Source organism: Somniosus microcephalus, unplaced genomic scaffold (genome assembly GCF_052327205.1).
Source record: "Somniosus microcephalus isolate GS21.2 unplaced genomic scaffold, FLI_Smic_1.0 unresolved_chr2, whole genome shotgun sequence".
Lineage (NCBI taxonomy): Eukaryota > Metazoa > Chordata > Chondrichthyes > Squaliformes > Somniosidae > Somniosus > Somniosus microcephalus.
In genome coordinates, this window is record NW_028225180.1 from 51535726 (window position 1) to 51607814 (window position 72089).

At 48.2% G+C, this 72089-nt stretch overlaps 1 protein-coding gene and 1 pseudogene across 1 annotated transcript; one reads left to right on the top strand and one right to left on the bottom strand.

Annotated features, from left to right (window-relative positions):
- Positions 1–35725: 35725 nt before the first annotated feature.
- LOC147092636 (putative G protein-coupled receptor 139) lies at positions 35726–37845 on the top strand (annotated as a pseudogene).
- A 31765-nt stretch (positions 37846–69610) lies between these two features.
- On the bottom strand, positions 69611–71462 carry LOC147092637 (NACHT, LRR and PYD domains-containing protein 3-like). The gene is made up of 4 exons (XM_085975974.1): positions 71273–71462; positions 70913–71083; positions 70605–70772; positions 69611–70432 (listed from the first exon to the last, which is right to left on the bottom strand). The coding sequence occupies exons 1-4, from the start codon at positions 71356–71358 to the stop codon at positions 70345–70347; spliced, it is 513 nt and encodes a 170-aa protein (XP_085832100.1). The 5' UTR covers positions 71359–71462; the 3' UTR covers positions 69611–70344.
- Positions 71463–72089: the final 627 nt, after the last annotated feature.

Consider the following 72089-nt stretch of genomic DNA (forward strand, 5'->3'; position numbering starts at 1 on the left):
TGGGCCCACTCCAATACCCACAGGGCCATGACCGATCCGAACCTAGACTCATGTCCAAATTCCTGCCCGCTCCCCGTAACCCTCAATTCCCTTTACTTCTAGGAAACTGTCTATTTCTGTTTTAAATTTATGTAATGATGTAGCTTCTACAGCTTTTTGGGGCAGCATATTCCATGGACCTACCACCCTCTGAGTGAAGTAGTTCCTCCTCATCTCAGTTTTGAAAGAGCAGCCACTTATTCTAAGACTATGCCCCCTAGTTCTATATTCATTCATCATCGGGAACATCCTCCCTGCAGCCACCCGATCCAACCCCTTCACAATCTTAAATGTTTCAATAAGATCGCCTCTCATTCTTCTGAACTCCAATGAGTAGAGTCCCAATCTACTCCACCTCTCCTCATATGTCCATCTCCTCATCCCCGGGATTAACCGAGTGAACCTTCTTTGTACTGACTCGAGAGCAAGTATGTCCTTTCTTAAGTATGGACACCAAAACTGTATACAGTATTCCAGGTGCGGTCTCACCAATACCTTGTACAACTGAAGCAATACCTCCCTATTTTTATATTCTATCCCCTTAGCAATGAAAGCCAACATTCCATTGGCCTTCTTAATCACTTGCTGCACCTGCATACTAATCTTTTGTGTTTCTTGCAACAGGACCGCCAGATCCCTTTGTACTTCTGTACTTTCCAGTTTCTTGCCATTAAGATAATAACTTGCTCTACGATTGTTCCTGCCAAAGAGCATAACCTCACACTTTCCAGTATTGTATTCCTTCTGCCAAATCTCTGCCCACTTACTTAGCCTGTCTATGTCCTCTTGCAGGTTTTTTATGTCCTCCTCACTCACTACTTTCCCTCCCATCTTAGTATCATCTGCAAACTTTGATATGTTACACTCGGTCCCCTCCTCCAAATCGTTAATATAGATTGTAAAGTGTTGGGGAGCCAGCCCTGACCCCTGCGGAAAACCACTAGTTACTGATTGCCAGTCTGAGAATGAACCATTTACCCCAACTCTCTGCCTTCTGTTAGATAGCCAATCCTCCATCCATGCCAGAATATTACCCCCAATCCCGTGATTTATTATCTTAAGCAATACTCTTTTGTGTGGCACCTTGTCAAATGCCTTTTGGAAGTCTAAATACACTACGTCCACTGGTTCCCCTTTATCCACCCTATATGTTACTTCCTCAAAGAACTCCAGCAAATTTGTCAAACATGACTTCCCCTTCATAAAACCATGCTGACTTTGTCCTATTAAATTATGATAATCCAAATGTCCTGTTACTGTCTCCTTAACAATGCACTCCAAAATTTTACCAACCACAGATGTTAGGCTAACCGGTCCATAGTTTCCAGCCTTCTGTCTACTGCCCTTTTTAAATAAGGGTGTTACATTAGCAGTTTTCCAGTCTGCCGGGACCATTGCCGAGTCCAGGGAGTTTTGGAAAATTATTACCAATTCATCCACAATCCCTCCCGCCACTTCCCTCCAGACCCTAGGATGTAAGCCATCAGGTCCAGGTGATTTATCTGCCTTGAGTCCCATTATTTTACCAAGTACCACTTCCTTAGTGATTTTGATCGTGTTTAGCTCCTCCCTCCTTTAGCCCCCTGTTTGTCCAGTGTTGGGATATTCTTAGTGTCTTCTACTGCAAAGACTGATATAAAATATTCATTCAGTGTTTATGCCATCTCCATATTTCCCACCATTAATTTCCCGGTATCATCCTCTAAGGGACCAACATTTACTTTAGCCACCCTTTTTCTTTTTATATAACTATAAAAACTCTTACTATCTGTTTTTACATTTTTTGCTAATCTACTTTCATAATCTATCTTCCCTTTCTTAATCAATCTTTTTGTTATTATTTGCTGCCTTTTAAAGTTTTCCCAATCCTCTATCCTCCCACTAGATTTGGCTACCTTATATGCCCTTGTTTTTAGTCGACTACTATCCTCAATTTCTTTACTTAGCCACGGATGGCTGTCTTTTCTTTTACAGCCTTTTCTTCTCAGTGGAATATATTTTTTTTGGAAGTTGTAAAATAAATCCTTAAATGTACACCACTGATCATGTATCGTCTTACCCTTTAATCTATTTTCCCAATCCACTCTACTCAATTCCGCTCTCATACATTCATAGTCTCCTTTATTCAAGCTTAGCACGCTTGATTGAGATCCAACCTTCTCACCCTCTAATTGAGTATGGAATTCAACCATGTTATGGTCACTCATTCCAAGGGGATCCTTTACTAGGACATTTTTAATTAATCCTGTCTCGTTACACAGGACCAGATCTAAGGTTGCTTGCTCCCTGGTCGGTTCAGTTACATACTGCTCAAGAAACCCATCCCTAATAGACTCAATGAACTCATCCTCAAGGCAGCCCTGCCCAATTTGATATGTCCAATTAATATGATCATTAAAATCCCCCATAATTATAGATGTTCCCTTATTACAAGCCTCAACTATTTCCTGATTGATACTCCGTCCAACAGAGTTGCCACTGTTCAGAGGCCTATAGACTGTGCCCACTAGTGTTTCTTTCACCTTATTATTCCTTACCTCCACCCAAACTGTTTCATTATCCTGATCTTTTGACCCAATATCATTTCTCTCTATTAAAGTGATTCCTTCCTTTATTAACATAGCCACCCCACCTCCCCTTCCTTCCTGCCTGTCCTTCCTGATCGTTAAATAACCTGGTATGTTTAATTCCCAGGCATTTTCACCCTGCAGCCATGTTTCTGTAATGGCCACAAGATCATACCCATATGTAATTATTTGTGCCATTAACTCGTATATTTTGTTACGAATGCTACGTGCATTCAGATAGAGAACTTACAAAGATGTGTTGTGACACTTAGTTCCTGCTTTTGCCCTTTTTATTACATTAACTTTTACTCCATACCTTCTGCCCCTTCCTGACAAGCTCTGGTTTTTAATTTCCCCACTGCTACCTAAGTCTATGACCTTCTCTGTTGTCATTTTTATTATTTGCTCTCTAGGAACCTTCCCCCCACTAGTTAGTTTAAAGCCCTCTCTACAGCCCTAGTTATATGATGCGCCAAGACTCTAGTCCCAGCACTGGCCAAGTGAAGCCCATCCCAACGGAACAGCTCCCTCCTGCCCCAGTACTGGTGAAAGTGTCCCAGGAAGCAAAACCCATATCTCCCACACCAGTCTTTGAGCCACGCATTTAACTCTCTAATTTTATTTGTCCTAGCCAAAATCGCTCGTGGCTCAGGTAATAATCCAGAGATTATTACCCTTGTGGTTCTGCTTTATAATTTGGCCTCTAGCTGCTCAAACTCCCTCAGCAGAACCTCCTTCCTTGTCCTATCTATGTCGTTGGTACCAACATGGACCACGACAACTGGATCCTCCCCCTCCCACTCCAAGTTTCTCTCCCGTCCAGAGGAGATGTCCTTAACACTGGCACTGGGCAGGCAACACAGCCTTCGGGACTCTCGCTCTCGGCTGCAAAGAAATCTATCTATCCCCCTAACGATACTATCCCCTACCACTACAACATTTCTTATAACTCCCCCCACTTGAATGGCCCCCCGCTCCACGGTGCTGTGGCCAGGTTGCTCATCCTCCCCGCAGTCGCTGTTCCCATCCTCACAGGGAGTAAGAGCCTCGAACCTGTTGGACAAGTGCAAGGGCTGTGGCTCCTCCAACACTACCTCCTGGATCCCCGTACCTGCCTCACTTCTAGTCACACCATCCTGACCCTGGCCACGGACTACATCTGAATTAATTAATCTAATTGGTGTGAATACCTCGTGATACACAGAGTCCAGGTAACTCTCCCCCTCCCTGATGTGTCTCAGTGTTTGAAGCTCGGACTCCAGCTTTTCAACACGGAGCCGGAATTCCTCGAGCAGCCAACACTTCCTGCAAATGTCATCACCGTGAGCAACAATGGTGTCCACCAGCTCCCACATATTGCAGCAGCAACACATCACCTGATCTTCCATTCTATATAATTAATTAAATTTATTAATATTATTCTTAAATACCCTCTGCCCCGATTCTAGATGGTGAATATCACACCTTAGAAACTATAAACCAAAGAGATTTAAGCCGAAAAAGGGAGAAATACTTACGAACAAGTCACTTACCCGCTTTCTGGTGACGTCACACTTGGGTTACTTTTTACCTCTCTCCTTCCCTCCGAGTTCCCAGACTGGAGACTGGTAGGCCTTACCTGGTCTCTGGGACTTTTATAGCCCCGCTCTGCCGCTCGAGATTCCCGCTGATGCTGTGAGGCCTTACCTGGTCTCTGGGGCCTTTTATAGTGCTGCTCTGCCACTCGAGATTCCCGCCGATGCTGTGAGGCCTTACCTGGTCTTTGGGGCCTTTTACAGCACCGCTCTGCCGCTCGAGATTCCCGCCGACGCTGTGAAGCCATACCTGGTCTCTGGGACTTTTACAGCGCCGCTCTGCCGCTCGAGATTCCCAACGACGCTGTGTGGCCTTACCTGGTCTCTGGGGCCTTTTACAGCGCCGCTCTGCCGCTCGAGTTTCCCGCCGACGCTGTGAGGCCTTACCTGGTCTCTGGGGACTTTTACAGCGCCGCTCTTCCGCCCGAGATTCCCGCCGACGCTGTGAGGCCTTACCTGGTCTCTGGGGCTTTTATTGCCCCGCTGCTGCCGCTGAGTTCCCGCCGACGCACTGAGGCCTTACCTGGTCTCTGGGGCTTTTATAGCCCCGGTCTGCCGCTCAAGATTCCCGCCGACGCTGTGAGGCCTTACCTGGTCTCTGGGGCTTTAATAGCCCCGCTCTGCCGCTCGAGATTCCCGCCGACGCACTGAGGCCTTACCTGGTCTCTGGGACTTTTATAGCCCCGCTCTGCCGCTCGAGATTCCCGCCGATGCACTGGGGCCTTACCTGGTCTCTGGGACTTTTATAGCCCCGCTGTTGCCGCTAAAACACCCGCCGACGCTGACTATTCAGGGGGAGATTCTAAAGAAACAACTCCAGACCGCCGATCTTTTGATGGATTGCCAGAAACAGCAGGGATGGTGTGTATCGGATGGCTTGTGCTGAATGATACTAGTATATCACTGTGTGTGGAGAAGTGACGTCCTGCAGGTGAATCAACCACATTATGATATGCATGATGAAATGCCCCAAAAAACAGGTCCATGACATGGTCAGTCACGCTGACATCACCACTACATGAAATGGTTAATGTGGGTCTAGAGAGTGAGATCATGTGTAAAACCAATGGTTAGAGATCTGCGCCATAGAATAGGTCGAGATAGAAATATGATGCTGATGGGATGTTATTTAGTGATGGCCTTAAATACTCTAACGCCAGTAGAGGGAGTTGCATGAAGTAACGGTTAGTCACACTGTCCTGAATCTGCTAATGTTACATTTTATTGGTTCAAAATGACAAACCCCTCATGGTTTCATTTCCCGTGGAGCCCGGGCTCTGCCAATCCGGCTGACATCCAGCTTCTGAATGAAGAGGTGGTGAATTGCGGGCTGTTCAGTGTAATAGGCACAATCTCATTTAACTGGATTCAGGCGGCCAACGGTATTTAAGTCACGAGTCAGGCAGCAGGCAGAGGTTTTAATTCTCTCAGTCAGCGATGCACCTGCACCCAGTTACAATCGTGAGAAGACGATGGCCTAGAAATTCAGTAGGCTTTGCGCCCCATTTGGGGCGCTGGAGGGCCTAGCGCCGGAGTTATGGCCAGTTGGCAAATTCATTGGGGCCCTTCCGTCGGCGTTACACCGGTTGCGCTGCGCCGGCACCGATGACGTCATCGGTGTGCGCAGCGTCCCGGTTGCCGTGGTGACGGGCCCCAGCGCCGAAATTGCGTTGCGGCCGCCTCGCCCGTGGCAGCCGCAACTAAGACTTTGGCAAACGAGTCTTGCAGGAGTTAGCGCCGGCGCATTAAGGTCGCGCGGTGGCCGGCCGCTTTCCCGCCGGCCGCCTGCCCGCACCTCCGTCCCCGGACTCCTCCACCCCCCCCCGCGGAACAGATGCATCTGGCCTGCAAGCCCGGCACTTGTCCGAGGTGCCGGGCTCATTTTTCTGACCATTTGAACGGCCAGCGGGCGGGTGCAGGCAGCTCCTCCTTAACTGAAGGAGGAGGCCTGCACTTCCCCAGCCTGCCGCACCGCATCGGGTGCCGCAGCGCCGGAATTGCGCCGCAATGCGGCACTCAGCGCCCATTTCGAGGCGCTGACACCCTCTGGTAGCGCCGGCAGCTGTTTGGGCGCGGCGCTACTGAATTTTTGGCGCGCGCAGGGGGACCTAGCGCCGGCGCTAAATTTCCGGCGCTAAAGCCCTGGCGAACCCACAACCGAATTTCTAGGCCGATGTGTAATCAACCACATCATCTAATATCAACATGTAAAATAGAGAGCAAAGTCATGAAAAGTTTAACCATTACATTACCGTGTCAAATTCAGTTCGATATGGTTGTGATTCTCCTGCCCCCTGCTCCTAATTTAACAGTTTCTGTGTTCCCTTAATTTCTCTATTACTCAGTACAGTCACTGTGTTTTCCAGACATTCCCCTGACCTCATTTTGTTAGTAAACAGCCAAGGGCTAAAAATTGAGTCGCACCCCAATTGAGGCGCTAACTTCGCCGGGGCACTAAAAGTAGTGCCCTGGAAAAATTAACACCCCCGTGCCAGAAATTGAGACGTTGCACCCCAAGAAGGAAGTGGGGCACTACTGGAAGTGTCCCGTCTCCCTCTTGGGGCGCTGCGAGTGAATATTGTGGTGCTGCGTGCCGCAGCGCCACAGGCTGTGGCTCATCGCACCGCGGTATTGCAGGCCTTCCTCCCCTTCTTAAAGGGGAGGGGCCCTGTGCAGCGCGACCTGGGGCCCAGTTGGGCCCCCGGGGATCGGGAGTGCAGGCAAAAGAGCACAGCAACCAAGAGAAGTGCCGGGCTCTTGGAGTGCAGCCGGCCCGCTCCTCGCCTTCAAATTGTGCCTCCCCGGCCGCAGGTACGGCCCCTGATACAGTCGAACATAGCGTCCGGCAGTAAATCAGGCGGTGCTCCATACACCAATGACGTCATTGCCAGCGGTGCAGCGCCACAGGGCGCTACCAGTCAGTGCGACCACTTACCTCCCACTCAATTCTGCGGGAGGCATGGGCGGTGCAGCGCCCGGACACTAGTTGGTTTGCGCCCCAATTAGTGCCCTCTTAACTGAATTTTTCCCCCCTTGCTGTCTTCCCTGTCACCTACTTCAACATACATTGCTATTATATTCCACGGGCCCCAGTTTCTAATTACAGTTACGGTGTTCCACTAAATTGCCATCTTCTCTATTTCTGATTAAGCAGTTACTGTGCTCCCCAAAATTAGCATCTTCTCTATCTCTAATTTAGCAGTTGCTGTGTTCCTGTAAAGTCACATTTAGTCTATATCTATTTAAATTATTGCTGTATTCCTCAAAATTACCCTGTTCTATATTTCGAATTAAACATTTACTGTGTTACCACACAGTTCCCCTAATTCTACTAATAAGTAAGCAATTGTTGTATTCCCCTAAAGTCTCCTGTATTCTACTTTAATTAAAGTGTTGTTGCATTCCCCCAAATTTAGTTGTCCTATATTCCCGTTAATTCCACTATTACCCATAGTGTAAGCTCATGTTGTCTAGGAAAACCACCTCCTGCTGCCTTACCCCCATTCCCACTAAACTGTGGACCATCCAATCTTTCTACCTTGCCCCATGCCATCTGATATTGTGAAAGGTTCCCTCTGCTCTGGTATTGTCCCGTCCCTTTCACATCTGCTGTCGTCACTCCCTCCAGACATATCCACACTTGACGCCATCTCTATCATCATATTCTTGTCCAAATACATGAACTTATTGTCGCCTCCCAAATTCGTGTCCATTTATCCCGCTATCCCCTGTTAAAATCTGTCCAATCAAATTTCTTCCTTTGCACCGCACTTGAAGTGGCCCTTATCGAAGTCACAAATTATATCCTCTGTGTCTGTGGCCGTGGTGCACTATCTCTCTTCATTCTTCCGGTCTTTGACTCGGTTGACCACACCATACTTCTCCATGTCTCTCCTCCATTTTCCAGCTGTGTGGCACTGCATTCGCCTGATTCCACTCTTAACTATGCAGTCTGAACCAGAGAATATCCTGCAATGGCTTATCTTCGCGCTCTCGCAGCGTTACCTCTAACCCCAAAGGTTATGCCCTTTCATCCTTCTATTTCACATCTACATGGTGCTCCTTGGCGGCATCAGCCCGAAACACAACATCAGATTCCACGTGTATGCTGAAGACACACAACTCTACCTCACCACCAACTCTCTTAACTCTTGCACTGTCTCTGTGTTGTCAAACAGCTTGTCTGTCCTCCATTCATGGATGAGACAAAATTTCCTACTGTGCATTCTGTACTTTCTTCGGCCCACCATTTGCAACCGTGCCTTTAGTTGTATAGGCTCTAAACACTGGAATTCCCTCCCTGAAACTCTGCATTTCTCTTATCCTTTAAGATGCTCCTTAAAACCTACCTCTGATCAAGCTTTTGGTCACCACGTGCCTGCTTCTTTGGCTCCATGTCCTTTTCTTTCTGATTACGCTCATTGGAAGCGCCTTGGGGCATTTTATTAATATAATTGCGCTATATAAATGAACGATGTTGTAATAAGCAGTCCATGCTGGTCACTCCCCTCAGCCAGATGCATCTAGGTGGTTTGGGCCATTCATAATGAAAAGGTTGGTGGGCGGGATGTTGGGCTGCAGTGATCAATCTATTATAATGAGCAGAGCATCATTGTCAAGTTTCTGGTCAATGATGAACCCCAGCATATTGATGGTGGGGTATTCAGTGATGGTAATGCTGTTGAATGTCAAGGTGCAGTTATTAAACCTTCACTTGTCAGAGATCGTCATTGCCTATCACTTGCGTGGCTCGAAAGTTACTTACACTTATCAGGCCATGCCTGAATGTCATCCAGGTCTTTCAGCATGTGGGCATGGACAGCTTCATTATCTTAGGAGATGCGAATGGAACTGAACACTGTAATCATCAACGAACTTTCCCAATGGTGACCTTATGATGGAGGGAAGTTCATTGATGAAGTAGCTACAGATTGTTGGGCCTAGGAAACTGATCTGAGGATCTCCTGCAGCGATGTCCTGGGGTTGTGATGATTGACCTCCAACCAGCACAAACATCTTCCTTTATGGTCGGTATGACTCTAGCCAGTGGAGAGTTTTTGCACTGATTCCCATTGACTTCAGTTTTACTAGGGCTCCTTGATGCCAAACTCGGTCAAGTGCTGCCTTGATGTCAAGGGCAGTCACTCTTACCTCTCCTCTGATTTCAGCTTTTTTATTGATATGTCAAGAGAAAAGGATTGGTGAAGTCAAGCGTAGGTCCCTTGCAGTCAGAATCAGGGAAATTTAAAATGGGGAACAAATAAATGGCAGGCCAATTAAACACATATTTTGGTTCTGTCTTCACAAAGGAGGACACAAATAACCAGCCAGAGATGTCAGGGAGCATAGGGTCTGATGAAAGGGAGGAACTGAAAGAAATCATTATTTGTAGGGGCATGGTGTTAGGGAAATTGGCGGGATTGAATGCCGATAAATCCCCAGAGCCTGATAATCTACATCCTGGGGTACTTAAGGAAATGGCCCTAGAAATAATAGATGCATTGCTGATCATCTTCCAACATTCGATGGAACCTGGAACAGTACCCGTGGATTGGAGGGTAGCTAAGGTTACCCCACTATTCAAAAAATGTGGTAGAGAGAAAACGGGGAATTACAGACCGGTAAGCCTGATATTGGTAGTGGGAAAAATTATAATGTCCATTATAAAAGATGAAATAGCAGAGCACTTGGAAAACAGTGAGAGGGTCGGACAAAGTCAACATGGATTAATAAAAGGTAAATCGTGCTTGACTAATCTACTGGAATTCTTTGAGGATATATCTGGTAAAATAGATGAGGGAGAACCAGTGGATGTGGTGTATTTGTAGTTTCAGAAGGCTTTTGATAAGGTCCTGCATTAGAGATTAGCATGTAAGGTTAAGGCACATGGGATTGGGGGCAAGGCATTGACTTGGATAGAGAACTGGTTGGCCGAAAGAAAGCAAAGTGTTGGAATAAACTGGTCCTTTTCCGAGTGGCAGGCAGCGACTGTTGGGATACCACAGGGATCGGTCCTTGGACCCCAGCTATTCACAATATATATTAGTGATCTTGACAAGTGCACTAGATGTAATATCTCCAAATTTGCAGATGACAAAAAGCTGGGTGGGCGTGTGTACTGTGAGGAGGATGCCGAGAAAATCCAGGATGATTTGGACAGGTTGGGTGATTGGGCAGATGCATGGCAGACGCAATATAACGTGGATAAATGTGAGGTTATCCACTTTGGTGGCAAAAACAGGAAGGCATATTATTATCTGAATGGCAATAGATTGGGAGAAGGGGAAGTGCAACGAGACCTGGGTGTTCTTGTGCACCAGTCGCTGAAGGTAAGCATGCAGGTGCAGCAGGCGGTTAAGAAGGCAAATGGTATGTTGGCCTTCGTAGCGAGAGGGTTTGAGTACAGAGACAAGGATGTCTTGCTGCAGTTGTACAGGGCCTTGGTGAGACCACATCTTGAGTATTGTGTGCAGTTTGGGTCGCCTTATCTGAGGAAGGATGTTCTTGCCATGGAAGGAGTTCAGCCAAGATTCACCAGGCTGATACCTGGGATGGCTGGAATGACATATGAGGAGAGATTGGGTCGATTGGGCTTATACTCGATGGACTTTAGAAGAATGAGAGGGGATTTCATTGAAACTTATAAAATTCTGACAGGACTGGACAGGCAATTCAATTCAGTTCAATTTTATTTGTCATATATGCAGCAAACTTATGTACTGCACAATGAAATGTTGATTTTTACGAGTCCTCCCAACACTGGAATAATATGGCATAACAATAATAAAAATACTAATAGAAATAAAGTAATCTATATATATAAAAGGATAGATCTGTCTGTCTGTCTGTCTGCCTGTCTATCTGTCTGTCTGTCCTTCTGTCAGTCCGGCTATACACTCTAAAGTTATAGAGCATACCTACACGTGCGTTACATCAAAAGAAAGCTTACGATTCCAGAACGGTCGTAAGCATACTTACGTTTCGGCGAGACAAAAATTGGGCCAGCGGTATCCAAAAAACGTTCAAAATTCCGCTCATTATCTGCTCATTAGCATTGAATGACGTCGACGTCGACCAATCGTATGGTCGAGCGACCCGACAGTTGACCAATCGCTGCGTGGCGGGGGCGGGTTCCTGGCGCGTGTGGGCCGGCCCTCCTAGAGTTGAGTGATGGGACGATTGACCAATCCTACGCTTCGGTGACCAGATGGTCGACCAATCGGTGCGTGTGTGGGTGGGTCTTATCGTTCTGAACTGAGGCAAGTCAACGCCATCTTGATTCCAAACTTTTCATTTCTTTTTCCGGCTTGCAGTGTCTTTAAAAAAAAAGTTGCTTTAAAAACATCTATTGTTCTTAAAAAAAGTTAATTACTTTCTAAATCTTTTACCTAACCTCATTAATTTTCCTACGTTTCCCCGTTTTGGCAGGTAGGCCTCGAAGCCTGGGCATCTGTTGCCTGCCCTGCTGGACCCTAGGCAATTGTTTTGTGGCAAGCTCCTCCCACCCCTCACCCCCCACTCCCCCCGCTGGGCCCGATTCCGAACCAGCGGCCAGCCATCTTGGTAAAGGCTGGCTGGGCTCACTGCAGCTCTTCGCCCTTCAATTGGGGGGGCGGGGCTAGGGAGGGGAGGGGGAGCTGAGAGGGTTACCCCGGCAACCGGGCTCGCCAGCCGCAATCGGATGTCTCAAGCCGCTCAGGCCCACGCCCTGTCCTGGAGATCAGGAGGCGGAGAGGGGAGGAGGGTTACCAAGGCAACAGGGCCCAGCCAGCCGCAATCAGCCGTCTCAAGCAGCCTCAGGCCCGGCCTCAGGAGGGCGGGGCTCGGGCTGACCAGGGCGCTGCACTCGGGATGTTAGTACATGGGGAGGCACGGAGCTCAGCGGAGCCATCGCAGGCAGAGGGGAGCAGGCCTGCTGGCTCCCCATCCCTTTCTCCCCCTCCTTCCCTCACCACCCCCACCCTCCCCTCCTCTCCCCCCCTCCCCCTCCACTCCCCCTCTCCCCTCCTCTCTCTCCCCCTCCTCCTCCTCTCCCCCTCCTCCCCCCTCACTCTCCCCTTCCCCTCCCCCTCCCCTCCCCCTACCCCCGCCCCCCCTCTCACCCCCCCCTCACACCCCCTCCCCTCCCCCCTCTCACTCCCCCATCCACCTACCTTCTCTCCCTCCCCATCCCTTCCCTTCCCCCCTCCCACTCCCCCTCCCCTCCCCTCTTCCTCCCCTCCTCCCTCCCTCCCCCCTCTCCCCACCCCTCCCCCCTCCCCACTCCGCCCCCCTCCCCTCCCCACCCCACTCCCTTCCCCTTTCCCCTCCCCTTTCCCCCCTCCCCTTTCCCCCCACCCCTCCCCATTCCTCCCACCCCTCCCCTTTCCCCCTCCCCTTTCCCCCCCTCCCCTCCCTTCCCCCCCTCCCCTCCAATTTCCCGCCTCCCCTCCCCTCTACCCCACTCCCCTCCCCTTTTCCCCACTCTCCTCCCCTTTCTCCCCCTCCCCTCCCCTTTCCACCCTCCCCTCACCTCCCCCCTCCCCTTTCCTCCTACTTCCCCCCTCCACTCCCCTTTCCCCTTCCCCCTCCCCCCTCCACCCTTTTCCCCACCTCCCTCCCCTTTCCCCCCTCCCCTCCCCCTCTCCTTTCCCCTCTCCCCTCCCCATGCCCCACACCCCTCCCCTTGCCCCCCTCCTCCCCTTACCCCCACTTCCCTCCCCTTTTCCCCACTCCCCTCCCCATTTTCCCCCACCTCCTCTCCCCTTTCCCCCTTCCTTCCCCTTCACCCCGCCCCTCCGCATTCCCCCTACTTCCCCCTCCCCCCTCCCCCCTTTCCCCTACTCCCCTTTCACCTCTCCCTCCTCTTCCCCCCTCCCCACCCCTTCCCCCCTCCCCTCCCCTTTCCCCACCTCCCCTCCCCTTTCCCCCCTCCCCTCCACTTTCCCCCCTCCCCTTTCCCCCCTCCCCCTTCCCCCCTTCCCCCCTCCCCTCCCCCTTCCCCCTCACCTCCCCTTTCCCCCCTAGCCTCCCCTTCCCCCCTCCCCTTCCCCCCCTCCCCTCCCCTTCCCCCCTCCACTCCCCTCCCCTTTGCCTCCACTCCCCTTTCCCCCCTCCCCTCCCCTTTCACCCCTCCCCTCCCCCCTCGCCCCTCCCCTCCTCCCTCCCCTCCACCCTCCCCTCCCCCCTCCACTTTACCCCGTCCCCTCCACTTCCCCCCCTCCCCTCCCCGTTCCCCCTCCCCTCCCATTTCCCCCCTCCCCTCCCCTTTCCCCCTCCCTTCCCCTTTCACCCCCTCCCCTCACCTTTACCCACTTCCCTCCCCTTCCACCCCTCCCCTCCCCTTCCCCCATCCCCTCCCCTGCCCCCCTCCCCTCCCCTGTCCCCCCTCCCCTCCCCTCCACCCCAACCTTTCCCCCCACTTCCCCCTCCCCTCCCCTTTCCCCCTTCCCCCCTCCCCCCCTTTCCCCACCTCCTCTCCCCTTTCCCCCCTCCCCACCCCTACTCCCTTCCCCCTCCCCTTTACCCCCCTCCACTCCCCTTTCCCCCCTCCCCTCCCCTTTCCCCCACTCCCCTTTCCCCCCCTGCCCCCTCCCCCCTCCCCTCCCATTTCCTCCCCTCCCCTTCCCGCCCCTCCCTTTCCCCCTCCCCACCCCTTCCCCTCTTTCCTCCCCTCCCCTCCCCTTTGCACCCCTCCCCTTACCCCCTCCCCACCCCTTCCCCCTTCCCCCTTCCCCCTCACCTCCCCTTTCCCCCTCGCCTTCCCTTTCCCACTCCCCTTTCCCCCTCCCCTTTCCCCCTCCCCTTCCACCCTCCCCTTCCCCCCCTCCCCTTCCCCTTCCCCTCTCCCCCGCCCCTTCCCTTTCCCCCTCCCCTCCCTTTCCCCCTCCCCTTTCACCTCCCCTCCCCTTTCCCCCCTCCCCTTCACGCCCCTCCCCTCCCCTCCCCTTTTGCCCCCTCTCTTTCCCCTTTCCCCTCCCCTTCCCCTTTCCCTCTTCCCCTTTCCCCTTTCCCCCCTCCCCTTTCCCCTCCCCTTGCCCCCTTCCCCCCTTTCCCCCCCTTTCCCCCCATCCCCCCCTTTCTCCCCCCTCCCCTTTCCCCATTTCTCCCCCTCCCCTTTCCCCCCTTTCTCCCCCCTTTTCCCCCCCTTTCTCCCCCCTTTCCCCCCTACCCTTTCCCCCCTTTCTCCCCCTCCCCTTTCCCCCTGCTCCCCTTTCCCCCACCCTTTCCCTTTCCCACCCCTTTCCCTTCCCCCCTTTCTTCCCCCCTTCCCCCCAGTCGCTCTCTCTCTTCCGCCAGTCCCTCTCTCTCTTCCCCCCAGTCGCTCTCTCTCTTCCCCCCAGTTGCTCTCTCTCTTCCCCCCAGTCGCTCTCTTTCTTCCCCCCAGTTGCTCTCTCTCTTCCCCCCAGTCGCTCTCTCTCTTCCCCCCCAGTCGCTCTCTCTCTTCCCCCCAGTCGCTCTCTCTCTTCCCCCCCAGTCGCTCTCTCTCTTCCACCCCAGTCGCTCTCTCTCCCCCCCAGTCGCTCTCTCTCTTCCCCCCAGTCGCTCTCTCTCTTCCCCCCCAGTCGCTCTCTCTCTTCCCCCCCAGTCGCTCTCTCTCCCCCCCCCAGTCGCTCTCTCTCTTCCCCCCTAGTCGCTCTCTCTCTTCCCCCCTAGTCGCTCTCTCTCTTCCCCCCAGTCGCCCTCTCTCTTCTCGCCCAGTCGCTCTCTCTCTTCCAACAACAACATGCCCTCGAAAAAGCCTCGGCATCGCTGGGCACTCCAGCTAGTAATATATAAAACAACAGTAATAAATAATAATAAATTATTCGTTCCTGAGTCTTATAGCCTGTGTGTAGAAGTTGTTTCGAAAACCACTGGTACGAGACCGTATGCTTCGGTATCTCTTACCAGACGGGAGCAGGGCGAAGAGGTTGTGGGTGGGGTGGCTCGTGTCTTTGACGATTCTCAGGGCCTTCCCCCGGCACCTCTCGGGGTAGATATCCTGCACAGCATGTAGTTTAATTCCTATAGTATGTTGTGCAGCTTTCACCACCATCTGTAGAGCCTTGCGGTCTATGGCAGTGCAGTTGCCATACCAGGTAGTGATACAGCCGGACAGGATACTCCCGATGGTGCAGCGGTAGAAGTTGGTGAAAATCTGGGGGGCCATTCCAAATTTCTTCATTCTCCTGAGGAAGAACAGGCGTTGGCATGCCTTCTTGGCTACGACGTCGATGTGATGGGACCACGTTAAGTCCTCCGTAATGAATACACCTAGGATGCAGGAAGGATGTTCCCGATGGTCGGGGAGTCCAGATCCAGGGGTCACAGTCTAAGGTTAAGGGGTAAGCCATTTTGGACAGAAATTAGGAGGAATCTCTTCACCCAGAGAGTGGTGAAACAGTGGAATTCTCTGCCAAAGAAGGCACTAGAGGCCTATATCAAGAAGGAGTTGGATATGTTTCTTATATCTGAAGGGATCAAGGGGTATGGGGATAAAGCAGGGACAGGGTACTGAATTTGGATGATCAGCCATGATCTCATTAAATGGCACAGCAGGCTCGAGGGGCCGAATGGCCTACTCCTGCTCCTATCTTCTATGTTTCTATGTTTGTCCATGTTTGGACCAAGGCGGTAATGAGGTATGGAGCCCAGTTGAAATGGCGGAACAGGAACTGAGCATTGATGGGCAGGTTATTGGTGAGTAAGTGTCATTTGATAATACCATTGATGATACCTTCCTTCACTTTGCTGATGATTGTGCATAGACTGATGGGGCGGTAATTGGCTTGATTAGTTTTGTCCTGATTTTTGTGAACAAGACATTCCTGGGCAGTTAACAAAATGTTGAGTAGATGCCTATGTTGCAGCTGTACGGGACCGGCTTGGCTAGAGGTGCAGCTCGTTCTGGAGCACAAGTCTTCTGCACGACAGCCAAGATGTTGTTGGGGCCCATAGCCTTTGCTGTACCCAGTGCGCTCAGCCTTTTCTTGATATCACGTGAAGGAATCGAATTGGCTGAAGACTGGCTTCAGGAGGACGCCGAAATGGATCATCTACTTGGCACTTCTGGCTGAAAATGGTTGCAAATGCTTCAGCTTAGTCTTTTGCCCGTACGTGCTGGGCTCCACCATCGTTGAGGTTGGGTATATTCATGGCGCCTCCAAATCCTGTTAGTTGTTTATTTTTCCACCAACATTCACGACTGGATTCGGCAGGACTGCAGATCTTTGACCTGATCCATTGATTGTGGAATCGCTTAGCTCTGTCTATAGCCTGCTGTTTCCACTATTTAGCATGCTTGTAGTACTGCATTGCAGCTTCTCCAGTTTGGCAACTCATTTTAGTTATTACTGTTGGTTCTTAAGGCATGCTCTTCTGCTCGCCTTATTGAACCAGGGTTTGTCCCCTAGATTGATGGCAATGGTAGAGTGAGGGATATGCCAGGCCATGAGGTTACAGATTGTGATGGTATACATTTCTGCTGCTGCTGATGGCCCACAGTGCCTCATGCATAATTGGGATTATGGAAACTTTTCTCCAGTGTGACCACAGCTGGGAATTGAACATCCAGGGATATTCAATATTCAGGAAGTACAGGCAAAAATGAAAACGCGGTGGGGTAGCATTGCTGGTTAAAAATGAGATTAGCACAATAGTAAGGAAGGACATTAGCTCTGACGATGTGGAATCTGTATGGTTAGAGCTGAGAAATACAAAGGGGCAGAAAACATTCGTGGGAGTTGGAAACAGACCCCCAAACATTAATGCAGAGTTTGGAGATGGCAATAAACGGGAAATTAGAGATGCGTGCAATAACATAGAAACATAGAAACATAGAAGATAGGAGCAGGAGTAGGCCATTCGGCCCCTCGAGCCTGCTCCACCATTCAATGCGATCTTCCAAATTCAGTACCCTGTCCCTGCTTTCTCCCCATACCCCTTGATCCTTTTAGCCTTCAGAAATATATCCAACTCCTTCTTGAATATATTTAATGTATTGGCCTCTACTGCCTTCTGTGGTAGAGAATTCCAGAGGTTCCCCACTCTCTGGGGGAAGAAATTCCTCCTCATTTCTGTCCTAAATGGCCTACCCCTTATCCTGAGACTGTGACCCCTGGTTCTGGACTCCCCGACCATCGGGAACATCCTTCCAGCATCTAGTCTTTCCAGTCCTGTCAGAATTTTATAAGTTTCAATGAGGTCCCCTCTCATTCTTCAAAATTCCAGCGAGTACAAGCACAATCGACCCACTCCCTCATCATACGTCATTCCCGCCATCCCAGGTATCAGCCTGGTGAATCTTCCCTGAACTTCTTCCATGGCAAGAAAATCCTTCCTCAGATAAGGCGACCCAAACTGCACACAATACTCAAGCTGTGGTCTCACCAAGGCCCTCTATAACTGCAGTTGTTCCTGTACTCAAACCCTCTCGCTACGAAGGCCAAAACTCCATTTGCCTTCTTAACCGCCTGCTGCACCCGCATGCTTACCTTCAGTGACTGGTGCATAAGGACACCCAGGTCTCGTTGCACTTCCCCTTCTCCCAATCTATTGCCATTCAGATAATAATCTGCCTTCCTGTTTTTGTCACCAAAGTGGATAACCTTGCATTTATCCATGTTATATTGCATCTGCAATGCTTTTGCCCAATCACCCAACCTGTCGAAATCATCCTGGAGCTTCTCAGCATCCTCCTCACAGCACACACGTCCACCCAGCTTTGTGTCGTCTGCAAATTTGGAGATATTACATCTAGTTCCCTTTTCTAGGTCATTAATATATATTGTGAATAGCTGGGGACCAAGGACCGATCCCGGCGGTACCCCACTAGTCACTGCCTGCCACTCAGAAAAAGACCCGTTTATTTCAACTCTTTGCTTTCTGTCTGCCAACCAGTTCTCTATCCAAGTCAATACCTTGCCCCCAATCCCCTGTACCTTAACTTTACACGCTAACCTCTTATGCAGGACCTTGTCGAAAGCCTTCTGAAAGTCCAAATACACCACATCCACTGGTTCTCCCTTATCTATTTTACAAGTTACATCCTCAAAAAATTCCAGTAGATTAGTCAAGCACGATTTACCTTTTGTAAATCCATGTTGAATTTGTCCAATCCTGTCACTGTTTTCCAAGTGTTCTGCTATTACATCTTATGTAATGGACTCTAGCATTTTCCCCACTACCAATGTCAGGCTTACTGGTCAGTAATTCCCCGTTTTCTCTCTACCACCTTTTTTGAATAGTGGGCTAAATTTAGCTGCCCTCCAATCCATGGGTACTGTTCCAGATTCCATCGAATGCTGGAAGATGATCAGCACAGCAGTTATCATGGATTACCTTAACCTACATATAGATTGGCCTAACCAAATTAGTAAAAATACTGTGGAAGAGGATTTCTCAGAGTGTATACGGGATGGTTTCCTGGACCAATATGTCGAGGAGCAAACTGGAGGTCAGATCATCATAGACTGGGTATTGTGTAATGAGAAAATATTATTTAGCAATCTTGTTGTCCGACGCCCCTTGGGGATGAGTGATTATAATATGATAGAATTCTTCATTAAGATGGAGAGTGAATTAGTTTATTCAGAGACTTGAGTACTGAATTTAAATAAAGGAAACTGCAATGGTATGAGGTGTGAGTTGGCTAGGATGGATTGGGAAAGTTACGTAAAGGGTTGCCGGTGAATAGGCAATGGCAAACATTTAAAGATCACATGGATGAACTATAGAATTTGTTCATCCCTGTTTGGCATAAAAATAAAACAAAAAGGTGACTCAACATTTGCTAACAAGGGAAATTAGCGATAGCATACGATGCAAGGAGAGGACATATAAAGTGGCCAGATATAGCAGTAAACCTGAGGGTTGGGAGCAGTTTAGGATTCAGCAAAGGAGGACAAAGGGTTTAATTAAGAGGGGGAACATAGAATATGAGAGTAAGCTTGCAGGGAACATAAAAACTGACTGTAAACGCTTCTATAGATATGTGAAAAGAAAAAGATTGTTAATGTCAAGCGTAGGTCCCTTGCAATCAGAATCAGGGGAATTTACAATGGGGAACAAAGACAATGCAGACCAATTAAATACATACTTTTGTTCTGTCTTCAGAAAGGAAGGCACAAATAATCTCCCAGAGATGACGTGGAACACAGTGTCTAATGAGAGAGAGGAACTGAATGAAATCATTATTTGTAGGCAAATGGTGTTAGGGAATTTGACGGGATTGAAGGGCGATTAATCCCCAGGGCCTGATAATCTACATCCTAGGGTATTAAGGAAGTGGCCCTAGAAATACTAGGTGCATTGCTGGTCACCTTCCCAAATTCTATAGATTCTGGAACAGTTCCCATGGATTGGAGAGTAGGTAATGTTACCCCACTATATAAAAAAAGGTGCTAGAGAGAAAAAACATGGAATTATAGACCAGTAAGCATGACATCGGTAGTGGGGAAAATGCTAGAGTCCATTATAAAAGATGTAATAGCAGAGCACTTGGAAAACAGTGACAGGATCGGACAAAGTCAACATGGATTTACAAAAGGTAAATCATGCTTGACTAATCTGCAGGAATTTTTTGAGTATGTAACTGATAGAATAGAAAAGGGAGAACCAGTGGAAGTGGTGTATTTGGACTTTAAGAAGGCTTTCGATAAGGTCCTGCATAAGAGATTAGCATGCAAAGTTAAAGCACATGGGATTGGGGGTAAGGTACTGACTTGGATAGAAAACTAGTACGATAGCAAAATACTGCAGATGCTGGAATTCCGAAATAACAACAGAAAATGCTGGAAAAACTCAGCAGGCCCGGCAACAGGAGATAAATTAGAGTCGACGTTTCGTGTCTAAACGTTTTTCAAAATACCAAATTTGGATGATCAGCCATGATCGCATTGCATGGTGGAGCAGGCTCGAGGGACCGAATGGCCTACTCTTGCTCCTATCTTCTATGTTTCTATGCATGCCCAGTTTTGAGTTGCTATATCTGTTCTGAATCTATCACATTTAGCAGGGTGGTAGTGCCACACAACACGATGGTGGGTGTCCTCAGTGTAAAAACGGGACTTTGTCTCCACAATGAATGTGCGGTGGTCACTGCTGCCAGGAACCGATGCCTCTGAGACAGGTAGATTGCTCAGGACGAGGTCATGTACGCTTGTCCTCGTTTTCATTGGTTCTCTCACTATCTGCTGCAGGCCCACTCTGGAAGCTGTATTTTTCAGGTTTCGGCCAGCTTTGTAAGTAAACGTGCTACCGAGCCACTCTTAGTGATGGATATTGAAGAACCCCATCCAGTGCTACTCTCAGTGCTTCTTCCACGTGGCATTACTGATTCATCAGCTGAGGAGGGGCGGTAGGTTGTAATCAGCAGGAGGTTTCCTGGCCCATGATTGACTTCAAGCCATGAGGCATCATAAGGTCTGGAGTCAATGTTGATGATTTCCAGGCCTACTTCCTCCCGACTGGACTGTGCCGCCACCTCTTGTGGGTCTATCCTGCTGGTGAGCCAGGACATACCCAGGGATTGTGATGGACGACTCTGGGACATTGGCTGATAAGTATGATTCTGTGAGTATGAATATATCAGGCTGTTGCTTGACTAGTCTGTGGAACAGCTTCTCCCAATTTTGGCACAATACCCAGATGTTCGTGAGGAGGATTTTGTATGCTCGACTGGGTTGTTGTGCTGTTGTCATGTCTGTAGATGTTGAGATGCTGAGGATGATGTCGGGTCGTCCTTCAAGTTATGTTCTTATTCGTAGCAGTTTGCTACAACTGAGTGGCTGGCTAATCCGTTTCAGAGGGCACTTAAGATTCAAGCACATTCCTGTGGGTCTAGATTCACATGTTGGCCAGACCAGGTAAGGACAGTAGATTTCGTTCCCTACCGGTCAATATTAAAACAGATTTTTTTTTACATTAATCCGATAGACACCATTAGTGATACTAACTTTATATTCGAGACATTTATTTAATTAACTGAATTTAAATTATCAAATTGCCGTGGTGGGATTTGAACTCAGAGTTTCCAGATCTTTAGATCAGGCCTCTGGATTACTAGCCCAGTAACATAAACACCATACTACCGTTCCCTCATGGGAACCTGGGGTTAGAAATGGCATCATGTTATTGTCTCAAGGGAGGCACTTTCCGAAGTCCTACTGCTGGTCAGTTTTAGCTCAGTTCCTGTTCAGAGACACACTGATAGAGATACATGTCATAGAGCTGTGCCTGCAACAAAGAAAGGAGTATTCCCGTGTTAATAAAGGAAATTCAAGAAGGGATTACATCAAACACTGGAATGTCTGGAGAAAATAATTGTCGAGAAAGAGATATGCAAATACAGAAGTTAAGTACTGGGCCTGTAAAAGGCAAATATAATGCAAATGTTGATATAGCGAAGAAGGTAGGAAGAGTTTTAGAATTAGAGAGAGGTAGAGTTTTAGAATTAGAGAGAGGACAGGAAGACAGGGAATGTTAACCTTTTTCTCAACCACAACACATTGGACATAGTCACGGTTTGCTTCTAGTTTCTTTTTCCCCTTCCTCGATAGGGTCGCTTTTGTGCTGAAAAATGGAGGGAGAAATTCAGCACAGCCCAGGGTACCATGTGTGGATGAGCAGTTTCCTCATCTCCTCAGTCACAATCTAGCATTATTTTACATCTGGCAAACTGCACCTACAGAAATCTTCCTCCCTGGTTAAATGACTACCCATCTACTGATAATAGTCTCTGTCACTCTCTCTCTATCTCTCTCTCTTGCTTTGCCTTTCTTTTCTATATATCTCATTCGCTCTCTCCCTTTCAATCTTTCTTTTTTTTCCTGTCGCTCTCTTGGTTTCCTCACTTTCTGTTTATGTCTCTATCGTTCTCCTCTCTCTCTCTATGCTTCCTTATAATTATGTCATTCTGTTTCGCCTGTATTCCTCTTTAAGCCCCCTCTCCCTGTTTCTATCTCTCCTTGTCTCTGTTTGTTCCCTTAGATCTCGCTGTCTGTTTGAAGATGCCTTTGTCTCTTTCTGACATGTATTAGCTTCCTTCATCTATTACTGCTTCTCTTCCTATATCTGACTCTTTCAGTCCCCCTAGACCTATCCCTTTATCTCTCGCTCCCTTTGTTTTTGTTCCACTGCATCTTCCGCCATCACAGTAACATTTAGCTGCAGTAGCACTTTGAAAGGAACATCGAAACGAACATGAATCCAATCAGCATAATCAGCGCCAGAAGATAACTGTCTCTGGTGAACCAGTTCCAGGTTCTAGATACACACCACTAGCCAGAAGAGAAGAGTTACAAAGTGTCACATTGAGCAGGTCAGTAATAAAGGTGGAATACAACTCTCACATTGCAATCTTTGAAATTCACGTTAATATAAGATGTTATCACTGTCCATTGCAGGTGAGATTGAGCATCTCTTGCTAAAATAAAGTGCTGGCCCCTGTCACAAGACAATAACTTTCAGTTCTTGAGCAATCTAGGGGAATATCAAAGGCCTAAGCAGCTGAGATCAACAGAGCAAAAAATGAACATGTGAAGTGGACATCAAACCAAATCTAATTTCCAAACTTTAATTGCAATATTGAAAATGACCGGAGAAGTGGAACAACCTCGTTATTTCTCAGAAATATATTATGTTCTTTTCGCCCACCACCTCCTTCTGTGCCCAGAGAAAATGTGAGCCTCGTGTCTAACAAAGCAAGGCTAGGAGCTGAAACCTCCAGCTACACCTGCCATCATCTACCACCAGGTTAGATACAGTCGGTGTTTGACACAGAGTAAAGCTCCCTTAACACTGTCCCATCAAACACACATAGGGTAGGTACAGCACGGGTTAGATAGAAAGTGAACCTCCCTCTACACTGTCCCATCAAACACGCATAGGGCAGGTACAGCACGGGTTAGATACAGAGCAAAGCTCCGTCCACACTGTCCCATCAAATACTCCCAGGGCAGGTAAAGCATGGTCTAGATATAGAGTAAAGCTCCATCTACACTGTCCCATCAAACACACATAGGGCAGGTACAGAACGGGAGAGATACAGAGTAAAGCTCCCTCTACACTGTCCCATCAAACACACATAGGGTATGTACAGCACGGGTTAGGTACAAAGTAAACCTCCCTCTACACTGTCCCATCAATCACATATAGGGCAGGTACATCACGGGTTCGATACAAACTAAACCACCCTCTACACTGTCCCATCAAACACACATAGGGCAGGTACAGCACGGGTTCGATACAAAGTAAAGCACCCTCTACACTGTCCCCATCAAACACACATAGGGCAGGTACAGCACGGATTAGATGCAAAGTAAAGCTGCCTCTACACTGTCCCATCAAACAAACATAGGGCACGTACAGCGCAGGTTAAATACAAAGTAAACCTGCCTGTACACTGTCCCATTGAACATTTCCAGGGCAGGCATGGCACTGGTCGGATACAGAGCAGGTCCAATCCCGATCAAGCACTCACAGTGGGCAGGTACAGCACGGATTAGATACAGAGTACAGCAATATCCATTCAAGCACTCACATCAACTACCATTCATTTAGATACAGTAAGGGTTAGATAAAGCATGCATCAGCTACAGAGGACATCTCTCACTACACTGTCAAATCAAACACTCCCTGTGCAGGTACAGCATGGGTTAGATACAGAGTAAAGCTCCCTCTACACTGTCCCATCAAACATTCCCAGGGCAGATACAGCACGGGTTAGATACAGAGTAATGCTCCCACTACACTGTCCCATCAATATATTCCCAGTGCAGGTGCAGCATGCGTCAGATACAGAGTTAAACTTCCCCCACAAGGCCCAATCAAACACTCACATCAACTAACATGAGGTAAAGTACAGTATGGGGTAGATAAAACGTGCGTCAGGTACAGAGTAAAGCTCCATCTATACTGTCCCATTAAGCACTCCCAGGGTAGTTACAGCACTGGTTACATACAAATTGAAGCTTTCGCAGCAATGTGCAATTTAAACCTCCCAGGGAAGGTATAGCACGGATTAGTTACCGAGTAAAGCTCTTTATACACTGCTCCATCAAACACTCCTCGGTTTGGTACAATACGGGTTTGATACACAGTTGAGCACCCTCTATATTTTCTCCTCAAAGACTCACGGGACAGGTATAGATCGGGATATATAATAGTGCTCCATCTACGCAGTCCAATCAAACAAATATATGCCAAACACTGGCAGATATTCAGTGGTGAGACTCAGGATATTAAAAGAGAGTCATACCGCCCAGATCAGCGAAATGTGGGTCTAGTCCTCTCCCATTATATCGGCGAGGCTTTCTCTTGATGTGTTGGAAATGATGAAACTTGTCAGCAGTGAGATTGGTGCCAGGTATGCCAAGGAGCTGAAGAACGTATGTTTGATCCAGGATTTCCTGTTCTTGGATCCCTATTCATTGAATTGAAAGTCAGAATCACTATCATAATTAAATGGTGGAAATCTCCAAAAGTGCAACAAATCGGTGTAATAATGGGAACTCAGCACCGCAGGACACCAGGAATCAACAACAGTGATCCGAAGCTGGACCATTTCTTAATATATGAGTTCAGCCATCATTAACATAAATTCATCTCAATTAGATTCCATGGGGGTAATTTTAACTTCGGGCGCAAACTGGACTTTTATGAATTGGTCACCATTTTATGCCGCATCCAATTTTCCCTTTGATTGACTTCATGGTGTATATTCACAGAATCACAGAATCACAGAAACCCCACAGTGCAGATAGAGGCCATTTCGGCCCATCGAGCCTGCACCGACACATATCCCACCCAATCCCCGTAACCCCTACACCAACACATATCCCACCCTATCCCCGTAACCCAACGTATTTAATCACCCTAACACTAAGGGTCAATTTATCATAGCCAATCAACCTAACCCGCACATCTTTGGACTGTGGGAGGAAACCGGAGCACCCGGAGGAAACCCACGCAAACACGGGGAGAATGTGCAAACTCCACACAGACAGTCACCTGAGGCCGGATTCGAACCCGGGTCCCTGGCACTGTGAGGCAACAGTGCTAACCACTATGCCACCATGCTATATTGTGCGGATAATTCTTTATCGTCCATTTTACACCCTGAGATAACGTTATAATTACCACCACCGCATACTTTATTCTTGATCAGTCCTACCCTGTCTAACTAATTGTTTAATTTTGTATATTTATTAAAAGCTCTTATTATTTGCTGTTATGCTACCTGTTGTCAGCTTAATACCCCATTTTGAAGCTTCGGCTCTCCCTTTTGAAAGCACCATTAAACTTTTTACAATTCACATGGTTACATTTAACACTATTAGCCTCAAACTTCATCAGACGCCTTCATTTGAAGTTTCACATTGTGGGTAATTTTAACTATGGGCGATAGTGTTCAATAGGCGATGTCCTTTTAGCCGCCCGTTATATGCCCGTTCGATTTTCCTTGCCCTGGAGTAATTCTGCTTGTGTGCCATTGTGTAAAACGGGTCATAGTGAATCGGCAGCCGGTTTTACATCTCTCCCGAATGACTTTAATTGAAAAGAAAATTTCGTGAGGTTTATCACGAGCGGTCCAACCGATATCATCCATTTTACATTATTGCCCAAAGTTTAAATTGCCAACATTCTGATGCGTCCCTTTCTCCCAATATGTGGTGGTAACTATTTCCAACTTTCTCGCCTACTCTCAATGCAGTTATTTGCTACACTCAAATTTTCAGAACTAAAGCAAGCGATGTTTCTTTTCTTGTTGAACTGAAACATGCTGAACTTACAAGCAGTGCCGGACCCATTCAAAGATGTGTTCTCCACTTTCACCACGCATACTCAGTTTATTCCTGTTTACCTTGGGATAGATAAAATCTCCCAATATGATTCAGCCTTTGTTCTTATATTATCCTTTGAACTGGCTGCAATTCTCCCCTTCTATCACATACCTTTAACGTTCTATTATGTACATCGAGAATTGTATATTGGCCCATCCTATATATTGTATATTCCCCTGTCCATGTGAATTCTGTCTCATTGCAACGTCTGTGATATCATTGTTTCCCAGCGCTGTAATATAATGATTCACTAACAATGCCACTCCAGCACCTTTTGCTGCTCCTTTCGCTCATTAAAGCAGCAACAACTTACATTTATATAGTGCCTTTAGCGTAGTACAACGTCCCAAGGCACTTCACAGGAGCATGATCAGTTAAAATTGATACCGAGCCGAAGAAGGATTCATTAGGATGGGTGATCAAAAGCTTGTTGAAAGAGGTAGGTTTTAAGGATTGTATTATATGAAGAGAGATTTGGAGAAGTATAGAGGTTTAGGGAGGGATTTCCAGAGCTTAGGGTCTAGGCAGGGCTACCAATGGTGGGCCAAAGAAATTGCGGGATGCACAAGAGGGAAGAGATGGAAGAACGCAGAATTCTCAGAGGGTTGCAGGGATTTAGAAGGTTACAGATAAGGGTTAGCGAGGCCATGGAGAGATTTTAAGAGGAGGATGAGAATTGTCAACTCGATGTGTTGCTGGACAAGGGAACAATGTAGGTCAGTGCTGACAGGGGAGATGGCTGCCCGGAGCTTGGTGTAAGTTAAGATAGGGGCAGCAGTGTTTACTATGAGCTCAAGATTATGGAGGGTGAAGGAAGGGAGAGCGGCCAGGAGAGCACTGGAATAGCCGAGTCCACTCTGCAGGTAACAATAGCATGGATGAGGGTTTCAACAGCAGATGGGAAGAGGCAAGGGCAAAATGTGGAATATTAAGTTCCAAGGCCAGTCCAAATCTAAGATATGTTCCCGCTAAAGAAACATTCTATTCGCCATAATTATTGTAGCTTCCAACTCCAACTCTGCTTAGAACGCTTTGTACATCCACACACATATTGCTCAATCCTGACTCCAGGTCCTGCGTGCTGCTCGCTTCAATTCTCTTCCATGGAAAATGATTCCAGGATCTCCGTTCACTTAGGATGAAATGGGTCACTCGATTTCTGTTCTTGCTCCTAATTCCCCGATTCTACCTCGCCTGCCGTGGTATATAAAAAGTTCACAATAATCTTTCTCAACTACCCCATTAACGAGAAATCTTGGAAAAGATCACCTTGACGTATAATATCTGCTGCAGAAATAAGTCAAATTTTCCTAACTAAATATTCATGATATAATAACAACAGCTTATATTTATATAACGCTTTTAATGTAGTAAAACGTCCCAAGGCGCTTCACAGGAGCGTTATCAAACAGAATTTGACACCGAGCCACATAAGGAGATAATAGGGCAGAAGAAAACAGGTAGTTTTTAACGAACCTCTTGAAGGAGGAAAGTGCAGTAAAGAGGTGGCGAGGCTTAGAAAGGGAATTCCAAGCCTTAGAGCCTCGGCAGTTGAAGGCAGGGCCGCCAATCGTGGAGCGATTAAAATCGGAGATGTGCAAGAAGCCAGAATTAGAGGAGCGCAGAAAGGAATATCGAGCCCACTAGTCTCCTATCCCGATGCCCCTTCAGTTATAATACTTTTTCTGTTACCAGTTCTGACAATGTTGTTTATTCCTATCCTTGTTTGCCCAGTCTCACTGCACCTGTCCTGAACACAACTCACACTAAAGCCTCTCCTGCTCTCCTCAAGCTGGCTCCTGGTGGTGCGCATGCTCAGCTCGCAGTCCTTCTCCAGCTGGTTCAGCATGTTCTCAACTGTTCGGTTTACCGTCTGTTCTATTGTCGTGCACACCTCTTGGATCTGACTGATGCAACGTGTTGGCTGGCGGTCTAAAAGACACAAACCGACATAGGAACTACCAACTGATAAATTAGAGACATCTCATTCCGAAGGACAAATTGTGCATTCCCCTTATCCACATCGATGAATAACTGATCCTTCTGCGACCTCTCTACCTCCAGGCTGTATTTAACTGAGAATTCTGGGTGTTGTTTCCCACGCTAACTCAATGGGGTTCATTTTAATTGTGTCCAATAGGATGAAACTGGCGATATCGCATCGCTATCGAATAACTGCAAACGGAAAGTTAATCGGGCGATTTGAATAGGACGGTCAATCCAGTACCGCTCATTGTACTCGATCAGTAACAGATAAAATTACCCTTAAGGAACCCAGAATCCAGAAGTTCCTTGCCCATATGACTATTCATTTCGTGATAGAAAAAACAAGCTTTGGAAACCCAAATCTGACGATGATTGACCATTATTTTTCTGCTCTATTGCTCTTTTCAATATCCATCTACTGCTTGTGCCTCTTTTACCGCTTTTCGATAGAGGGGCTGATGTTAGGTATTAGAATACACTAACGAACACAGGAAAAGGCCTGATAAATGTCATCTGCTCCGTAGCAGGCATGTTGTAGCCCATTAAAATATCAACCTCCCAGCAGCCCCCGTCAACCCACCCCCACCTCCCGCCCCCAGGTCATACGGGCCCTCGCAGAGGTAAAACACAGAGAAAAGAAAAGTTGCAAATTGAGGAAAAACTGGGGCAATTTTTTTCCGAATGCTAAGTTAATCGAGCAAAGTGACTGGAGAGTACAATAACCATGAGTCCTCCAGCTAGCCCGTGACTTACCAATTGCAGAACTGTACCGCTAACTCAGTAACTTCTTGTGCTCAGATTGGACTGTGGTGAATTTACATTCACTGCACGTCTCAGTGAACTGCTCCAGAATTTGAGGACTCTGGGCCCGAATGTCTAACCTAACACTTTGTCGACGTGGTTTATACTCACTCTCCCGAGTTCTGCCAGGAATCGAGTAACTCATACAACTGAGCAGAATTTAATCTCATCAGCGATTTACAGCCCTCAATATATCTTCACCGAACAAACATTTCTCTTGTGAAAATCACCTCAATTTATGAAGCCTATCCCAATAATAAAGTGCCCTTAGAATGGGTATCACTTTGATTGCTCTCCTCCTGTACCTTCACTATCTGTGCCTGCCAACATGATTTGTAATATTCCAAGCGGAACCATGTCAAAGCCCCGTTAGAGTGTTCTCAGTTTACATTGTACTGTTGCAGCAATACAATCTAAAACTATTTTTACCTTCCCAATGTCCTTGCAACACTGCATGTGGATCGTCAATGGTTTATTGGTTATGAAACCACGTTTCCTCCCTGCCTGTAAAACATTAACCGGCCCCGCTACATTCTCTACATGTTCCTGGACTTTCCGATATAAAAATACACAAGTCTACACTGTTACACATTGAAGGATATCTGCGAAACTGGGATCCATTCCCGAAATCAAACTTTATTCGACCCAATACTAACCGTTGCACTCCGGACACAATGCATCTGCTGTGTGCATGGTCTACAGGATGTATTGCAGCAACTCGCCGATGTTACTTGGCCAACACTTTCTTCCTCTGTGAATTCGACCACAAATAAAAACAAGAGCAGCAGAGTAATGTGAGCACCAACATGTCCAAGTTACCCTACAAGGTACACTTCACAAACAGAGGGACATGTATCGCCATTTCTTCACCGGATCGGGTCAATATCGTGAACACCCGCTCCTGACGCCATCCTGGGAGCACCAGCAACAAAAGGCCTTCAGTGATTCAAAGGTTAGCCCGCCATATTCTCAAGGCAACTTGGAAGGGACAATAAAAGCAACGTATCCAGAACCACCCGCATGTCAAAAGCAACTAAAGGGCAAAATATTTCAATTTCCCACTCACACGCACAATTTTATGATATGGAAGATTGTTAACATTCCATTGATTCAGTCAAATCGCTTAAGAAGTTAGGTAACAGCAGTCACCCAACACCGTGCACCGCAAGGCTGATATTAGGATCTGCTTCATTCGATCTACCCCATTGATGAATGCCCTCTGCTTATGCGGTTCATACCAGTTCCTTAGCCAACATGCACATTGGAATCTGCACGTGCAGCATCTAAAGAGCGTTGTTTCTGTGAGCTCTGTACTTCCCGGATTAACATTGTGGAAACACGGCCCTACCTTGCTGGGATCCGGGATGTAGATGGTCGGCAGATCAAAGCCACATTTGTTCAGCCCGGGTCTCTTGCACAGCTCTTGTACTATCTGCATCATCACTCTGTGAGGAATGACACAAACACATTCCACTGTTGGGGCCGATTTTCCTGGAGCCGTCAGGCGGGCTTTCAGGCGTATTGGGGGGGGGGGACATCGCAAAAATAGGGGGTGGTCCCCTCCCCCGCCGTATCCCCGCCCCGTCCCATTTTCACCCAGGCATTTCTGTCCGACATGAATCAGTCCTGCCCGCAGCAGGTGTGCGTGGTCTTCAGGCACCTTAATCACCAATAATTGGCATCTATAATGCCATTTTAAGGGGACCTTGCTATTTTCAGCCTTTTCCCATGTTAAACACGCCTGGTGGGACCCCCACTGATGAAACCTGGCATGAACAATATCAGATTGCTGACTATCAGCTGCAGGTCAATCAGGAACGAAGAGGTTTAATCAGACATCATTTGTAGGTTACAGGAACTTGTTTCAGGCTTGGGGCAACTTGTTCCAGGCTTAGGCACAGCTGTGGAAGGTTAGAGCCTCACAGACTTCTCCAGTGTGAGCTCCTGGGAAGCCCCTCTCGCCTCCCTCACTCAGCACTTCCTCAACTGAGGCACCTACCAGAAGCATGGGAGGCCTTTCTTTCCTTCCCCTCTTGGCATTAGAGGACGTCCAGCCCCATTCACGAAATGACACACGCCACAAGTGCAGAAGTTGCCATCAGAAATTCTATTGACAATAACCAACTGATGGCATTTTTAAAATAAACACAACATTTTACCCAAGTGACTACCCTTGTGACTATTCGTGCTTTATTTTCCTCTTACACGTGCTCCTACGTAGTGGTTCCCTGTGGATTCAGCAGATTTGGAGGCCGCTTGCTCACTTTCCTGCTGCTCCTGTCTTGACATCTTTGGTGGCGTCCTCTAGGATGGCGAGCCTGTGGGGGCTCGCCAGCAGTCTGCTGCTCCTGCGGCTGTGCAGGGGCTGAGACTTCTATCTCAGTTGGGTGTGGACTCCGGCAGGCCTCTGACCGAGGGCTCTGCAGTGGCATGGAAGTGTGAGCACTTGGAGAGGAGCCACCACTTCCTTGAGATCGGCCACCAACCTCCCTCTCATGGGTCAGGCCCCCCTCAGTGCCTGCAAGTGGCTTGAGAGCAGCTTGCTGCACATCAGGGGGGCCATGGGGACCCGTTTTTACAATGGCAATCCTATTCAGAGGGCCTGCCATGAAGGTCTGGTTTCTCTGCACAATAGCTGACCATCACTCCTCCAGAGATGTCAGACTATTCTGAACACTCACCATATTTTCAACACTCTGGCGACTTAGCTCCTCCATGGCGATAGCCATCCTCTCCCCTATTGCAGCCATCCTTTCCACGGAGGTTGCCATCCTTTCCGTGGTGATGCGTTCATTCACCAATGATTCTACAAAGGCTCTGTTCATGTTCGCTATGGATTCCTCCATTCGCTCCACACTTGTAGCGACCCTGGAGACGAAACCTACCAGAGACTCCTGCATCTGTGCATGGAGATCCATCAACTCCTCTTGCGGATGGAGCCATAACCAGAGGGTCGACATGCAGCTGAGCTGAGCTGGCAGAGTCCTGCGCCCTCCGACGAGGACTCTCTACTGCTGTCCCTGTCTCCACCATCTGCTGATGCTCACTTGTGAGCTGTGATACACCAGGTGACAAAACTACTCTATCACGCGAAGGTCCCACCGAGGTGTGAGTGTCTGCGCTGGTGCTGGGTGCACTGAATTCTGCTGATGCTGCGCCCTCAGAGGTTGGAGCTTCCTCTGAGGCATCTGGCTGCTCAGCCTCTTCCTACTCCGCAGTTGGGACGGGGGCTCTGGATGGCCCTGTGGGGAATTAAAGGAAAGAGTTAGAGATGTGATGCCAAGGTTACATGCACATTGGATTTTGCAGATGCACATAAGTCCAAATTATGTAGCTTCAGAATCATAACAGCGACTCATGCTATGTCAATGAGAGTGATGGAAAACTATTCTGCCAAGAGCTTGCGGGACTGCCCCGTCTCTCCTTCCCCAGCTGCCGCAGCCACACCAGCCCTGACAATTTCCAGGACTCCTTCATCACAGGGGTCAGGTGGGCTATTGAGTGTGGGCCTCCTCCAGTCCTGGCTCGCTCTCTGTTGTTGTGAGCTCTCTTTTCCTGAAATGAGGGAGACACGTGGAGTTTGAGTGAGAATAAAGGAGTGGGTGTAGTGATTGCACAGCATAGATACTTAGAGGGAGACAAAGATGGTGTGAGGCTGCAAGACCAAGGGCCCTCCCTGTGTGTTGTCAGTTGTGCTCAAAGCATCAGAATGAGAGGGAGTGTGAGGGCTGCATGGGGGAATAGTTAGGTGAATGTGAGCATAGAGAGAGAGGGAAAGGGTAAGGGTGTATGGATGTGACTGTGAAGTGGGATGTGGAGGAAGAGAGTGCTAAAGCTGAGTGCTGGTGGGGAATGGCAATGGGGATCAGTTTGAGGGTGATGGAAACTTCATTCTTACTTTTCCTGTACGGTGAATGTCATGGAATCGCTTCTGACACTGTATCCAGGTTCATCTGGTGACTCCCAGCGAGTTGACATCTGCATCCATGCAGCCATGGTCTCAGTGGGAGGCCTCTTCCTCCCTGACTTAGGCAAGAGGTCCGCCCTGTGGGCCCTCACCCCATCCAATAATGCCTGCAGTGAAGCCTCTTCGAATTTGGAGACAGCTTGGGCTCTGGCACTGGCTACAGCTGCTGTAGGCTCCTCTGCCATCCTGTATGGTTCGTTTGCATGGCTGCAGAGGAAGCAATGCTTGCTGTGGGCCTTAAAAGCACCACGAATGATGACATCATACTGTACGACATTCTGACTGGAAATAATCAATTAGCAAGGGTTCCCACGCTGGAAATGAATTGGCCACTTGAGCGAAAATTGCATCAATCTGGCAGACCCATTTACATTCGTGTGGGAATCCCGACATTCGGGGAACCCGACAATTCCCCACACCTGCGGGAAAATCTGTCCCAATGACTCGGCTCTGCCTCACACGAATCCACCCCTCCTCCCCAAAATCAAAATGCCATACCCACCCCCCGACCCCCACCTGTCTCACTCACACAGTCCCGTCCCCTCCATCACAAGCGCACCAAACGGTGAACCCTACACGGATCCGCCCAGGGAACATGGGAACTTCGTGCTCTGCATCTGCACTTTAACACATGGCTGTAATGGACTAACACAGCACAGGCCAAGGTTGAATCCTGAGCAGTTCCTGCACTGTTTGTGACTCAGGTTCCTAGATTTTGGTCGCAGCAACTTCGGTTGGTCTCCGAGTTACAGCACAGTTTATTTTACCTCTTTTACCCACTGCAACACAGGCACATTTCAAATTCTAGCTTTTTCACGTGCCTGTGCTTGATGCTGCAAAATATGACCTGGCCTCCCTCCCAGCTTTTCCTTCCTTCCTCCATCACTCCCCTACTTTCACTTCACTGACACATTACTGTGGCCTTACCTACTCTGACTTTCACTTTCCGCTTCTCACACCTGTATGTTTGCTTTGCTCCAGCCGCTGACCCGCGGGTCACATTTCTCAGCTGCACCAACTTTCATTTGTGCCTTTAACTCAATCGATCGAGCCCTCAATCTAACTCTATCCAGCACCAAGTCAGAGATTGGCACACACATAGTGTGGAGACTACACTGCAGGACATGTCTTCACGGGGAGAATCACTGCGCACAAGTGGGCAGGTTCTATGGCTGGTGGCAGGACACCATAGGTACCAGTTCGCCAGAGGGAGAGATCATACACTAGCTCTTCTGCAGAGGTCTTTGAGGGCCTAGGCTACCGAAGATGGCTGATGGGCACCTAGGTGAGATGTTATTTTCACTGGGAAGCCTGCCATTGAGCTTGCACGCAATTGCTCCGAGCATGGAGGAGTCCAACTCTAACTTGTGTTGGGCTTCGAGCAGAGCATGGAAAACATTCTGTCCAACATTGGGCGAGTGTCAACTCCAAGAACACAACACTGGCGCTCATCATGTTGGAGCTTCTGCTGACAACTCTGACAGTTTCCATGGCAACTCACCCTGCATGTTATCTGATAATGCTGCCAGATTTTCATTGGGGGTCGGGGGCGGGCAGCAATCACAGGACCTTCCAGAGCATCACATATCTCCTGCTGTTCTCGCACAGAGCTGAGGTACCATCCAAGGAGAGTGGTCTTGGTTCCAGGGAGAGACACCTGTTGTCCTCTCTCAGACTATTGTTTTAACATTATTCCAATAATTCCTATATTGATTTCAGGATAAACCTCTTTACCCAGCGAGTGGTCAGAATGTGGATCTCGCTGCCACAGGGAATTGTTTCGAACCCACCACCCACAACGTGCCACTGAAATCAGTAATAATGAGAATAGGACGATTTGTATAACGGGCGGCCAATGAAGCTACAAGCCTAATTTAGTTTGTTTTTCACATAAAATAGATGGGATCAAATAGTAACTTTTTCAAATGTATATGACTGATGGACAAAGCTTCTTTTTGCAGATCAAATGTCAAAATAATATTGGGTTGTTATTACTGCGACATCATTTATATTTGCTCAATTACATTAAATCCAGTAAAGCAAAAGCAACTTGTTTGTTTAAATGAGTCTCACTCACAGCAGTAATGATGTTACATCATTGAATCACTGGAGAGGTCCCAAAAACTGTATATCAGGATCGATTTTTACCCCATCACGGTGCATGTACCAGAACCGTTGTATTCACAGCCTGAATCTAACAGAAGATGCATGAAGCAGTTACAGGTCCGGTATATGCTATTTATTACCCAATTCTTGCGGCTGTTGGTGTTCCAGGTAAGTCATTTTATTGCCATCTTGTTCATTATGTAAATAAGTCTCTTGCTGCATATGATACATACATAGAATTACATATAATGTACAGCACAAAAAGAGTCATCTGGCTCAACTGGTCTAAGCCAGTGTTTGTGCTCCTGATAAGCCTCCTCCCACCTCTCATCATCTAACTTTTCTGCATAACTTTCAAATCCTTTCTCCCTCGTGTGTTTATCTAGCTGCCCTTAAATGCATTTCTGCTATTCGCCTCAACCACTATTCATGGTAGCGGGTTCCACATTCTCACCACTCTCTGGGTAAAGAATGTTCTCCTAAATCCCCTAATTAATATATTAGTGGCCATATTGTACTTATGTCCCCAAGTTTTGGTCAACCCCACATGTGGAAACATAGTCTCCACCTCTACCCTATCAAATCCTTTCATAGAAAGACCTCTGTCAGGTCACCCCTCAGCCTTCCATTATCTAGAAAAAAAGGTTCCCAGCCTGTTCAATCTTTCCTGATAGTTCTACCCTTTCAGTTCCTGGTTCTTCCTTGGAATTATTTTCTGCACCTTCTCCAGTGCCTCTATATGCTCTTCACAGCATGCAGACCAGAACTGCGCAAATTACTCTAAATTGTACTTTATCTCCTCTCCTAATGCATCTTACAATGTCAACCCTTCAGTGATTCACGTCAAATCAACAATATCATGGAAAACGCTCCGCGAAAGTAATGGAAGAAGTTGATGCGGGAGCATTAAGCTCCGATCCTGTCATCACAAATCGCAACCTCCAGGCGCATGCGCAGTTTCCGGTTTCATCCAGACAGCATTAAAGAAGAAATTTTTAAAAATGTATGTTGTCACACTACAACATGTCCCTCTGGAAATATTCGTAGTGGTATAGTGACAATTGTAAAATCGTAGAATGAAGCTATCGATAACATCGCTTCTGAACCAGAAATTAATTTGCTCTGAGTCCTTTCCCCAGGTTCCTTTCTCTTTTAGTAACGTTTATCCACTTCAGTCTAAAAGCAATTATTAATTCGGCATGTGCCGTAGCCTCTGGTAGGTTATTTTATTTCCTATCACCACCACTAACCCGATCCCAAAAATATCCTAACATTTCCCGAGATTCGTTGGTGAAGATTTAATCCTTCTTTTTCCTATATTAATACAGTTCATCCGCCAGAGCAAATGTTTTTTCTCTCTCCCTTATTCGTCTTCTGGAAATCTCTCAGCTGTCGGAACACGTTTACCAGATCGCCTCTTAAACTCCAATGCAACGAGCTCCAGGTTCCCCTGCCTACTTTGACAACTAAAGCCCAGCATTCCCCGATGTTATGTTAGTTGGTTTCCTCGGTACCCTCTCCATAGTCTTTGCATCTTTTCTAAGGAAGACCTGCCACAATGGAGTAAATTACCAACTTGCCATCGGAAATAAAACCGACATTCCAGATCGGCCGCCAGTTATAGAAACCGCCCGATTTCAGTCTGACGTATTTCTATTGCACGATGCGGGGGTTTATCTGAAAGCCGTGGCTGCACCGATTGCAAGTTCCCACCTCCATTTCAATTCGTTTCAATTTATCCTTTCGCCTCCCCTTCTTGTATATTTTAGATATTAGTTCACGTTTACCACTCACGTGCTATTAATTTTTTCAAATACACAGTTTAATTATTATTTAGTTTTATTTTGAAACAAACCCAACCAGTCCGTTGGAAAACTGATGGGGTCGGGTACAACGCTGGTTTTACTGTCCATTGAAATGAATGGAGTTAATATTGGGCGCAGTAAAACTGGCGTTTTCTTGATGCCGTGGGTTTCCCGCCCGACACGTGAGCTTAAAATTATCCTCAGTCACCACAAAGCGGGCGTTTCGATTCCTTCCACAGAGTCAGTAAAGAAACTGAAATTCAGACAAAATCCTGATGCTTTGTACTGGGAGTCTGGTCAATGATTTCCCTCTTTCTTGAAGTTAACATAATGGCAATTGCGATCCTGTGCCAGAGGAAGTGCAGTCTCTCCAAATGCATCACTCTCTATCTAGTGGCTATGGCTGTCGCGGATATTGAACAGGATCTTTGGCATTTACTATCCAGTTAGCGCCTTGTCCGTTACTCTGGCGTGCCGTCTCCAAACGGTCCTAGTTTATGCTTGCAGAAACGGCTCTGTCTGGCTAACAGTCGCTTACTCCTTTGATCGATTCGTTGCTATTTGTTGCCAGAAGCTGAAAAGGATATATTGCACCGAGAAAACGGCAGCTCCGATCGTAGGCACGGTGTTGCTTCTGAGCTGTTTGCAAAATATCCCATGGCACTTTGTACTTGAACCTTTGTATTTATTAACAACGTCCCAATGTTCTGTGGCCTCAAATCCAACTTTTATACTTTACCCACGTGGATAGCATATTCCTGGAGTAATCATATTTTAACACCGTGTCTTGCAATTTTCCTTATTTTACTGTTCAATGTACTGACAGTAAGACATATATTATCCTCCAGTAGAGTCCGACGGGCATTGAGGGGCATCAACACTGCTGAACATAAAGTTGATCCAGAGCTGGAGAACCGGAAAAAATCCAACATTTTACTCTTCAGTATATCCGGAAGTTTCGTCATATTATGGGCGACATACACCGTACATCACTTCTATTACCGAATCACAGGCACTTATGTCTATACAGGTTACAATGACCCAGTCTTTATTCTTCAGGAATCCGGACACATGCTTCTCCTATTGAGCTGCTGCACAAACACGTGTATTTACGTCATGACCCAGAAAAAATTCAGGGAGGAGTTGAAGAATGCGGTGAAATATCCGCTGATACTAATAGTCAAATTGATGAAATGATCGAAAGAAATGGGATCTCCTGTGTACAGTATTCAGATCTCAATCACTTTCATCCATGAGCTTTCTGCAATGGGGCGGCCGGTGGGCGGGGTGGGGGGGGCGGTGGGGGACAGGTTCATTCTCCTGTAGTTATATCACACTGGGAGTAGCTTTGTTCATTGGTGTTTCATATTATATTTGATGCATAACTTGCATCTTGAGGTATCCAACAATGCCGATTCTATTACAGACAGCCTCACTGCAACTGAGTGTAAGCAATAAGGAAACATGGCACTGGTTGATTCAGCTCTGCTGGTGTCTGAGAAGATTCTCACGAGGGCTTTGCCAATAGGTCTTTGTAAGCTGGCAACCAAGAAACATCCTTCAAGAGAGGCAATCAGTCGAACATTGGCTGCAGCAGTTTTGCGGCCCCCGATGGCGGGACACAGGGGATTTCTGACATTGGCTTCACACACATTACTTTGCCCTGTTGGTTCTTGCCTGGGGACACGGGCCTTGGACCTGGGTCACCTACAAGGTTCTCGCCTGGGGTCACGGGCCTTGGACCTGTGTCAACTCCAAGGATCTTGCCTGGGGACACGGGCCTTGGACCTGGGTCACCTCCAAGGTTCTCGCCTGGGGACATGGGCCTTGGAACTGGGTCACCTCCAAGGTTCTCAGCTGGGGACACGGGCCTTGGACCTGCGTCACCTCCAAGGTTCTCAGCTGGGGACACGGGCCTTGGACCTGTGTCACCTGCAAGGTTCTCGCCTGGGGACACGGGCCTTGGACCTGTGTCACCTCCAAGGTTCTCGCCTGGGGACATGGGCCTTGGACCTGTGTCACCTCCAAGGTTCTCACATGGGGCACTGGCTTTGGACCTGTGTCACCTCCAAGGTTCTCGCCTGGGGACACGGGCCTTGGACCTGGGTCACCTCCAAGGTTCTCACCTGGGGACACGGGCCTTGGACCTGTGTCACCTCCAAGGTTCTCACCTGGGGACACGGGCCTTGGACCTGTGTCACCTCCAAGGTTCTCGCCTGGGGACACATGCCTTGGACCTGGGTCACCTCCAAGGTTCTCGACTGGGGACACGGGCCTTGGACCTGGGTCACCTCCAAGGTTCTCGCCTAGGGACACGGGCCTTGGACCTGTGTCACCTCCAAGGTTCTCACCTGGGGACACAGGCCTTGGACCTGGGTCACCTCCAAAGTTCTCGCCTGGGGACAGGGGCCTTGGACCTGGGTCACCTCCAAGTTTCTCGCCTGGGGACATGGGCCTTGGACCTGTGTCACCTCCAAGGTTCTCGCCTGGGGACACGGGCCTTGGACCTGTGTCGCCTCCAAGGTTCTCGCCTGGGGACACGGGCCTTGGACCTGTGTCACCTCCAAGGTTCTCGCATGGGGACAAGGGCCTTTGACCTGTGTCACCTCCAAGGTTCTCGCCTGGGGACACGAGCCTTGGACCTGTGTCACCTCCAAGGTTCTCGCCTGGGGACACGGGCCTTGGACCTGGGTCACCTCCAAGGTTCTCGCCTGGGGACACAGGCCTTGGACCTGTGTCACCTCCAAGGTTCTCGCCTGGGGACATGGGCCTTGGACCTGGATCACCTCCAAGATTCTCGCCTAGGGACACGTGCCTTGGACCTGTTTCACCTCCAAGGTTCTTGCCTGGGACATGGGCCTTGGACCTGGGTCACCTCCAAGGTTCTCGCCTGGGGACACGGGCCTTGGACCTGTGTCACCTCCAAGGTTCTCGCCTGGGGACACATGCCTTGAACCTGGGTCACCTCCAAGGTTCTCGCCTGGGGACACGGGCCTTGGACCTGTGTCACCTCCAAGGTTCTCGACTGGGGACACAAGCCTTGGACCTGGGTCACCTCCAAGGTTCTCGCCTAGGGACACGGGCCTTGGACCTGTGTCAACTCCAAGGTTCTCGCCTGGGGACATGGGCCTTGGACCTGGGTCACCTCCAAGTTTCTCGCCTGGGGACACGGGCCTTGGACCTGGGTCACCTCCAACGTTCTTGCCTGGGGACACGGGCCTTGGACCTGGGTCACCTCCAAGGTTCTCGCCTGGGCACACGGGCCTTGGACCTGTGTCACCTCCAAGGTTCTCAGCTGGGGACACGGGCCTTGGACCTGGGTCACCTCTAAGGTTCTCGCCTGGGGACACGGGCCTTGGACCTGTGTCACCTCCAAGGTTCTCGCTTGGGGACACGGGCCTTGGACCTGTGTCACCTCCAAGGTTCTCGCCTGTGGACACGGGCCTTGGACCTGTGTCACCTCCAAGGTTCTCGCCTGGGGACACTGGCCTTGGACCTGTGTCATCTCCAAGGTTCTTGCCTGGGGACACGGGCCTTGGACCTGGTTCACCTCCAAGGTTCCCACTGGGGACACGGGCCTTGGACCTGTGTCACCACCAAGGTTCTCGCCTGGGGACACGGGCCTTGGACCTGTGTCACCTCCAAGGTTCTCACCTGGGGACACATGCCTTGGACCTGGGTCACCTCCAAGGTTCTCGACTGGGGACATGGCCCTTGGACCTGGGTCACCTCCAAGGTTCTCGCCTAGGGACACGGGCCTTGGACCTGTGTCACCTCCAAGATTCTCACCTGGGGACACGGGCCTTGGACCTGGGTCACCTCCAAGGTTCTCGCCTGGGGAAACGGGCCTTGGACCTGGGTCACCGCCAAGTTTCTCGCCTGGGGACATGGGTCTTGGACCTGTATCACCTCCAAGGTTCTCGCCTGGGGACACGGGCCTTGGACCTGTGTCACCTCCAAGGTTCTCGCCTGGGGACACGGGGCTTGGACCTGTGTCACCTCCAAGGTTCTCGCCTGGGGACAAGGGCCTTTGACCTGTGTCACCTCCAAGGTTCTCGCCTGGGGACACGGGCCTTGGACCTGTGTCACCTCCAAGGTTCTCACCTGGGGACACGGGCCTTGGACCTGGGTCACCTCCAAGGTTCTCACCTGGGGACACGGGCCTTGGACCTGTGTCACCTCCAAGGTTCTCGCCTGGGGACACATGCCTTGGACCTGGGTCACCTCCAAGGTTCTCGACTGGGGACACGGGCCTTGGACTTGGGTCACCTCCAAGGTTCTCGCCTAGGGACACGGGCCTTGGACCTTTGTCACCTCCAAGGTTCTCGCCTGGGGACACGGGCCTTGGACCTGGGTCACCTCCAAGGTTCTCGCCTGGGGACACATGCCTTGGACCTGGGTCACCTCCAAGGTTCTCGCCTGGGGAAACGGGCCTTGGACCTGGGTCACCTCCAAGGTTCTCACCTGGGGACACGGGCCTTGGACCTGTGTCACCTCCAAGGTTCTCGCCTGGGGACACATGCCTTGGACCTGGGTCACCTCCAAGGTTCTCGACTGGGGACACGGGCCTTGGACTTGGGTCACCTCCAAGGTTCTCGCCTAGGGACACGGCCCTTGGACCTTTGTCACCTCCAAGGTTCTCGCCTGGGGACACGGGCCTTGGACCTGGGTCACCTCCAAGGTTCACGCCTGGGGAAACGGGCCTTGGACCTGGGTCACCTCCAAGTTTCTCGCCTGGGGACATGGGTCTTGGACCTGTATCACCTCCAAGGTTCTCGCCTGGGGACACGGGCCTTGGACCTGTGTCACCTCCAAGGTTCTCGCCTGGGGACACGGGCCTTGGACCTGTGTCACCTCCAAGGTTCTCGCCTGGGGACAAGGGCCTTTGACCTGTGTCACCTCCAAGGTTCTCGCCTGGGGACACGGGCCTTGGACCTGTGTCACCTCCAAGGTTCTCACCTGGGGACACGGGCCTTGGACCTGGGTCACCTCCAAGGTTCTCACCTGGGGACACGGGCCTTGGACCTGTGTCACCTCCAAGGTTCTCGCCTGGGGACACATGCCTTGGACCTGGGTCACCTCCAAGGTTCTCGACTGGGGACACGGGCCTTGGACTTGGGTCACCTCCAAGGTTCTCGCCTAGGGACACGGGCCTTGGACCTTTGTCACCTCCAAGTTTCTCGCCTGGGGACACGGGCCTTGGACCTGTGTCACCTCCAAGGTTCTCGCCTGGGGACACGGTCCTTGGACCTGTGTCACCTCCAAGGTTCTTGTCTGGCCAAACGGGCCTTGGACCTGTGTCACCTCCAAGGTTCTCGCCTGGGGACACGGGCCTTTGACCTGTGTCACCTCCAAGGTTCTCACCTGGGGACACGGGCCTTGGACCTGTGTCACCTCCAAGGAGGGAATGAAATGAATTAATAAATTTATTCTACAATATATCAGGACAAACGTATCCCAAAAATGTAAATCTGACGCTGGGTCTACATGTGAACCATCAATTGATTTGTTTTCAGTATTGGCCCTGAAATTAGATTGGGGGCTTGCCGCGCGTGCAAGCCCCCGATCTGCACTCACCCTGTGCACCAACATCTGAAGCCCGGGCCTGCTTGCATTTCCTCTCACAAGCCCGGTTCAGCTGTCAGCGCGCTGTGCTAACCTGACCCAACGGCGTAGTTAGTGCGATGTGCCGGCTGGAATCAGATGAGCACTGTGCAGCCAATCAGGGGAGGGGAAACTCATTCATGTAAAAGCTGTCAAACTCATGAAAAGTATGGGCTGCCAAATCACTATTTAAATTTTAAATAAAAATTTAAAAAACATCCCAATCATTAAATTAAGTATAAATAAGTTTGAAAAAATAATTTAAACAATATTTTTTTTTGAAAAAAATAAATTTTTCATGAAAATGGTCTAAAACTAAACTTACCTTATTGTAGATTCTTTAAAATAATAAACCTGTGGGGAAAAAAATTCTAAATTGCACTAAAACACCACTTACCTGTAAAAATAAATACTTACTTGTGCTTTTTACAAGCGTAAAGACCGGAGGCCTTTACACATGCACAAATCCCCCAAAACAGAGGAAATCCAAGGCGCACGCGCTGCCCCCTACAGCGCACATGCTAGCCTCTTCACCTCTTGGGTTAGAGGAGAGGAAATGCCGGTTTGCAGCGCATGCGCTGTGCATGCTGAAAACCGGCATTTCCTCCGGCCAGACGCGTGAGTACGGAAGGGGTACTCACGCATTTGGGGAGGGATTACTGCCCCTTTCGTTGCCTATATCCAGTACCTTTAGTTGTTTCTTCTTTTTATCTAAATTATCCATTTCCACTTGAACATAAAAACATACGAAATAGGAGCAGGAGTAGACCATAGGGCCCCTCAGGCCTGCTTCACCATTCAACACAAGCATGGCTGATCTTCTACCTCAAGTCCACTTTCCCGCCCTCTCGCCACATTCTTTGATTCCCTTACTATTTGTAAATAGTTGAGGGCCGAGCACCAATCCTTGCGGCACCCTGCTAGTTACAACCTTCCCACAAGAAAATGACCCATTTATTCCTACTCTCTGTTTTCTGTCTGTTAACCAATCATCAATCCACGCGACTACATTGCCCTCAATCCCATGAGATTAATCTATTGTAATATAAATTGATCCTGCAATCGGTCACAACATTGCCATTAGCAATGCTGAAACTGGACATTTTATTCCTTCCGGTATGTACCATGTCCAGCTCGCAGCTCTGTGCTGTCGTTTTTGTGATCGCTCAAATTTCTGCACATCTAACGCTTGTCTGAAATGACCGCCTTTGAAAATACATTTCATTTCTATTCAGAAACAGACTTTCTATCAATCTCAACATTTTCATTGTCATTTGTTTTGTCCTCTTACCAAATAATATAAAGAATTTGTATTTTTTTTAACGGTGAGGGAGGGATGTTATAATTTCTTGCTAATGATACGTATAATATTTTTAAGGCGTTCAATTATAAAATCATAGAATGCTTACAGCATGGAAGAAGGCCATTCGGCCTGCTGTGCCCATGCCGGCTCTCTGCAAGTGCACTTCAGCTTGTCCCACTCTCCTGCCCTTTCTCGTAGCCCTGCATTTTTTTCCTTCAGGTACTTATCCAATTCCCCTTTGAAAGCCATGATTGACTCTGGCTATACCATCATTTCAGGCAGTGCATCCCAGGTCATAAACACTCGCTGCGTAGAAAAGTTTTTTTTTCTGTTGCTTTGGTTCTTCTGTCACTCACCTTAAATCTGTGTCCTCTGGTTCTCGACCCTTGTGCCAAAGGGAACAGTTTCACTCTATCTACTCTTTCCAGACGACTCATGATTTTGAATACATCTATCAAATCTCCTCTCAATCATCTCGACACTAAGGAGAAAAACCACAACTTCTGCAGTCTATCCACGTAACTGAATTCCCTCGTCCCTCGAATCATTCTCGTAAATATCTTCTGCACCTTCTCTAAGGCCCTCACATCCTTCCAAAAGTGCGGTACTAAGAATTGAACACAATATTCCAGTTGAGGCCGAACCAGTGTTTTTTGCAGGTTCATCCTAATTTCTCGCTTTTGTACACTATAGGTCTATTCATGAGCTGCTTTCTCATCCTGCCCTGCCATCTTCAACGCTATGTGTACATATACCCCTAGGTCTCTGTTCATGCACCACCTTTAGGATTGTACCCTTTAGTTTATATTTCCTTTCCTCATTCTTTCTACCACAATGTATCACCTTCCTCCAGTCGGAAAAAAATTCAATTCATCACCAGTCTCTGTTTCCTGTCACTTAGCCAATTTAGTATCCATGCTGCCACTGTCCCTTCAACTTTGCTGACGAGCCTATTATGTGGCATTTTGTTGAACACCATTTGGAAGTCCATGTACACCACATCAACCACATTGCCTTCATCAATGCTTTCTGTTACCTCATCAAAAAACTCGATCAAGTTAGTTAAACACGATTTGCCTTTGATAGATCCATGCTGTCTTTGCTGAATTAACCCACACTTGTCCAAGTGACAGTTAATTGTGTTCCTGAATATTGTTTCTAAAAGCTTTGCCACTACCAAGATTAAACTGACTGACCTGTAGTTGCTGGGTTTATATTTACAACCTTTTTTGAATAAGGGTGTAACATTTGCAATTCTCCAGTCCTCTGGCTCCACCCTAGTTTCTAAGGAGGATTGGAAGATTACAGCCAGTACCTCCATGATTTCTTCCTTCACTTCCCTCGGCTTCCAAGGATGCAACACATCTGATCCTGATGACTTATCTACTTTAAGTACAGCCAACGCTTCTAGTACCTCCACTTTATGAATTGTATCCCATCCAGTATCTCCTCTACCTCCTCCTTCACTATGTCTATGGCAGCATCTTATTCCTTGGTAAAGGCCGATGCAAAGTACTAATTTAGCATCTCAGGCATACACTCTGCTTCCAGCTAAATAACGTACAATGCCGCCTATCTTTGTGTCGTTGGAAAAATTGGATATGTGTCTGGTATATGTGACTTATTAAGAAGATGAAAGCCCTGGAAATAAGGGGAAAATAGTGGTATTGGTACAAAATTAGCTCAGTGACATGAAGCAAATGGTGGTGGTGGATGGATATTTCTTCAGACTGTGAGGTTGATTGCCGTGGCATTCCCAAGGATCACTTTGGGTTCATTACCCTTTCCACTTTTTATAACCGACGTAGACTCGGGTTGTAGGGGCAGCATTATAATGGCCCGGAATTCGTGCTTTTGATGATGGCGTATGCAAAGCGTACACTGTTGTAAGCCATTAGGAAGGCCCCTCTAGTTCTGGGTTTCCACATGCACTACGCATGAGCAAAACCCGGAACCTGCAATGTGTCATGGCTCACCTTGACAGATCTAACACACTGACCCAAAAATCACTTTCGCTGCTGCAGATTTGGGGTATTTGTGCAACTACTGCCCAGCAGATGCCCACAAAACCCTTACACCTGGTAAAATCAGGCCTAGGATCATATCACTGGATGACCTCATGCTTGCCTACATTGAAATCCATTTGCCACAGTTTTTGTCAGTTACTTGTTCTATTAATATCTCTTCATAATTTTATGCTTCTATCAACATTGCTTACAATACCACCTATCTTTGTGTCTTTGGCAAACTTGGATATGTCGCTTGGATATGTGGTTTGTTAAGAAGATGGAAGCGAATGGAATTAAGAGGAAAGTGGCGATCTGGATACAACATTGGCTCAGTGACAGCCGCCAAATTGTGGTAGTGAACGGATGTTTTTCAAACTGGAAAGTTGTTTGCTGTGGTGTTCCCCAGTGGTCCGTTTTGGGTCCATTTCTCTCTTCAATTTTTATAAACGACATAGACCCGGGTGTATGGAGCAGACTTATAAAGTTGGTGGATGATACGAAACTTGGCAAAGTAGTAGTTGGTGATGAGGGCAGGTATATGCTTCCGGATGACATAGACAGGATGGTGAAATTGGCAGATGAGGTTCAATGCGGAGGAATGTGAAGTGATGCACTGTAGGAGGACTAATATGGAATGGCAGCACACTATAAATGGCACGGTTCTGAACAGTGTAGATGAGCAGAGAGACTTTCTTATCCATATCCACAAATCATTAAAGGTGGCAGGGCAAGCTGATAACGTGGTTAGAAAGCATACATGTTACTTGGGTTTATAACCAGGGGAAAGAAATATAAAAGCAAAGAGACCATGCTGGAACTTTATAAATCACTGGTTAGGCCTCAGCTGGATTACTGTGGACAATTCTAGGCACCACACATCAGGGAAGATGTAAAGGCCTTAGAATGTGTACAGAGGATATTTCTCAGGGTGTTACTAGGGATGATGGAGTTCAGTTAGGATGAGATTTTGTAAACGTTAGGCCTGTTCTGCTTGGAACAGAGAAAGATAAAAGGTGACCCAATAGAGGTTTTCAAGATGATGAAAGGGTTTGATAGAGTAGATAGAGTAAAGCTATCCCCTCTGGCGAGTGGTTCAAGAACTAAAGATATTGGTGTGGCGGAACCACCAGAGGATTACGGACAATTGTATATAATTCCTTTTACAGCAATGTAGTACAGCTGGGGGCTGCACCTTTAATGTATCTGTAAACTGTACTGGGGCTTCTTTCCTGTACTCCACGTGATGACGTCATGCCGTCCGTCACCTGATCTCTCAACGGCGGGAAGAACGTGATGACGTCATGAAGTCAGAGCTCGGAACCTTCTTGCAGTTGAGCTCGGAACCTGCTAGCAGTTGAGCTCGGAACCTGTTAGCAGTTGAGCTCGGAACCTTCTATCAGTTCTAGAGAGGCTTTCAAGCAGACCAGACCTATTTGCATTGTATCCTACAGTTTCCTGTACAGCTTCGTCTGTTCATTAACTTTTATTGTTTTTGATTCTCTGAGTCGATCTCAATTCTTCGGCTAGGAACCCCAGTTCCTACATTGGTGACCCCGATTTCTTCGAACAATTTTTGTTGAAGTTACATCATGGACACGAATGCCATCAGACTCAAGCTGCCGCAATTTTGGGAGCAACAACTGGCCGCATGGTTTTTCCAGGCGGAAGCCCAATTTGCAATCCGGGGAGTAGCAGCGGTTTCGACCTGTTATTATTACGTGGTCTCCACCCTCGACAGCGCCATGGCCTCGTGGGTCATCAGCCTCCTCGAGAGTCCACCGAACGATGGCAAGTACGAAGCTTTAAAAGCACGTTTACTGCAGATTTTCGGTCTGTCCAAGTCGGAGCGCGCTTGCAGACTTATCTCCATGCCCAGCCTCGGGGACTCAAAACCCTCAGAGCTCATGAGCAAAATGCTCACGCTTTTGGGCTCGGAATCACAATGTTTTCTGTTCCACGAGCTGTTTCTCTGTCAACTACCAGAGCCAGTACAGACGGCATTGGCCAATTCCACGATCATGGATTCTGCTGAACTCGCAGGGGAAGCGGATAAAATATTCACCGACTCACAACAATCTTGTGCAGCCACAAGGCACCAAAACTGTGCTGAACTCGCCGCAGAAGCGGATAAAATATGCTCCTGCATACAGCCATGTTGTGCAGCCATGAGGCGCCCATCCCCTACAAGAGCGAAGCTGACTCCTCCTCTTGCAGGCTGGTGTGCATGCCATGCTCATTTTGGCGCGAAGGCCAGAAATTGCCGTCCGCCCTGCAGTTTCTCACTAAAAAAAAACCTACCTCAAACCAGCGGTTTCTCAGAAGATCAATAAGGCCTAAGGGATGCGCCAGAGTTGCGATGGCCGTCGGGTCCGTAGGGAAACTCCTATACATTACAGACTCCCTGTCAGGGCGATGTTTTCTCTGTGATACTGGCTCCCAGTGCAGTATCCTTCCAGTACCTTCAATCCGGCGGTCAAGTCCCCCCCTCGAGGCAGCTAATGGTGCGGGCATTTGCACATTCGGAAAGCGTAGTGCCCAGTTGAGTTTTGGCGGCCAACATTTTGTTTGGGAGTTCATCATGGCGAAAGTCTCACAGGCCATCCTGGGGGCATATATCTTCTGCGTAAACGGGTTTCTCGTCAATGTCCGACACTGCCAGCTAATCAGTGCCTCCACTTTTCACTCGGTCTCCTGCCACCGAAGCACCGCGATGTCTTGGTCAGATGCCTGTGCAGTCCCATCTCCAAATGAGTTCTCTCGTCTTCTCAGTGAGTTCCCTGAGCTCACCAGGCCCTCCTTTTCTTCTTCAGTCGTGAGGCACGGTGTGGCGCACCACAGTACCATGACAGGATCCCCCGTTTATGCGAGAGCTTGAAGGCTGGAACCCGGTAAACTCGCGGCCGCCAAGGCGGAGTTCCATACAATGGAACACCTAGGAATTATTCGACCTTCAAATAGTCCTTGAACCTCACCATTACATATTGTTCCTAAGCTGGGCGGTGGATGGCGACCATACGGCGACTACAGACACCTGAATGAGGCTACCACACCGGATCGGTACCCAATTCCTCACATTCAGGATTTTTCGGCCCATCTGGCAGGGAATTCCATCTTTTCCAAAGTAGACCTCATCCGAGGCTATCATCAAGCGCTCGTGCATCCTCAGGACGTCCCCAAAACCGCCATCATCACACCTTTCGGGCTCTTTGAGTTCCTTCGTATGCCATTTGGGCTGAAGAATGCAGAACAAGCCTTCCAACATCTCATGAATTCCGTGTTGCAAGATCTGCCGTTCATCTTCGTCTACCTAGATGACATCCTTATTGCCAGTAACAGCACGAAAGAACACATTATGCACTTGCGTACCCTTTTTTCCCGTCTCAGCCAACATGGCCTTATTATCAACCCGGCCAAGTGTCAGTTTGGGTTGCACAGCATTGATTTTCTGGGACACAGAATCACCTCAGAAGGCGACGTCCCGCTGGCCACGATAGGTGGAAGCAGTCACCTCGTTCCCTATTCCTCAGACCGTCAGGGCCCTCCAGGAATTTCTGGGAATAGTCAACTTTTATCATTGGTTCGTCCCCAAGGCAGCATTGTTGATGCAACCTTTGTACGAGGCCCTCAGAGGTAAATCGGGCAAAGACCTGATCGATTGGACACCCCAGATGGACCAGGCTTTCCTCGACACTAAGAACGCTTTGGTTGCTGCGACCATGTTGGCACATCCCCTTCCGGGCGCAACCATTGCCCTTACCACCGATGCATCTGATTATGCCATCGGGGCAGTACAGGAGTAGTGGGTCGACGGCATATGGCAACCACTGGCTTTCTTCAGCCGCCAATTGCGGAAGAACGAACGCAAGTATAGTACATTTGATTGGGAGTTGTTGGCATTGTTTCTGGCCATCAGGCCATTTTTGCTTCCTACTGGAAGGACGCCCATTCACGGTTTTTGTAGACCACAAGCCACTTACTTTTGCAATGGCCAAGACAGTGGAACCATGGTCGGCATGGCAACAACGTCATCTTACGTACATATCTGAATTTACAACCGACATACAACATGTCTCGGGCAAAGACAACCTGGTGGTGGATTGTTTCTCCCACGCCCAGCTCCACGCAGTAGACCTGGGTGTCGACTATGTGGGTTTGGCAAAAGAACAGAAGGCAGACCGACCCTGAAGTGCAGGCATACTGGACCAAACCTTCCAGCTTACAAGTGGCTGATGTCACTTTGCAGGCCGCAGGGACCAAACTCCTGTGTGACATCTCGATGGTTGTCCCACGTCCAATCGTTCCAGTCGAATGGCGCAGGAGAATTTTTGACACTATCCACGGATAGTCACACCCTGGCATGAGAGCATCACAATGACTCATGGCAAAGAAATTCGTCTGGAGGGCATGCATCTCGACGTCCGTGACTGGATCAATACCTGCGTGAGTTGCCAGAAGTCCAAGATACAACACCATGTTAAGGCACCAGTCACCACTTTTCCGGTTCTGGAGCGTCGATTCGACCATGTGCATGTGGACCTGGTTAGTCCTCTCCCTTCCTCTCACGGGTACACTCACCTCCTCACCGTGGCAGACCACACCACCAGGTGGCCAGAGGCAATTCCTTTGGTTGCGACCACAGCGGCAGACGTCTCCAGTGCCTTCATCTCATCGTGGGTAGCTCAGTTTGGGGTACCGGCTGACATATCCTCCGACCAGGGGCCTCAATTTACCTCTGAGCTTTGGAATGCCGTAGCTCAAGGTTTGGGCACCAAGCTTCATCATATCACCGCCTACCATCCACAGGCGAATGGTCTGTGTGAAAGATTCCACAGGTCCCTTAAAGCCACACTGCATGCTAGTCTCCGTGTGCCTCATTGGGTGGACAGGCTCCCTTGGGTGCTGCTAGGTCTTCGCACGGCGCCTAAGGATGACCTCAATTCTTCTTCAGCAGAGCTGGTTTACGGCCAACCACTCAGAGTGCCTGGTGATTTTCTTCCTCCTCACATGGAGCCCTGGTCCCCAGCTCAGCAGCTCGTCAGCCACCTGGAAGCGGCTAGGAATTTCATCCCAGTGCCTATGTCGCAACATGACCTGCAGTGCTCCCATGTCCCAATGGATCTTAAGAGCACAGAAAACGTGTTCAGTCGGCAAGATGCTCACAAAAACCCGCTCAAACCGCCTTACACAGGTCCGTTCTGCATCATCTCGTCAGGTGACAAGTCCTTCACAGTCGACGTCAGCGGTAAGCCTGACCACATCTCCATCGACCGGTTGAAACCGGCGCATCTGGATCTGAGCGAACCAGTCGTCACCGCTCAGCCGCCTCGTCGTTGTCGTCCACCGTTGACTGCCAGTCCAGTACAGCCACAGTCATCCACCGAGTCGCCAGTGCCCGCCTCACCGGGTCGACCACAGTCGGCCTCTTCTTCTCCTCTGCCTGCGGCATCATCCTAACCACAGCCAACGGCCAGTTCGTCTTCTAGCACTCCGTTCCAGCTGCCAGGGTATCGCAGTCGGTCAGACAGACTTGTCAGACCCCCTTCTCGTCTTACCTTTTCTGTTAAAAGCAATTCTGGGGGGGCGCATGTGGCAGAACCACCAGAGGATTACGGACAATTGTATATAATTCCTTTTACAGCAATGTGGTACAGCTGGGGGCTGCACCTTTAATGTATCTGTTAACTGTACTAGGGCTTCTTTCCTGTACTCCGCGTGATGACGTCATGCCGTCCGTCATGTGATCTCTCAAAGGCGAGAAGAACGTGATGACGTCATGGCGTCAGAGCTCGGAACCTTCTAGCAGTAGAGCTCGGAACCTTCTAGCAGTAGAGCTCGGAACCTTCTAGCAGTTGAGCTCAGAGCCTGCTAGCAGTTGAGCTGGGAACCTGCTAGCAGTAGAGCTCGGAACCTTCTAGCAGTAGAGCTCGGAACCTTCTAGCAGTAGAGCTCGGAACCTTCTAGCAGTAGAGCTCGGAACCTGCTAGCAGTTGAGCTGGGAACCTGCTAGCAGTTGAGCTGGGAACCTGCTAGCAGTTGAGCTCGGAACCTTCTAGCAGTTTCCAGAGAGGCTTTCAAGCAGACCAGACCCATTTGCATTGTATCCTACAGTTTCCTGTACAGCTTCGTTTGTTCATTAAATTTTATTGTTTTTGACTCTCTGAGTCGATCTCAATTCTTCGGCTAGGAGCCCCAGTTCCTACATTGCCTAGCTTTACATACCAGTGAATCTCCAGGCAAAGGGCAGCAGAAAAAGGCCGAGCCTTATCCCAGAAATTAAGCGACACTTAATAGCATGTTGCAAGGTCCTGAATTGATGGGATTCTCAATGGACCTACTCACCTTTACAAACATTTAAGAAGCTTCCTGTTTTGTCCCGTCTTGGAAAATAGAGCTGTTTGTCCCACAAGATAGCCCTGTGAACCCAGCGACCTTTTTGAATTTCCAGTTAGTGTGGTGCTGACTCGATTTAACTCTCTCCACCTTCCTGAGATAATGCTCAGTCCAGTAATCTGTTAATAATAAAATGATTCATATTAAATGTAGAATCTGTTACTCGAAAATAATAGGACTAATTTTGCGACTATTAAGATATTAAATTTGAATTTATTTACAATTAATGATATTGCTTGAATTCCTTACTTTAATAAGTTGCACTTTTCTTTCCTTGCCCCTACTTTTATGGAATATATTCTCTCACAATATCTGCTGCCAACTCCAGCTCCGCCCACAGTAACACATCACTGATGGTGCATAACCAGGGGTGGAAACCTGTCTCCAGGTGACATCACAAAGGAGCCAGGAGCCAATCACACAGCAGCCAATAACAATGTCATAAAAAGCCGGAGCTCCGCCCAGTCAAGGTGTCACAGGGTCACATGACAATGCATTGCTCCTGGTGCGCAGTCTCACTGGGGATGAACACCTGTTCTACATTCAGTCCTGTCGCCGACCCCGTTCTCATGTACTGAAATCACAGGCAGGGAGCACAACCGCGCAAAGCTGTCCCTTATGAATTCTCTGTCCCATCCTCCAAATATGAGAACCCATTATTCAATGACCCAAATGCTCACCTTCTGATTTATACACCCCAAACACTCCCTCACATAATATCAAGCACTGCGTTTCGCTCCTGGCACGGCAGTGAAAGGCAGTTTGAGGTCATGGTGCTTTGGTGAAGATATAACAACTGCATTATAAAACCCTTTAGCTCCCTTTAACAGGAGGGGGCATACATTGTGCGGATCATCGGGGCTGTCACTAGGTGAGGCCATTTGAGTAATAATTGGAGGGGAGATCATGGGCAATAATAGTTAAAACTCTGCCTACAATATCCCATCAAACAATCGCAGTTCAGGAATGGCACGAGATACATGCAGAATAAATCTACTTCTACACTGTCCAATCAAACACTCCCAGGCCAGGTAGAGCATGGATTACAGACAAAGTAGAGCATATTTGAAATGGCCATCCAAAAGTCCCACATCAGTTCCAGCACGGAGTAGATACTGAGTAAAGCTCCCTCTCATCTGTCCCATCAAAAGCTCCCAGGGCAGGTACAGCACAGGTTAGGTAGGGAGTAAAGCTCTCTCTGCACTTTCAGATCAAACGCACCCAGATTAGATACAGTATAGTTGAAATACAGAGTAAATTTCCCTCTACAATGTCCCGTTATACATTCCCAGGGCAGGTATAGCTCGGACAAGATAGAGTGCAAAGCTTCCACTGCACTGTCCCATAAACCACTCCCAGGAGAGGTACAGCACAGGTTAGATATTGAGTAGAGCTCCCTCTACACTGTCCCATAAAACACTCCCAGGTCAGGAACAGCACGGGTGAGAGACAGAGTAAAGCTCTCTCGAAACTGTTCCATCAAACCCTCACAGGACAGATACAGCACGAGTTAGAAACAGATTAAAGTTCCCTCAATACTGTCTTATCAATAACTATCGGAACAGATAGGCTGGGGTTAGATACAGTGAAAATCTCACTGTATAGTCGTTCATCAAGCACAGTGAACTCAGATACAGCATGTGACCAATGCAGCGTAAAGCTGCTCTTACACTACCCAATGAAGCTCACTATCTCACGTAGAGCATGACATGAAGTCAGGACAGAAATCCCTGCACACATAAGCATCACGCACTCCCAGGTGATGTATGGGCGAGTTTTACATCCCAGTGAATCCCCAGATAAGCTCTCTGAACCAGCGACCTTTTTCTAGTCCTAGTTAGTGTGGTGCTGATTCGATTTTGCTCTCCCCACCTTCCTGAGATTATGCTCACTCCAAGAATACTTTAATATAAAAATGATTCATATTAATTCTAGAATCTGTTACTAGAATACAATGGGACTAATTTTCTGACTATCTATATATTAATTTTAATATATTTACAAATAAGGATATTTGTTTGAATGATTTACTTTAATATTAATTAGTTCTTTCCTTTCCTTGCCCCTATTTATAGGGACTATACTCACTCACAATATCTGCTGCCAACTCCAGCTCCACCCAAAGTAAAACACCACTGATGGTGCATAACCAGGGGCGGAAATCTGTCTCCAGGTGACCTGCGAGGAGTTGGCAGCAGCAGAAGCAGCGGAGGCATAGATACAGTGAATTCCAAAAGAACAGCAAAAAACAAGGAGTGACGTCACAGGACAGCAGCTAGGTGATTGGTGGGTGAGTATTAACTTTTTTCCTCTAACTTAACTAGATAAACAAATTAATATAAAAATAAACATAAATAATCGTTTGAATAAAGACTTTAATTATGAGAGCAAAGGAAGCAGTCTGATGCAAAGTTTGGCCCGACATTTGAGACTGTAAGGGGAAAAAATTCATCCACTTAGCAGTTCCAGTTAGCGCCAGTCGATGGTGCAAATGGGGTGCGAGAGCAGTATCGCTGGGGCAAGGCAGCTGCAATGCCACACACCAAATCCACCATACCCATTCTGTAGTGCCATCTGTAAGATGTATTGGCAGTAACATCAACGCCAAGTAGATCATAACATCAGGGAGTGAGCAACGCTCACTGACTGCCCGATTTGCAAAATTGATACTCGCCACTTACCTCACAGCCTGGAGTAAACACCGACAGGGAGAGCTGGTGTGCAGCATCAGGAAGCATGCTCCAGGGATGTTATTTGAAGAGATCATCAGTAATTTCTCGCAGCTGTCAGGTCCGTGCAGTTTCAATGGTTAATTGTTAGTTTCACTCTACCTTAAAAGAAGCAAGAAACAGTGTATTTGTTGGCACTGCTTCGCCAAGGAGGTGATCAGAGAACTCTGCCACCTCCTCCAAACAGACATCCAGCCTCACACCAGAATGACTTAAACCCCAGATACACTTTGCTCACCACATCGCCATCATTCCAGCCCTCTTGCAGAACAAATCACAGCACAAAGCTGAAATGAGAGACACCAGAAAAGAATGGTAAGTGATGTAATAAATTGATCAAAAAGTGGTGGGCACATATTTACATCAAAAATATTGAGCTTTTACCCTTATGCAATCCCTTAGTGCCTGTCATTAGTGTGCCTTTTCCTGCTCTAGTGCTCATAAGAATTGTTGGCCCTTTGGCTGCAGCGCAGCTGATGGAAGGCTGCTGGGTGTCCATGCAGGAGACTTCAGATGGCCCTGCAGGACATCCTCGACCAGCTCTGGGCCTGGAAGTCCCGGCTGTAGACTGCACCACTTCAGCATGCGTGGCAGCAGTCTGGGCTGGCTGGATGACAGGCAGCAAAAAGGGTAATGGCAGAGTGGCAGTGGTGGGAGCAGGATGCTATCATCCTGAGAGAGGACAACAGGTTCCTGCTCCACTGACTCATTGCCACTCCCCCAGGACAGCACTTCAGCATCCATGGTAATCTGTTGGAGCACAGATTGCTGGCCTACTGCGACACAGTGAAAACCCCGGTCAATGGTGGTAGACCCAGCCAGGATGGCAGCAGTCAGAGCTTGCGTGGCATCAAGATGAGTCTGCATGAGAGCAGTCTGAGATTGGATGCCACCAAGCATAGACTCCATTAGAGCACTAAGACTTTGCATTGCTTCCGCCTGTGCTGCAATGGAAGCTGCCAGATCGCCATTCACACGTGGCACTACGTCTGGGTCGCCACAGTCTCTCTGGGAGCCTAGTATCCTTTGCAGATGGGAAATGATGGGTTCCATGGTGTGCAAAGAGCCTTGTGCAATGTTGCAGGCGGACTCCTGCACAATCCTTACCATTGCCGAGAGACTCTCGCACACCCTTGCCTTTGCATCTAGCATCTCTGTGTGCATGCAAATTGTGGTGTATGTGCCTTTAAGAGCAATTATGGTATATGCGCCTTTAAGAGCCCCAGGTGTGTGTAATGCCGGTAATTGCCACTTGGGCTATATAAGCCTGTGTATTGTGTATATCCTTTAGAACCCCCCCCCCGATTTGCTTAGTAAATACCTATGAACCAACTCCTGTCTTCAGTGTCTTTATCTACACACGGACACTACAGTGGTGACGAAGTGGAAACGGACTTACCTGCAATTCGGCAGCACCTCAAGGACATCGATTCCTCCAGCGTCCAGAAGACTCAAGGAAGTAAGAGAAACTGTGGTTTCACCAGCTGGCCAAGCTGGTGACAGGTACTGCGCTAATCCTTCCTGGGCGTCAGGCTGGAGCTCCAGTGGCGGGCTCTACAGCTGAGACAGATAGCGAAATTGGAGGCAAGCAATAACGGATTGGGAGGGTGCACTCGAGAGACGGCCGGCACGGCAAGCAAGTCAGCCTTTAGACCTCCGTCGGGAACGAGTCTCCAACAGTGAATAAACAGAAACCACAGTAAAACAGCGTTGTTATCGGTAGCAGCGGCGGGAAAGCGCGGGAAGCGCCATATCATTGCTACAGAGAAGAAAAAAAGAAAAAGCGCGGGAAGCGCCATATCTTTTCTGAAATGCCTAAATCTGGTAATATTGAGGCTTTTGATGGCGAAATAAAAGATTGGACCACATACGTGGAAAGAGTAGAGGTTTATTGCACTGCAAATGGAATAACAGAAGAAAAAAAAGCTTCAGTACTTCTGAGCTTAATGGGCGCGAAGACATACGGGCTGTTACGAAATTTAATCACTCCAGCCAAACCAAAGGACAAGACTTTTAAAGAAATTGTTGATACCCTGCAGGAGCATTTCAACCCAACATCGCTGCTGATAGCGGAACGATTCAAGTTCTTCAAGAGAAATCAACACAAGAATGAAAGTAACGCTGATTACCGAACCGAATTAAGAAAGCTATCAAAGTACTGCCAATTCGGAGCAGGACTATCGGATTATCTTCGAGACAAATTTGTTTGCGGTCTCTTAAGTGAAGGAACACAAAAAAGACTGCTTTCTGAAAATGATTTAACATTGGACAAAGCTTTCAGTATGGCTGTATCATACGAAGCAGCAGCAAAAGGAGCTGCAGAGATACAACAAGAGACACAAGACTTCGGCACCCATAAAATGACACAGGAGTTCGGAAGATGTTATTGCTGCTGCAGATCCACCCATAACCAGAGGGACTGCTGGTTCAAGGGCAAAGCATGCAGGCAATGTGGTAAGATTGGACACATTGCACGGGTATGCCAATCTGGACAAAATAAATCCACTGACAGAAAACAAAAAATCAATAAAGAAAAGTACAGGAAGGTACAAATGATGGCGGACAGTAGCTCCGAAGACCAGAATAGCGATAGCGACTCCGGAAACAAGAGACTAAGCTGCCTCAAATTACATAATGTACTTGCCAAAGAGGATTACCAAACCATTTGGGTTACCCTCACAATAGTAGGGTCCCCAATTAAAATGGAGCTAGATACAGGATCAGCTCTAACCGTAATAAATCGACGAGATTACGAGAGGCTATTTTCGCATATACCTCTAAAAGACACATCCTTTATCTTATAAACATATACGGGGCAGAAAGTCTACCCCAAAGGAAAAATAAGGGTGCCTGTGGTATACAACGGCAAAGAAATACAAAAGTTGTATTTATACGTTCTACAAGATGGTGGTCCACCGTTGTTGGGACGTGAATGGATAAGGAAGATATGTTTAGACTGGCACTCCATTCAGGCACTGACGGTGATCAGTAAGGAAAAAAACAATGATGACATCATACCTGAACAATTAAAAGACATCTTGGCCAACGCCAAAGAAGTGTTTCAAGAGAAACTAGGAACCTTGAAAGGCATCACCGCCTCAATAAAAGTGGAAGATACAGCAATTCCAAAATGTTTTAAGGCAAGACCGGTGCCATACGCAATACGTCCGGCAGTCGAGGCAGAGGTGAAGAATTTGGAAAAAGCAGGCGTATTATCCAAAATAGATTGGAGCGAATGGGCAACACCCATCGTTCCAGTCATGAAAAAAACATTGAAAAATAACTCTGAGGAACAGAAAAAAATTTGCATCTGTGGGGACTTTAAGGTGACTGTAAACCCGGTCCTTCACACGGTACAGTATCCTCTTCCGAGGATAGCAGATATTTTCGCCTCACTATCCGGAGGGAAACGTTTCACAAAAATTGACTTGGCACAGGCATATCTACAGATGGAGGTTGAGGAGACCTCTAAAAAGTATCTCACAATAAACACACACAAAGGTCTGTACCAGTACAATCGACTGGTTTTTGGAATAGCATCAGCTCCAGCTATCTGGCAAAGAGCTATGGAGCAAGTCCTGCAAGGGATTCCGGGGACTCAATGCTACCTAGACGACATCCTTATAACAGGAGAAAACGACAACGAGCACCTTGCCAATTTGGAGCAGGTGCTCACTAGGCTGAAAGAACGGGGCCTACGAGCAAATCGCCCCAAGTGCGAATTTTTCCAAAATCAGCTATCATATTGTGGCCACATAATTAATAAGGAAGGGTTGCATAAGTCACCTGAAAAAATTGAAGCAGTTATAAAAGCCCCAGCACCTGAAAATGTTTCACAATTAAGGTCATTCCTGGGATTAATAAATTACTATCATAAATTTTTACCGAACTTATCAACTATTCTACACCCTCTTAATGATCTTCTACAGACAGGAGTGATTTGGAAATGGAACGATGACTGTAAACGTGCCTTCCATAAATGTAAAGACTTAATCACATCCGAGAAAATTTTGGCTCATTACAACCCATCACTACCAATCAGACTGGCGTGCGATGCATCCCCTTACGGCATAGGAGCGGTATTTTCCCATAGATTCCCTGATGGCTCGGAACGGCCGATAGCTTTTGCATCACGCTCATTGAACTCAGCTGAGCGTAACTATGCCCAGATAGACAGGGAAGCACTCAGCCTCGTGTGGGGAGTGAAGAAATTCAACCATTACCTACACGGACAAAAATTTACCTTGCTGACTGACCATCAACCCCTCATCTCCATATTCAACCCTAAAAAAGGTGTCCCCATTATGACGGCACAAAGACTACAGAGGTGGTCCCTTTTTCTAGGGGCACACCAATACAACATTGAATACAAAGGGTCAAAACAGCATGGGAATGCTGATGGTTTATCACGCCTACCATTGCCAACGATAGAAGAGGCACCTACAGTAGACCCAGTAGAGATATTCCACTCTACCATAGTGGAATGTCTACCGGTGACAAATTCTGCCATTCAAAGGGAGACAAGAAATGACCCTACTCTCTCACGGGTCTACGATTTAACAGTGAAGGGATGGCCAGCACATGGCGAACCACTGTTGCCAGCATTCTCGCAAAGAAGAGAACAGCTGTCAGTGTGCCGAGGAACCTTGATGTGTGGATCCAGAGTGGTGATTACACCCAAACTCCAGGATAAAGTGCTAAAGGAGCTTCACGAGGGGCATCTGGGTGGAGTGAAAATGAAGAACCAAGCTAGGGCGTTTGTATGGTGGCCAGGTATCGATGGAGGCATCGAAGACATGACCAAGAGCTGCCTAGGATGCCAGAAGGTCCAAAATGCTCCGCCACAGGCCCCTCTACATCCATGGGAGTGGCACTCATCTCCCTGGCAAAGGGTGCACATCGACTTTGCTGGCCCATTTATGGACTCAATGTTCTTAATCGCAGTTGATGCACACTCCAAGTGGCCGGAGGTAATAAAGATGTCCTCCACCACCACGGAAAAAACTTTCACAGTATTAAGGACCATATTTGCCAGGAATGGGCTGCCGGAGCAGATATGTTCTGATAATGGACCGCAATTTGTGTCCAAAGAATTCGGAAAGTCCTTAAAGAACAATGGGGTAAAGCACTGCACATCCACCCCATACCATCCCGCCACCAATGGATTGGCTGAAAGGTTTGTCCAGACCTTCAAGAAGGCCATCAAGGCCATGGGTAATGAAGACATAAAACTTCAGCACAAGGTGGATAACTTCTTATTTGCATATAGGAATGCAACGCATATGGTTCCTAGCCAAACTCCCGCCATGATGTTCTACAATAGAAACCTAAGATGCCGGCTGGATTTGGTCAAGCACAACATCCGAAGGGACGTGGAGAACTGGCAGTTTCAGGGCATGAATGAAAGGCCAACTAGGGTCTTTCAGATAGGCCAACCGGTTTTGGCCCGGGGCTACCGTACCGAGAAATGGCAGCCTGGAACTATCTACACACGATTAGGACCACTGATGTATACCGTGGACATCGGAGACAGCATAATAAGGCACATACACCATAATTGCTCTTAAAGGCACATACACCACACAAATCACCCTTCTTCTAAAGACCTCCCCATTGACGTCCTCATCTGAGTCCTGTGCAGCAGAACCCATGCGCAAACTTACTCTCCGGGGAGCTGACCCCAGAGCTACCCTTTCTCCCAGGCCTTACTGCAGCCCACTTGTCCCCGGTGCATCACCCTTTGCAGATTCCACTAATACGCTAACCTCTAAAGAGTGGACAGTGCCAGCATCTGAGCTGGTGTCTGCGAGTGAGTGATGCAGTGACACGGTGCATTCTTCCTACTACTCTTCTCCCACCTCGCTCTCTATGGTGGGCTCAGGAACAGACTGCTCAGGAGCGTGCTCATTATCTGAAAGCATAAAGGCACAAGAGTTGGGTTAAGGTGAAGGGAGGGGGCAGGAAGGGAGAAATGAATGCATACAGCATGATTAGCTGGAAAGTATGAAGTGCTTGTGGGGTGAGGGGAAAGTGCGATGTGAGGAAAAGGAGCAGGGATGAATAAAGCATTGTTGTCCCCGAGGAGATCAACGCTCCCAGTGGCCAAGGCGTCAACCACTTGGTGCTCAATGATTTGCAGCACTCGATTCTACAGCGCAGACAGTGGTTGGGTGTTGGGTTGTCCCCCGCCTATTCGCTACTGCTGCCACATCTTGTGTGCCACCTTGGCCTGCAAGGGAAAGGACGTTGCATTTGTGTGTGGAGCAATGTGTTCGGGTGATGTGCCTACCATAGTTGATCAGCTGCCATTGTGTGCAAGGTGTGAGATGTGGGTGCGGGTTTGGGTGTTGTTCGGTAGAGATTGTTGGTGGGTGAGTGTTGGGGGTGTGGCGCTTTGGCTAGTGTGTGTCGTTTGTGGTGCAGATGGTGGTAAGTAGCATTTGCTCAAGCATTCACTCATCTTGACTACCCGAGTGATGTCCTTAAATTTCTTTCTGCCCTGTTTCTGAGTCCTGTGAACAACACAGTGCTGCCCGAGACATGCTACAGTATCTCCCTCCAATGGTGCAGAAGACTTGTAACGAGGGCCTCTGCCACTTGCCGGGTAGAACACCACTCTCCGTCTCACAAAAGTGATGACCAATGCTTCATCGGAGAACCTGCAGGCTCTCTCCCTGGTTCTTGGACCTGCCATGAACATACCTAGTTCAGTCCTCCGGTACCTTCTCCTTCTTCTGCTGCTTACTGATGCAGCTGTACAGCCAGCAATGTTGAGAATGAGGTGCTGCTGCATCAATGCAGCTCTCCATTAAGTAGTGAAAAAACCCTGTGGCAATGATCAGTTGCGATTAGATTGCACCGATATTGTTTCACCCTTTAAGTGTTTCGCCAATGAGCTTGGGTTTCAAAACTTGATTTAGGACTCCAATCATTTTATTGAGCAGTGAGCATGAATTTTTGCGTTGTCGAAAGCATTTGTACATGGCATTAATTCTACAAATAGTCAAACAATTAGAGGCATGGCCGGGCACCTCAGTCCCGTGGAATGCACATCCTGTGCCATGTGGGAACTCCAGGATACTTCCAGTGTCCTGGACAACAATTTGTGCAGGAAGTGTCGTCGCTGGAGGAGCTCGAGCTCCGGGATTTGCAGTTTTTTTATTCGTTTATGGGATCAGGGCTTCGCCGGCAATGCCAGCATTTATTGCCCATCCCTAGTTGTCCTTGAGAAGGTTGGGGTGAGCCACCTTCTTGAACCGCTGCAGTCCATGTGGTGATGGTACTCCCACAGTGCTGTTAGGTAGGGAGTTCCAGGATTTTGATGCAGTGATGATGAAGGATCAGCGATACACTTCTAAGTCATGATGGTGTGTGACTTGGAGGGGAACTTGGAGGTAGTGGTGTCCCCATATGCCTGCTGCCCATGTCATTCTCTGTGGAAGAGGTCGCGGAATTGGGAGGTGCTGCCGAAGAAGCCTTGGCGAGTTGCTGCAGTGCATCTTGTACATTGTACACACTGCAGCCACGGTAAGCCCGTGATGGAGGGAGTGAATGTTTAAGGTGGTGGATGACGTGCCAATCAAGTGGGCTGCTTTGTCCTGGATGCTGTCGATCTTCTTGAGTGTTGTTGGAACTGCACTCATTCAGGCAAGTGGAGAGTATTCGATCATACTCCTTACTTGTGCCTTGTAGATGGTGAAAAGGCTCTGGGGAGTCAGGAGGTGAGACACTCGCCGCAGAATACCTAGTCTCTGACCTGCTCTTGTTGCCACAGTACTTATGTGGCTGGTCCAGTTAAGTTTCTGGTTGATGGTGACCCCCAGGATATTAATAGTGGGGGAATCGGAGATGTTAATGCCATTTAATGTCAAGGGGAGGTGGCTAGACTCTCCTTTGTTGGCGATAATCATTCCCTGGTACTTCTGTGGCGCGAATGCTACCTGCCACTTATCAGCCCAAGCCTGAACATTGTCCTGGTCTTGTTGCAGGGGGTATGCACTGCTTCAATATCTGTGGATTTGCGAATGGCGCTGAAAACTGTTCAGTCATCAGCGAACAGCTCCATTTCTGACCTTATCTTGCAGGGATGGTCATTCCTGAAGCAGCTGAAGATGTTTGGGCCTAGGGCACTGCCCTGATGAACTCCTGCAGCGATGTCCTGGGGCTTTGATGATTGAACTTCAGCCACCACAACCATCTTCCTTTGTGCTAGGTATGACTCCAGCCAGTGGAGTGTTTTCCCCCTGATTCCCATTGACTTCAGTATTACTAGGGCTCCTTGATGCCAGACTCGGTCAAATGCTGCCTTGATGTCAAGGGCAGTCACTCTCACCTCACCCCTGGAATTCAGCTCCTTTGTCCATGTTTGGACCAAGGCTGTAATGAGGTCTGGAGCTGAGTCGGCTTGGCAGAACCTTTGTTGTATCCAGTGCGCTCAGCCGTTTCTTGATATCATGTGGAGTGATTTGAATTGACTGAAGACTGGCTTCTGTGATGGTGGGGACTTCGGGAGTAGGCCGATATGGATCATGCACTCGGCACTTCAGGCTGAAGTTGGTTGTAAATGCTTCAGCCTTGCCTTTTGCACTCGTGCTGGGCTCCACCATCACTGAGGATGGGGATATTCTTGGAGCCTCCTCCTCCCATTAGTTGTTTAATGGTCCACCAGCATTCACGACTGCATGTGGCAGAACTGCAGAGCTTTGATCTGATCCATTGTTTGTGGGAACTCTTAGCTTCTGCTTTTTAGCACGCACATAGTCCTGTGTTGCAGCTTCCCCAGTTCGGCACCTCATTTTTAGGTAAGCTCGGTGATGCTCCTGGCATGCACTCCTACACTCCTTATTGAACCAAGGTTGGTCCCCTGGCTTGGTGGTAATGGTAGAATGAGGGATATGCCGGGCCATGTGGTTACAGATTGTGGTGGAATACAATTCTGCTGCTGCTGATGGCCCACAGCGCCTGATGGATGCCCAGTTTTGACCTGCTAGATCTGCTCTGAATCTATCCCATTTAGCACGGTTGTAATGCCACACAACAGGATGAAGGAAGTTGTCAGTGTGAAGACGGGACTTCATCAGCACAATGAATGTGTGGTGGTCACAGCTGCCAATGCTGTCATGGACAGATTCATCTGCAACAGGTAGATTGTTGAGGATGAGGTCAAGTAGATTTTTCCCTCGTGTTGTTTCACTCACCACCTATCGCAGGCCCAGACTGGCAGTTATGTCCGTCAGGACTCAGCCAGCTCATTCAGTAGTGGTGCAACCAAGCCCTCTTGTTGCACCAGTCGCTGAAGGTAAGCATGCAGGTGCAGCAGGCGGTTAAGAAGGCAAATGGTATGTTGGCCTTCGTAGCAAGAGTGTTCGAGTACAGGAACAAGGATGTCTTGCTGCAGTTGTACAGGACCTTGGTGAGACCACACCTTGAGTATTGTGTGCAGTTTTGGCCGCCTTATCTGAGGAAGGATGTTCTTGCCATGGAGGGAGTGCAGCGAAGATTCACCAGGCTTATACCTGGGATGGCAGTTATGATGTATGAGGAGAGATTGGGTCGATTGGGCTTATACTCGCTGGAGTTTTGAAGAATGAGAGGGGATCTCATTGAAACTTATAAAATTCTAACAGGACTAGACAGACTAGATGCAGGAAGGATGTTCCCGATGGCCGAAGTGTCCAGAACCAGGGGTCACAGTCTAAGGATAAGGGGTAAGCCATTTAGGACAGAGATGAGGTGGAATTTCTTCACCCAGAGAGTGGTGAACCTGTGGAATTCTCTACCACAGAAGGCAGTAGAGGCCAATTCATTAAATATATTCAAGATGGATTTAGATATATTTCTTGAGGGCAAAGGATCAAGGGATATGGGGAGAAAGCAGGGACAGGGTACTGAATTTGAATGATCAGCCATGATCTCATTGAATGGCAGAGCTGGCTCGAGGGGCTGAATTGGTCTACACCTGCTCCTATCTTCTATGTATCTATATTTCTATGTATGGACATTGAAGTCCCCCAAATAGAGTACATTCTGTGCCCTTGCGACTCTCAGTGCTTCTTCCAAGTGGTGTCCAACATGGAGGAGTACTGATTCATCAGCTGAGGGAGGGCGGTAGGTAGTAATCAGCAGGAGGTTTTCTTGCCCATGCTTGACCTGAAGCCTTGGGACTTCATGGAGTCCGGAGTCAATGTTGAGAACTCCCAGGGCCACTCCTTCCCGACTGTATACCACTGTGCCAACACCCCTGGTGGTTCTGTCCTGCCAGTGGGACAAGACATACCCAGGGTTGGTGAAGGAGGTGTTCAGGACATTGGCTGAAACGTAATGAAAATTTTGAGCTCCTCCAGCCGACGACACATCCTGCACACAGGTTTTGGATCTTGAACAGCAGGTGGCATCACTGCGGTGCATCCGTGAGGCTGAGAGCTACGTGGATAACATGTTTCTGGAGGTGGTAACCCCGCAGCATAAGAGAGTGCAAGCACAGAGGGAATGGGTGACCGCCTGTCAGACAAGGAGGACCAGGCAGGTAGTGCCGGAATTCCCTGGGTGCATCTCGCTTACCAACCAATATTCATCACTGGTGAGGGAGATGGATCCTCTGGGGAGTACAGCCAGAGCCAAGCACCCTACACCATGGACGGCTCAACTGTATAGGGGCAGGAGGGAGGAGGAAGATCAGAAAAGCAATAGTGGTATGGGATTCGATAGTTAGGAGAACAGACAGGAGTTTCTACGGCCGCAGGCGTGATTCGAGTGTTTATTATTATATCAAACTATTAATATTCAAAAGAAATACTAAGGTTTCAAAAAACAAAAGGTCCTGTAATGTTCCGGGTCAGAGCATTCCGTTCCTGGGCAGCATTACCCAGATCAACATAAGATTTGGCAGAAACACAGGCCGTGCGAGCGCGATAAACCAAAATATCAAAGGCTCAGGAGAGGATCTCCAGCCTGCATTCTACAACCTGCTCACCAGGGTGGCTGGCTCCCAGTGTGGGGTGTGTCTCTGTTGGTGGGTCCCTGGGTGGGTAGGTCTCTGGGTTGGGTGGTGTATGGGTTGGTCTGTCACAGTGTGCAGTGTATCTCGGTTGGTGGGAACCTGGGTGGATGGGTCTCTGGGCGAGGTGGTGACCCCAAGCGTGGGTGAATCCCAATCGAAACTGTTCCCCCTCTCTGGTGGAAAATCCTCTCAGTCTCAGACTCACTATCTCAAAGCTGTCCTGGTCTGCAGTTCCATTTCATCCTACTCCTCGTCCGACATTTCAACAAAAAACGTTATTTCCTCCTTTCAGGTGTCTAGGAACACAAGTTTCAAAAACTCGATATATCAATGCCTCTGCAGTACCTTATTCCCCTTCACTCTCCTCTGATCACATCCCTTCTTCCAACCTCTCCCCTTGCCGTGCTTTCAGTATCCCCTTTGTCCTTACCCTCTCTGAATAGGAAGGATCAGTCCTCAGCAAATGCCTGAGCTTCATCCCCTTACGCTCCCATCTCAAAGAATTTCGAGTTCGGAATGGTGCTGAGCTCTTTTTCCGTCACCTTCAACTCCATGACTACTTCTTTGGCCAGGATTCGTCCCCACAGACAGCAGACACTTTCTCCCGTTTTCAGCAGTCTCGTTCTAACTGGACCCCTCCCTTTGGCCTCTAACCCTCTCACAATCTTTTTATTGCGAACTGCCAACATGACATCAGCCGTCTCCAGTTCTCTGCTCCCCTCACTCACTGCATCCTACCTCCCTCTGAACATGCAGCATTCTGTTCTCTCAGATCCAACCCTAACATTGTCATTGAACCTGCTGACAAGGGTGGTGCTGTTGTTGTTTGGCGAACTGACCGCTACCATGCTGAGGCTGAATGCCAACTCTGCCCCTCCTCCTCCTCCATCCCCCTGGACCATGACCCAGTACCAAACATCAAGCCATTGTTTCCAAGATTGTCACTGAGCTCATCTCCTCTGGTGATTTTCAATCCATGGCTGTCAACCTCATAGTCCCCCAATCCCGGACAGCCTACTTCTAACTCCATCACAAGATCCACAATAAGACGAACCTGCTAGACCCATCATTCAAGCCTGCTCTTGTCCCACCGAGCTGATTTCTTCCTATCTCGACTCTATTTTTCTCCCCTTGTCCAATCTCTTCCACCTACATTCATGAATTTTCTGACACCTTCAACCACTTTCACATTTTCCAATTTCCTGGCCCAACCGCCTCCTTTTTAATATGGACGTACAATCCCTCTACACCTCCATCCACCACCAGGATAGCCTGAGGGCGCTCCACTTCTTCCTTGAACAGAGGCCTAGCCAATCCCCATCCACCAACCCTGCTCCGCCTGGCTGAACTTGATCTCACATTGAACAACTTCTCCTTTGATTCCACTCACTTCCTCCAAATTAAAGGTGTTGCTTTGGGAACCCGCATGGGCCCTAGAAATGCCAGACTTTTCGCGGGATATGTGAAACATTCATTGTGCCAGTCATACTCAGGTCCCATCCCTCACCTTTTTCTCTGGTACATTGAGCACTCTATTGGTATCGTTTGCTCCTTCCACCCTGAACTAGAAAATGTCATTCACTTTGCTTCCAATTTCCCTTCTTCGACTTCTGTCGCCATTTCTGTGGATAGGCTGTCGACAAACATCCACTATAAGCGCACTGCCTCACACACTTCCCCCCACCCTGCTTCCTATAAGGACTCTATTCCATTCTCCCATTTCTCCATCTCCACCGCATCTGTTCTGATGATGCCTCCTTCAATACTTGTGCTTCCAACATGTCTTCCTTTTTCTTCAACCGAGGGTTCCACTCTACCGTTGTTTACGTGGCCCTCGACCGTGTCCGTTCCATTTCCCGCACTTTTGCTCTCACCCCTTCTCCTCCCTCCCAGAACCACGATAGGGTTCCCATTGCCCTCACCTTCACCCCACCAGCCTTCACATGCAATGGATCATCCTCCGCCATTTCAGCCACCTCCAGCGTGATCCCACCACCAAACACATCTTCGCCTCCCCTCACTTTCAACATTCCAAAGGGAGCTGCTTCCTCCGTAACAACCTGGACCACTCTCCTATCACCCTCAATACACAGACCCATTCGCCCGTGTTGTAAGTGATTTGCGGACCAAGTGATATACAAGGTCAACGCTCACACCATCCCAGGAAAAGATAACAGTCTCTGAGTTATGGTTCAAAATGGTCTTTTCTCGCAGGCCTGGGGAGAACCTTTCAGATCGCTGTCTGAATCCGACTCCGCCGAGGCAGTATAAAACACACATATTAGTACATAGTCATGGCTGCCATCCCTCTACGAGAATCCAATCAGATTACAATACATTTCATCCAATCAGATTACAGTACATTTCATCCAATCAGATTACAATACATTCCTTCCTTATCCGGAACTGTAGGCTAATGACGTCTCTTATAATTCTACATTGCTCAATATTTTCCCTTTAACCTTAGCAACATTACTAACTCATATTCATTATGCAAACTCGCCTTCTCTTGGGTTCTGATTAGCACATGATATATATATATCAAGACTTGCCAGCGTTAGCACTTTATAGCCCTATAGTGTGCATTACTGCACAGGCTTTCTTGTTCCGTTGCTGCTGCAGTTTCACAGACTCACAAGTTCCCCTTTTACCGAACATTCTATTCTACTTCTGCAATACAAGCAAATTGCGGTTAGTTAGCTCTGTACATGTTGTCAACTGACATTCAACTGGTTCCAACTAGATCTGTATAATTCTGGAGGCTTCTCCGGGTCATATTCTCTCCAATTTTAATACTTCAGCCCAGCACCTTCCCGTGCAAGCACAGGAAATGCAACACATGCCCTTTTACCTCCTCCCTGGGACTGACCGAGGACTCCTCCAGAGGGGACTGACTGAGACCTCCTCCAGAGGCGACGGACCGAGGCCTCCTCCAGCAGGGACTGACCCAGAACTCCTCCAGCAGGGACTGACAGAGACCTCCTCCACAGTTTGTAGCCAAAGGGGCCACACTGAGTTCTGTCCATTTATTACCTGGGGTTTAATTTCCTCTCTGGGCCCTGGTTTTGTTACCTCGGGTGAACAAGTTCATGTTCGATTGTGGCCCTTGTGTTTTAAAAAAGTTTAAAGCTTGGGGCTAAAGTAGCCCGGCCTGCAACATTACAAAAGCATGTTAACTCGGTGCGTGATGAACAGGGGCTGAGAGGAAATTAAAGTCATAAACATGAACCGGTGGATGGACATATCAAAATAAAACTTGTGTTTCGGAGTGATGCGACAACTTTGATGGAACACGGAGGCCATTTGAGGGGTTTTGATAGAGTAAATAAGGAGAAACTATTTCTGGGGCAGGAGGCAGGGTAACCAAAGGACACAGGTTTAAAATAATTGGCAAAAGAACAAGAGCAGAGGATTGTTTCTGCAGCGAGTTGTTCTGATCTGCAATGCACTGTCTGAAAGGGTGGTGGAGGCAGATTGTACTTGTATACTTGTAAAGACACAGTTTGCAGGGCTACGAGGAGAGAGAGTGACTAATTGGATCGCTCTTTCAAAGAGCCGGCACAGGCAGGATGGGCCGAATGGGCTGTATGATTCTGTGATTTGTTGCCGATTGATGGGGGCCATTTTGCTGCAGGGTGATGTTGACCATTTTGCGACAGGTGCATGGCGGCCATTTACCATTGCCTGTGGGGCGCCATTTTTAGAGTCCGAGCTGTGCTCTTTTGCTGACACTCAGTCTCACCATCTTGTGTAAATTGTATATCCAGCCTCCCGGGTAAGACCACCCGCTTCAGTAGACCAAAAGGTCGCGTCTACAGTGTCGTTTGGAGAAGGTGGGATGTATATTTGAGGAACATTTATTCAACATATTAAAACAATGAAGCCAGATTTTATGAAAATAAAGAGGAGACCAGGCGTGACCTGAAGTAAGTGGTGGAGGTTTATTAACACAACACGGGGACAACAACAATAACTGGTATTTATATAGCGGCTTTACTGTAATGAAATGACACAAAGCAATTATCAGACAAAACTTGACACTAAGCCATGTAGAGATTTTTGGAGAAATGGGCCAAAGCTCTATGAAAGAGGATAGGTTTAAGAAGCATCTAAAGGAAGAGGGAAGAGAGATAGAGCTGTGAAGAGGTTTAGGGAGATGATTCCAGAGTTTAGGGCCTTGGCAGCTGAAGTCATGGCGCCAATGTGCAGCAATGAAAATCGAGGATGTGCAGAGACACACACTGTACACAGGGACACTTGTTACAAAGTGCGACTCCTCACTGGCAGAGACACACACTGTACACAGGGACACTTGTTACAGAGTCCGACTCCTCACTGGGCGAGACACCCAGGAATACTGAGTGCAATTGCCTGTGTCCCACTGCAGCCCAGACTGAGCCCCACCCTGGACCCTTCCTGTCGGTTCATTTCCCCAGTGCCCCATTGGGGAACATTCAGCCCTGGGTATCCTGCAGAAGCAGTGCTGTGGGGCCAGGCGGCTGAGTCTCCTGACCCTGTGGCTGGGGCTCTGACCTCACAACGGGAAATGAAGCACTCAGCTCGAGCTGGTAAACCTTAAAGGGGCTGCTTAAAGGGGAGGGGCAGAAAATCGTTCCAAAATGGTCATAGAATGACATCAGTGATGGTCATCAATTGAAATGTTCACACAATCACACTCAGTCTGGGTCTGGTTTCTCGCAGCGACTCCAGGTGTCTCTTTCCATTTGAACTGAACTGATTCTCCCTCAGCCTGTAACAAATTAAATATTAAACAGGATATAAACAGATTGAACAACAGTGTAAATAACAGGGAGACTGGGGTTAATACTTCAACAATAATTACAGACAAATATTACTCATAAAAGTGACTCAATGCCTTTGATATTTTATTTATTACATTAAACTTTAACACAAACACTCACCAGATCTGCTCCAGACTCCTGCAGTTCAGGATGAGGCGGCAGAGAGCGGGGACAGATCGGTCTGTGAAGCAGTTTGATGCCAGGGACAGAAACGTCAGTGAGCGGTTTGTACTGAGAGCGGAGGCGAGATCCTCGGCACAAGAATCTGTGAGACCGACATCAAACAGCCTGGGATCAGAGAGAGAAATAACAGGAATCAGAGCAATTCCCCAGTGTTTATTAATAACACTGTTACTGATACTAATAATAATGTACAGAGTCAGACATCCAGTTATAATAAACACAATCTCACACAGTCTGGTACTTACTCCAGTTTCTGTATTTTACAGTCCGGGTTACTCAGAGCCGCAGACAGTAGTTTCACTCTTGAATCTGCCAGTGTATTTCTACCCAGGTACAGATCCTTCAGTGACTGGTTTGTAGTGAGATTGGAGGCGAGATCCTTGATACAAGAAGCTGTGAGACCGACATCACCCAGCCTGGGGAAAGAGAGAGAGAGAGAGAAATAACAGGAATCAGAGTAAATCCCCAATGTTTGTTAATAACACTATTACAGATACTAATAATAATGTACAGTGTTTATTAAAGCACTGTTACTGATACAAATGGTAATGTTTAGTGTTATGCATCCATTTATTATCAACAGTCTCATACAGTCTGGTACTTACCACAGTTTCTGTATTTTACATTCCGGATTCCTCAGAGTTGCAGACAGTAGTTTCACTCCTGAATCTCCCAGTTTATTATTATTCATGTTCAGGACCGTCAGGGACCGATTTGTAATGAGAGCGGAGGCAAGCTTCCTGGTGCCAGAAGATGTGAGACCATTATTATACTGCCTGGTATCAGAGAGAGAAATAACAGGAATCAGAGTTGATCTCCAGTGTTTATTAATAAAACTATTGCTGATACTATTAATAATGTACAGTGTTGGACATCCAGTTATTATAAACAAAATCTCACACAGTCTGGTACTTACTCCAGTTCCTGTATTTTACAGTCCGGGTTCCTAAGAGCCGCAGACAGATGTTTCACTCCTGAATCTCCCAGTTTATTATATCCCAGTCTAAGCACAAACAGAGAGGGAGAAACAAACAGATTCAAACCCCGGATCTGATATATTTATCTCTTTCAGGTATTACAGCAACCACTGAAAATACTTCAGGAAATTAATTACCCAGTTTTCTTGTCATTGGGAATGTATCTCAATCTGTCCAACACCCCATATATTCAGGGACCGTCAGTAAACGTATTTATTAAATACAGCGCTTTGTGTGTGAAGCCTTTAAATGTCCCTCAGTCCGGTCTCAGTCCCTGATGATCAGAAATATCCTCCTGGAGCTCAGTGACCGGCCTCGTCATGTTTGGGGAAAAATCTCATTTCTGAGGCTCCTTAACTCCCGGCATTTGTGGGAAAGGGGTGATTTTCCCCAAATTTTATGATAAAGCGGTGATTCCCTGTAGTTTATACTCTGTGCATTACCT

Coding starts and splice junctions, on each gene's coding strand:
- LOC147092637 (XM_085975974.1), bottom strand. CDS start 71,358: ATGAATAATAATAAACTGGGAGATTCAGGAGTGAAACTACTGTCTGCA. Junction 71,084..71,272: donor TGTAAAATACAGAAACTGTG/GTAAGTACCAGA, acceptor CTCTTTCCCCAG/GCTGGGTGATGTCGGTCTCA. Junction 70,773..70,912: donor TGTAAAATACAGAAACTGGA/GTAAGTACCAGA, acceptor CTCTGATCCCAG/GCTGTTTGATGTCGGTCTCA.